The sequence below is a fragment of the Nelumbo lutea genome, chromosome 7 (genome assembly GCF_056320005.1).
Source record: "Nelumbo lutea isolate HS-2025 chromosome 7, American lotus-T2T, whole genome shotgun sequence".
Classification (NCBI taxonomy): domain Eukaryota; kingdom Viridiplantae; phylum Streptophyta; class Magnoliopsida; order Proteales; family Nelumbonaceae; genus Nelumbo; species Nelumbo lutea.
Genome location: NC_142690.1, coordinates 25,687,515 through 25,746,604, shown reverse-complemented (window position 1 = coordinate 25,746,604; position 59,090 = coordinate 25,687,515). Strand labels below are relative to the sequence as shown.

The 59,090-nt window shown below is 38.3% G+C and overlaps 1 protein-coding gene, 2 long non-coding RNA genes and 2 pseudogenes across 5 annotated transcripts in view; 1 reads left to right on the top strand and 4 right to left on the bottom strand.

Moving 5' to 3' along the window:
* Positions 1-8,983: 8,983 nt before the first annotated feature.
* LOC148845776 (Protein kinase superfamily protein) lies at positions 8,984-15,519 on the bottom strand. Of its 2 annotated transcripts, none has more exons than XM_088955548.1 (5): positions 15,239-15,519; positions 11,683-13,046; positions 11,374-11,554; positions 10,816-11,272; positions 8,984-9,413 (listed from the first exon to the last, which is right to left on the bottom strand). In XM_088955548.1, the coding sequence occupies exons 1-5, from the start codon at positions 15,487-15,489 to the stop codon at positions 9,075-9,077; spliced, it is 2,592 nt and encodes an 863-aa protein (XP_088811674.1). In that variant the 5' UTR covers positions 15,490-15,519; the 3' UTR covers positions 8,984-9,074. The 2 variants fall into 2 exon arrangements, with proteins under 2 accessions (XP_088811674.1, XP_088811676.1); XM_088955550.1 differs by having other exon boundaries at positions 11,683-13,026; positions 15,239-15,498.
* A 1,450-nt stretch (positions 15,520-16,969) lies between these two features.
* LOC148845775 (trihelix transcription factor ENAP2-like) lies at positions 16,970-24,157 on the top strand (annotated as a pseudogene).
* A 3,054-nt stretch (positions 24,158-27,211) lies between these two features.
* LOC148845774 (uncharacterized) lies at positions 27,212-30,396 on the bottom strand. Its single transcript, XR_016102396.1, has 4 exons — positions 29,925-30,396; positions 28,607-29,712; positions 27,952-28,245; positions 27,212-27,856 (listed from the first exon to the last, which is right to left on the bottom strand). It is a non-coding gene; the product is annotated as an uncharacterized LOC148845774 (long non-coding RNA).
* A 2,247-nt stretch (positions 30,397-32,643) lies between these two features.
* Positions 32,644-36,630, bottom strand: LOC148845773 (uncharacterized). Its single transcript, XR_016102395.1, has 3 exons — positions 35,740-36,630; positions 34,801-35,642; positions 32,644-32,953 (listed from the first exon to the last, which is right to left on the bottom strand). It is a non-coding gene; the product is annotated as an uncharacterized LOC148845773 (long non-coding RNA).
* A 21,679-nt stretch (positions 36,631-58,309) lies between these two features.
* Positions 58,310-59,090, bottom strand: part of LOC148845772 (delta(8)-fatty-acid desaturase pseudogene) — a 1,671-nt pseudogene continuing 890 nt past the window's right edge. Inside the window, exon 1 of the transcript XR_016102625.1 lies at positions 58,310-59,090. This exon is cut by the window's right edge and continues 890 nt beyond it. The product of XR_016102625.1 is annotated as a delta(8)-fatty-acid desaturase pseudogene (transcript).

The following is a 59,090-nucleotide window of genomic DNA, read 5'->3' as shown; positions in this document are numbered from 1 at the left end:
TCGGGTGTCAGGATGCACGTGCACCCGTCCAAACTGAGCGAGAGCAACCCCATGGTGAGAGTTGAGAGTTGAGACTGCACCGGCCAGGCATTGCTCGCTACGAGACGGGCTTCAGTCAGGGCAAATTCATGCTAACACCGTTTTAACAGCCTTTTTCAACCTTGTGTGGGAATATTTCTTCATAAAAAAACATACAAATATGAAGACATTCTCAATGCAAAGGCAGTAAATACTGTCCGAACAGAATTTGTCCTCACTGAAGCTGAACTCGCTCCACAATGTGTGTCGTTCCTCATTCGTACTGAGTGTAAATAATTGTGGGTCCAATGATAAGGGCCTTATGGGCCCATGCCAGTCCAATGGTTGCTGAACGTCATGGCTGTTCAGTGGGCTGTGGATGCAATAATAAGGTCCCGCGCCAGTGATAAAATACATGATATTAGAGTAAAAAAAAAGAGAAAATCTATAATGCGGAAAAGATATGGTATGATAAGAATTTTGATTAATTAAAACTCATCCATAAATTTTGATAAATAACACCTAATTGGCTATTCTAGTTTACTTGTTAAAAGTTTTTCAGATATCTTATATTTTCCATATCATAGTCCAATCCAAAAATTTATGAACATAAATTTTATTATTGGTTTCAGAGCCCACTGAACAGCCATTATGTTAAGCTAATCATTTTCTTATTCCAAGAAAATCCTATATACGGATATACCCCAGATATCCATTTCCCGCGTATCATGTGGTGGGCAGTGGTAAGCAGTTAGGCACGCAGCATATCATTTTAGGTTTGTGAACTTTAGCATTACTTGGGTAAATGTATATCCAGCCTAGTCTTTTTTTTGAGAAACATTTACTTGGATAATAGTATTGACTAGTTTTTTTTTTTTTTTTTTTTATTTCCTAGGTAAAGGTGTATAATAATTTATCAGTATATCTTCTGAGGGCTACACAATGGGAGTAGCCCATCCACCAACCCATAACCCCCCAACCCAAGTGTAGGCAGGATTCGGTCCTAAGTCTCCACTATAACTAATAGGAAACCTTACCTACCAGCCAATTGGCACCTTGAGAAAGTATTACTTCCCCACGTAGATAAGCCACTTGGGAATTGTTCTTTTCTTTGGAACTCACTAATATCGAAAAACTATCGTGGATTTATTTCTTTTTTGTGAGACCTACCAACATACTTGCCCCCACTTCCCGAAAAACAAACGAGGCCTAGGAAGCCAAATCCAAAGAGAGGGAAGGGACTCTGGCAAAATAGGCGTATTAGAATGGAAATGAGCCCAATGGAGGAAAAGCCTGCCGTAGGAGAGTTTGATTCCAAGAGCCATATCATTCCATCACTGTTAATCAATCTCTCTATGATTTTCCTTTTACAATTCAGTTACATGCTTCTACAAGATATATTCTATTTTCGGATGGTGGCACTATTTTTAATTAGGGGTGTTGATTGGTCTGGATTTGGTCCAATCTGATCCAGTCCATTACAAATGGACCAGGTCCAATCCAATCCAATGAATAATTTAGACCATTTTGGACCAGTCCAATTCAATGTTCAGACCGTCCAATTTGTTCAAATTAATTTTAATTTAGATTGGTTTCAACCCAAACCTGCCCATTGACACCTATATTCTTATCCTATATGATTATATCAATGGACCAGATATTGGCTTAATCCAACCAAATCCAATATAAATTTATTACAGATGAACCAGGTCCAGTCCAATCTAATACATTATTGGGACTGGATTGGTCCAATCCACTGTCTTTTTGGTTCGTTCAATCCGTCCAAATTGATTTTGGACTGGACAAGATCCATCCCATTGACACCCTTATTTCTAGCTGCTTTAAAGCAAGGTTCAAAGTATCGACAGGGTGTGTCGGCTTATATCGGTACTTTTTTTAAGTTTTATTTTTTTTTCAAAACCAGTTCAGAGGGGTCGGTTTAAGACCCGACTACCCTCTGAACCATGGTCTGACCTGATACAACCCCTGGAGGGGTGCATTAATGCACATGGGCCGATGTATCGATACTTTGAACCTTGCTTTAAAATAATTGTGGATGCATTTTCCTCAATCCTAGTGTGATTTTAGGCGCGTTTGGAGAAGAACTAATGGCTATATATAATTCTTCAGAAGGCGATCAAAGAAGGATGGGCCTCATTGCTTATTTGTTCTGATTCTCAGCTTGTTTTACATTCAGAATCAAGCTTCTGTACCCTGGGCTTGTTTACATCTTTTGTGCTTACTTAAAAGCCTGTTATTGCAACTGGGTCATTGTCATTTTTGTTATGTACCAAGAAAATATAATGTTTTGGTCCATGAACTAGCCCAGTATGCTAAAACCTCTAGCCAAACTATGATAACTCTTGACTCTGCTCTTAGTTGGCTTCCTTGTATATCTGACTTTGTTTCCTTTGTTTTATAATATAGTTCCTTTATCCATCAGAAAAAAACAGGGGATCAAAAGAATTTCCCAACAGATTTAAAAAGAAAATAACAGACAACAATGTTATAACTTATAAGTATGCAAATACCAACTTCGTATAAAAATATTACAAAATATACAACAAATATCAAGGACACAAAAAACTCATCTTGGATGGGGTAGCCGACCAAATCAACTCACTTGGCATTGGGATCTTTGTCACAGAAATTTATACTCAAGTTTTCTACAGACAACTTGGCCATATTATCTGAGTCCAATTGGAAGACAAGACTAGATGAGTTGAACTTAGGAAAGGTCTTTGATAACAAAGTTGTTGTTTTAGATGATGATGATGTTCCCAAACTCAAATTCTTCTCCACCTTATTATAGAATAAACCAAACTTTGAAAAGCCAGTCAGCAAACTTTTCTTTCAAGATCTTATAGCATGCCTCAAAGCAAGACGTTGTTAAAAGCCAGATTATACCTCATCCTGACAAACATCAACAAAATGTGGAAGGGGAGAGGATGAGATCTCAAAATATGTAGCCTTTGGAGTTGAGGGGCAACCAAGGGCTTCAATCAATTCCTTCACATCCAGTACTTAAAACTTTGTAGGTGAGTTGGGAATGACATTATTAACACAATGTTCAAAGATCTTCCCATTCTTATAAAGCTTGTATTCAGAAGTTCCATCAAAACGGGCACGACTCTCCCAAGGGACCCGGAGAATTTCATGAACAGTCCAACAGACCATTATAACACTCTCAACAGGTTGTCACACGCTAATGATGTCAACCCATAAGGCCTTGAAGAATATCTTACCATGGAATCGAAGACTCCAAAAGATTGATTTGTAGTTCTTTATGCCAACAAAAGTGTTGAGGGGATCTTTGAAGACAATATCATCCCTACAGAAGTATTGGAGTAAGCAATTGTACGTTCACACTCCAATATGGTTGCAAGAAGAAGACTATGATTTACAATAACAGGTCATCCCTTTCTTTCCTTATTGGTGGCTATTAACTTTTATTAGATGATACAAATTTATTAGTCATGAAAAACAATCACCATACCTGTTAAGGGATCATGTGTAAACCCCATCACTGGCTGAGTAGTTAACTCTTACTCTAGGGTAGCCTGGCAGGACTCCACATCAGACTTAGGAGATCTCTTAATGTTTGATCAAGTGATCATAACTGACATTTTATATAATTTATTTCTCTTCTAAACGGCAAAATAATAATACACACTATCTATCATTAACTTCTCTCCCTGTAGATATCTTTCCATGGACCAATCTAATGTAGGGGTTGGTAGACAGATGGCAAGGTTGGTAGGTAGCCTTGTTTCAAAATCCAAGAAAACATGTTCTACATCTAGGGAAAACCTAGATAATAGTTGCTGGTTTTTTTCAAGCAACAAAGAATTGCAAGAAAATAACAATAAGAAAAGAAGAAATCACTTGTTTCCGCAATATTAGATTCAAGAGGAGAAAGAAAAACAACTATAGAGAAGAGTAAAGATTAACTCATTCAGTTTTGTTATTCTTTTTTTTTTTTTTTATGATAAGTAAAAGGAAAAAAATTATTAAAGAAAATAAAAACTTGATACAACCTCAATCAGTGCCAAGAAGGCACTACTCACCAGAATTGAATGGTTGTTCAGTTTCTGGTTTTCTTCAAGTAGCAAAAAACAAAAATTAACTCATTAAGTTCTGATGTTCTAGACAGAGTTACATCTGTATATGGAACTCATTGGGGATTTAATTGAGAAAAAAACTGGGAATTACTAATTAGAATCCTAGGAATTCCCAGGAATATGTACTTAGATAAATAATAGTTTACTTAAACTAATGGTTTCCTAAACAATAGGAAACTACTAATTAGGCCTTCTAAAAAACAAGAAACTTCCTAAGTAGGTGTTCGGTACCGTGGCTGTTTTCAGTGAGGTGTTTTCTACGGGAAACAACAGTGCAACACCTCACTAGAAATGGCCACTAAACGGTTTGGCAGTGTTGCTGTCATGTAGGATAGCATGCAATGGTTTCACCTACATAAGAAAGATGCTAAAAAGTTCACATCAGCAATGTTGCTGCCACGTCACATCTTCATTGCAAGATACACTAGCCTCTTGCTTGAAACACCTTTTTGGTGTTTTTGAGTGGTTGTGAATTATGCATATTTCTAGGCATTTCTATTTTCACTTGTTTCTCACTTAAAATGGTCTAACCAAATAGGTTTTTTTTGACCATTGAAGCAGAATATCCTATGTGGCACCTATGTGGGCTCGAAACAAGCACGCAACACCCCAATACCAAACAACACCTAAATAACAACTGATTTAGTAACTATGGGATGCTCAAATCCCTCCACAATTTGATTTTATGTATCTTTTATTGCTATAGAAGACTTTAATACATTAGAATTATCTACCAACAGGGAGCACCAGATCACACACCATCACTTTGCAAGTATCCTGATGGTGTGTGATCTAGATACTCCTAGTTGGAAGACGATCCAAACTCCAGTTGCGTGGCAAGCTGGACCAATCTGCAAAATAGTAAATTAGATAACCTAGGGTAGCTAATCTGGTGAGGTTGCTCTGATGTTTAAGTCAATACTATACTGTGGATGCGAGCTGAATACTTGTGTGCTTGAGTGCCAGTGAGTAAAATAATCATGCGTACCTTTGCCTTGGGGTTTTATGTCCTTATATAATGGAGTAGTCGTGGGCCTTATGAAAGAGCTCTGGGATCTCCAGGCTATGCGGATAAGATCTGTTCCATTTTTGAAGGAGAGCAATGTGTTGATAAAGTTTATCATTGACCTCCGATTCAGGTGGAGCTAGGATGAGTCTCGTTGTGATCCGATAAATTCGGGGTTCGTTGGGGAGGCCTTTCAAGCTGATTACGTGGCATTTTGGCTCTTTAGCTTCGAACTGGTACTTCGGTTCTTTAGTCCTAAACTGGATTGAGTGTCAAGGTGTCTCTACGCCGAGGTGGCTGAACATCCGAGTTCCGAATGTTGCGGACTGGGTTCATTTGGCTAAGTTGTCACCCCTCGAGCAGATCGCGTCTACGTGTCCCCTTCTTACTAGGTCGTGAAAAATTACCCTTCATCATATCCCTTTTCTCAACAATGTCTAATGGGGAGAAGATAATAAATAAAGAAAAGAGAAGTACTGGTTAGATGAATGACCAATTGATGTTCTTATATATAGGGATTGAATGAAGCATGCTACTCAAAAAAAAAAAAAAATCAAACCTAACACTACTATTAAGTAGATTAAACAAATGGACATGTAGACAAGAATCATTCTGTTTGAACTTTTGAGAGCTGGGAAATCACCTAACAAGTTGCTTTGGTGTAGGTTTTTTTTGGAGATGGGAAATTGCAAATGAAATTCTGCTCTGTTTTGATTTGAATTCTATAAAAGAAAAACTCTTGAGATAGCGGTGGGAAAAACTAAGGGTGAGGTCACTGTTAGTTGTGTAAGTGGCCCTCTCTTAATCCTAGTTGGCTTATTAATTGACTTGGTCCAATAAAAAATCATGGGGGGATGAATTCTTCCTTCCTTGAATGAGCCAAGAAAAATCCTCAAAATTCTACGCTTCATAATCTGTATGTTTGCGGTATAAATCTAAACCGGATGCAAAATTTACATCTGATGTTTTTCATCCATTTGTTTATAACTATGATTTGCATTGCTAGCTTTTATCAAAAAAAAAAAAAAAAAAAAAAAAGAAAAACATTGCATTCCTATCAATGCGAAATCTGCACCACTTTCGTCATACATTGATTTCCTCTCATATAAGATTTGGATCTCTTGCGCACAAGAACTCTATCCATGCTTGCCCACAAAACACTATCCATGCATTGGGAATATCTCTCGGTGCATAATAACATGTAAGAGGATGACACGTCCCCATGTATTGATGCAATGTTATGTGGGTAGGTGTGGGTAGAGTTGTCATAGGTAGGAAATACAGACTCCTCATATAAAGGTAGGAACCACGTCATTTTGTTTCCTATCTTATTCTCAAAACAACCAACCTTCCTTTTGCTACCATCCTCTTTTATAGAGTGAAGAGTCTAGTAGAGTTCATGTTGGGTGCCCCACATACACATCACAACAGTGTGCATTGGGAACATATCTTATACTTGTCATTGGGAGATGTTCCCAATACACGGTTGGGATTAGGGGTGCAAGTCAGGCGGGTTGGGCTGGGTTTATGGCCAACCTAGGCCCAACCCTAAAATTTGGGCTTAAGGCCCGTGCCCAAGGTCAAGCCCGATTTTCCCAACCCGAGCCCAGCTCGCCTTGTAATTTGATGAACTTGAGTCGGGCTTGGGCCCGGGCCGAGCTCGGGTTGGTCAATGAACGCACTCTAGAATTATACATATATAAATGCATTTATGCATATATATATATATATATATATATATATATATATATATATATATATATATATATGCATGTATGTATAAATGTATATAATTTAGCCAGCCTTGGGATATCTAAGGGCTAGGCCCGAGCCTTGCCCAAAAAATAAAAAAGCCTGACTTCTTGGGCCTAAGCCCAGCTCGAGGACCAAAAATCCAAGCCCAACCCGTGTAAAATTCTGGGTTGGGCTGAGCCCGCCCAAGTTGCACCCATAGTTGGGATATGTTGTGGGACACCCATGGGGCATGTTTTGTGGGGTGCAGATGTGAACTCAACCTATTGATCCTATCATTTTATATTCTATTTTACTTCTCACAAACAAACAATATCAAATCTAGGATTGCCAATGAGTTGGATCCAATTAGAACCAGTCCTTAAATCATTTTATCTATTATTCTACTTGTCCCAGTTTACATACACTAGGACACATAAAAGAAAGAAGAGAGAGAGAGAGAGAGAGAGAGAGAGAGAGAGAGAGAGAGAGAGAGAGAGCCATCGTTGCTATTTTAAAATTTTTATTTATCATACTTATTTATTGTTTAATAAAAACATTCCTTATTTATCATATTTATTATTGTTTAATATGTCGAATATATGATGTTAAATATGTTTTCAATTTTTGTTTGCATTTTATATGTTTTTGAATTTTATTATTTAATTGTGACAACATAGATTTTAAAAGTATGTTTTTATGTTATTAGATTATTAATTTATGGAAAATTATCTAAAACCCACCATGAGTTTTCAACATTTCTCTTAAACTCACCACAACTTTTCAAAATATCTAAAACTCACCATGTCACTAACTTGACGTTAAATAGACTAACGAGTGTTAATATATAACCATTTTAACCTTCATAGAAAAAATAAAATATATACAAATAAATTAACGGGTGTTAATGCATTACCATTTTAATATTTAGACATGAAAAAAGAAAAAGTTCAAAAAATATTTTCAAATATAAAATACATATAAACATAGAAATTACAAAAAATATAATAATTATAGAAATTGCAAACAAAATAAAAATTATTTTCAAATGATAAAAACTATAGAAATTGAAAAACAAAATCAGAAAATAAAAATTATAGAAAAACACAGAAATTGTAAATAAATAACAAAAATACAAGAAAATTTATAGATTGTAGAAAATAGAAAATGTAAAGAAATAGAAATTATAAAAAACACTAAAAATACAAAAAAAAAAACAAGAAAATTGAAAACTGGAAAAGACCATTTTTCCTCTAACTCACAATTCAAGGGTAATTTGGTCATGAAAATTGTTATTTATGCTGACATGGACACCTCTGTTAAGAAGCATTAACGGTGCACTAACGGAAGGTGAGTTTTGGAAAATAAAAAACTTACTAACATGGTGAGTTTTAGACATTTTGAAAAGTTGTGGTGAGTTTAAGAGAAATGTTGAAAACTCATGGTGAGTTTTAGACAATTTCCCTTAATTTACTATGTATGGATTTAATAATAGAATTTGATGATGAGAAGAAATAAAATTGCTGATTCAATGAAGTTGAATGCAAATTAATACCTTAAATGTTGGATTTAAAGAGAAAAAATTGAATGCATTGAATATCTTATAATTGTCTCTTTTCAACTCATTTAATACTAGTAATTGATTAACCTTGTGCCCTCATTTTTTATCAGTAAATTTAAATATGGAAGAAAAAATTTTATCCTCAAAAAGTTTCAGAAATATTAGTGAGACTATTTGTACTCTTTAACTAGTATAGATATAGATTCAAATTACAAGAAAGAATTGAGTGATCTATAAGAACAGAAATTATAAACATGATTTACAACACTACAAGGACACCACCAATAGTTTACAACACTTCAACGGTTTAGGGCCTTATCGTCATCATGAATTACATTTGGCTGCCCTTCCCTTTTCCAAACGGCCGGTGATTCCTTCATTTCTCCAACGAACTAAGGCTATATTTGATTTGAAGGAAAAGGTAGGAAAATGTAGGGAAACCTATACGAGGTTTGTAAAGGTTTCCCTACATGTCCCTTCCTATCCTTATTTTTTCCTTCAAACCAAACAGTCTAAAAAGAATGTGAATGACTTCAATGCAAAACATTAGATAGTATAAATGTGCGGTGTAATAATTTATATGGAATAACTGGTCTCATCTTTTTGGCCTGCAAAAGCCAGTTTCAGTTGATGTTGATTATCTTGGTGACATGGTAGAATAACTACATGTAGCATGAGATGATGGGTGGCTATTGATGGTGAAGGAGCTGCAATGGTTAAACTCCCTCTTCATGGCCCTATACACATGATCTAGGCCTTCTTCAATCAATTCTAATACAGTCTGAGGCATGGGTGGTTCATTTATCTCAATTGATCCTTCCAACATCTTGACTACTTCTCCCATTGAGGGTCTCATCAACACCTCATCCTGGATGCACCAGAACGCAACTTTCATGGCCCTCACCAGCTCCTCTCTCTCTACTGCTCCTTCTAGACGTTTGTCTGCAACCTTCATTGGTGTTCCATTTGTCATCGCCTGGAGGAACCAATATTTGCAAGGTTACTACTTAACAAAGAAAAACGTCTCTCAGGTTGTCCATAAATTAAAGCATCCATAAATCAGATTAATTTCCCCAAGAATTGAACAATTTAGCTTTTGATGACATGCATGGTTGAACCCCCACAATAGTAGTCATTACAAAGGTCAGTCCCAACTCCAAAATTGAACCTCGTATGTGGGTATTCGTTTTAAAACTAGAAAGCATAGGTTCAGAAAATGAAGTCATTTGAAGGAACTTAGGAATAAATCCTGTGATAAAATGAGAGAGATAGACGAAAATGGTTTGGTTATGCACATAATAGACCACCTAAAACACACCCGTAAGAGAAAAGCATTCAGTTACAAGGTGCAGGTGCTAGAAGGTCTAGGGGCAGAGCAAAATGGACATGGGTCAAAGTAGTGAGAAATGGAGTTCACACCTCCACCCCACAAGGAGGCGCCCCACAGCACATCCCCGCTATATATTGAGAACATCTCCCGATGGTGACATCATTGAAGCTGGTACTATCATTGGGAGATGTTCCTAATACACGTGGAGACGTTGTGGGGCGGAGATGTGATCTCTGAGAAATGGTTTAAATGAGCTCGGATCTGCTATCCACAAGTTGTTCCCATATCCCTACCCACAGCTGTGCATCGGGAATATCTCCCTTTTCATTCATAGGGAGATGTTCCCAATGCACGGCAATGGTGTTCCGTGGGTGGGTTTAAATGGTCATAATTTAACAATGAATATAGCATTGAACCACTTCGGATTTGCTGCCCACAAACTGTTTCCACATCCCTGCCCACAGAAAACAACCACTATGTGTATTGGGAACATCTCTCCATGAATTGCAAGGGAGATCTTCCCGAAACAGTTTGTGGGTAGCAGATTCAGTCTCATATTGAACAGAATGGAATGTCGAAACAAGATTCATGTAATTGCAGTTGGTGTAATGATCCAATATATAGCTGGGATAAGGCTTAGATGATGATGATGATGATATGGGTGCAGGGTGCTCTTTAGTTTTATGAAGACAAGCATGAATATCTGTTCTACTCGTGGTTTTGAAAAACGACCCAAAAATGTAATGGTTTTGGTCACTGGTTTCTGGGTTGACGGTTTGATCAACTAGTTCGAACGGATGGTCTGTTCTGATAAAAATAAAATAAAATAAAAAAACGGTCAAAAACCATTGAATGAGTCGATGGTTCAACGGTTCAACCAGCCGGATCAATGGATTGTTGACTGATCCAACGGTTTTTTGCCAGTGACTGAGTTTGGGGTAAAACAGAACCGATTGCCTGAACGGTTACCGGGCCAAACCATCCGACCGTCGGGGTCAACGACGGTTCTATTCACTGACATAGACTATTTGAAGAATTGGGAGGGTACCTTGAATGCCCATCCAGGGTAGAAGAAATCCTCTGCATCCAAAGATATATCCAGGTTTCTCCTGCCGCCTATGATCTCTAAAAGAAGCATGCCATAGCTATAAACATCAGCCTTGACTGTAATAGGACGGTTGCTGACCCATTCCGGAGCCAAGTAGCCTCTGGTGCCCCGAACCATGGTAACGACATGAGAGTGCTCTCTTCCCATCAACTTGGCCAGACCAAAATCTGATACTTTTGGGCAGAAGTTCTCATCTAACAGAATATTCTCTGGCTTGATGTCACAGTGGATAATCCGATTTCTGCACTGCTCATGAAAATACGCAATTCCTTGTGCAGTAGCAATGGCTATGTGGAAACGAGTTTGCCAATCCAGTAGCCTGTCTCGTTTACTGTATGAATTGGGAAAAATCCATTTGTCCAGTGATCCATTTTTCATGAACTCATACACCAGAAGCCTGCAACAGGAGTTAGGATTAATTAATTCATCTTGCATTGATAGTAGAACAAGCGAGAGAAAAGAACGAAGAAAAGAATTCTAGTAACAGGAAAGCTTTACCGATGCTGTTCCTCTGAGCAGAAGCCACACAGGCGAACCAAATTCATGTGGTGCATTGAACCAATGGTATTTACTTCTGTGATGAATTCTTTCTCTCCATGAGGTAAAACCCTTTCTAACTTCTTTACTGCAACCAAGGTCCCATCTCCAAGTACTCCCTTGAATACACACCCAAAACCCCCTGGAGAGATAAAAAACAGAACATGGTTCATTTGGAGATCATGCATTTTACTCTGTTTCTAATGAAAACCATTCATTGTTCTTGAATCTTGACATGTAGTTTCCGAAACTGATAAACCTGATTTTTACCTGTCCCGAGCAACTGAGAGAAATTGGTGGTGGCACTCTGCAATTGCCGGTAGCTGAAGTTCGAAGGAGCACCTGACACTGTTAAAGAGCTTTCGAGTTCTTTTTTTAAGGTTCTCCGCCCGCGAATGCTATAATATAACAAGAAGCAGAGCAACCCAGTAACAACAGTCATGCAGAGAACAACTGGGAGAATCACAACCTTGTTGCGACGGCTATCAGAATGTTCTGAGGAACCCCCAGATCTTCTGGTGTCGTCTGCAGGTGTTTCTGAACCATTGGCCACAACTTTGACGAACAGGGTCGAGCCCGGGTCTCCATAACCCCCGAACTCTAAGCTCTTCAGTACCCAACAGTAAGCCTTCTCCTCGTTGAGACCGTACACTGAAGCCACACACTCGCAGTCTGATAAACAAGCATCACCACACTCTGAGGTTGTTGTAATATCGCTGTAATTTGCGAGCACAGACGATTCAGAGAAGTAGTAGTTGGTCTGTTGCACAGTCGTGATCTTGAACCGAGACGAGGAATTTCGATGAGAATTATTGCAATTGGCATTCAACGATGAACTCTCCGAGCATCTTTTGTCAGGTCCAACAGGATAGGTCCCTGGCAAGCAAGTGCAGCTCGCATTGGTCTTGCTTCCATCTAGAGTGCATATCCCATTGCCACAGATTCCGGCGATGTCACACGGCTTCGACACAGCCGCCCACTCTGGAACCCACAGGCGAGATCCATTTAAATCGTTGTCCCACCGGTAAAGACGTAAATTCCCGTTCGTCTCGAGCGTCAACCGCCGGAGTAAGGATCCAGAGGCCGGCTTATTCCCTGACGATGGCAAGCCCCCATTCCCATTGTCACCGTCGTTCTTGTACACGTACACAATTCCGGCCGACGAGGTTCCGTACATAATTCCAAAGCTTCCGGATTCATCCAAAAGCGCAACGACGTCCCCTGTCACATTCGATATCTCGGGTCCCGACCAATACGAGTAATTGTGAGACTCCAACGTTGTCTCGTAGGATTCCGGCGAGTTGTACGTCAGTCCAAGACTCAGTGAGGTGGGTTGCTGGAGCATCTTCAGGGTGTAGCAACCTCCCTGGGAAGGTGAATTCGAGGATGTTAGCTCTGTGGAGACCGTTAGCGGTTGGCCGGGGAGGAGCGTGTCAGATGGGTGAGAGAAGCTTTGCCAAATGACGTGGCGGGTGGCGTTGTAGAGGACTAGGTTGCCTGAATCTAACATGGCTGCCGATTTTGCGCCCGGGTTGGAGGTGTTTGACGTCCAGACGAGTGTCTTCTGATCGATAAGTGCGAGGCTTCCGGTAGCGTCAAGCTCCACGATTGCATCTTTTCCGACCGGTGAATTTCTAATTAGATGATTGAGAGAAAAACGAAATTGTTGACTATAAGTCAAAGACGCGCGAAAGATTTTGCGACGAAAATAGGAAAAAGGGTATATATTTTGGATTCGTATATGATACCAGTCACCGGAAAGTATGATACCGGTCACCGGAAAGATATGATGCGATACTCTATCGTAGTTAGTCATAGATTTACAATCTAGACTTTTTGCCCATTAATAACAGGTGGGCCTGGGCCAGGGCCTCCATATTCAGAAGATTGGGATCCAGCCCATTCAAGAGAGTCCTTACACCAAACGTACAAGCCTTGCAGCCATTTTGAGCTGATTTTCATTTTCGTTTCAGTTATCCTGAAAGCAATAGCTGTTCGGCAGGTTGTGGAACTAATAAAATGAAATATAGGGTAAATTACATATAGGTTCCCAATACTTTGGCTGGTAATAGACACTCAATTAAGTATGTACTTTGAATTTTCGATTGCAATATTTGATTACCCTAAATTTTAAAAAATAGACACTCAGGTCCATCCATTAGTATTAGTATGCTATCAATTAAGTATTACATAATGTCAAAAATACTTTTTTTTGTATATTTCTGAAATCATTTTTAAGTAACTGAATATCTCCCCATCATGATATTTTCTTGTGGACAGCAGATAATAAATTCAAATTTCCTGATAATGGCATTTTCTAATGATAATTTTACTCTATAAAATGATTTCTAAAATATACGAGAACAGTATTTTTAACATTATGTAGTGTTTAACTGACGAAATACTAACAGATGTTGCAATTGAAAGTTCAAGATATCTATCTCTCACTACCCCCTAAGTTAACCATCTGCAATTTACCCTAAAATATATATATGAGACCCATGACGTGTGCTCTTATCATTGATACCACAGCCTCCTTAACAGCCATCACATTCAGCTGGGTTAGGATTTTACATCATAGGCCTGACCTTTGCCTCCTTCCCGTAGGTTCAAGGCCAGGTGGGCTAGGATTTTACATCATGGGCCTGGCCGGTCTGTCTCTGGTCCCCACCTACGACAATGCCTCACCCCACACCCACCTTTGACAAAGCTCCTAGAAACTTGCTACTGCCTACTTGCAGGCTGAGCAACAACTGGGGCCGTCCAATCAGCTATTTCCTACATGCATGTGGCAATAACTCAACTCAGAATATCGAATAATCATCAAAGCCCAACTGGCAACTGCCCAAGCCCATATGGCCATATCCGATATGGTTTCTTCGTCTGTCTTGCAATCATGAATCGGAATCCCATTCATATTCTTGGTGGAATGATATTTTGCCCTTTTTTGGGAATAAAATCCCATTCCAGCTGATTCTAATTTCTATTTTGGGGCATCCTTTTTTCGGATTTTGGGAGGGGGAAAGTTGGTCAATGGGAACTGATACTTCCCATTGACCAACAATCCTATATTCTATTTTCATATTTATGTGGGGATCAAGAAATGTTTATTTTCCTATGTATCATTTATTGGGGTAAGTGATACCCATCTCCTAGATGGGTAAATAATTTTTCCACCTAAGGGGAAAGTTGCTAAAATTTGAATAGACAAAAATACCCCTTTTAGTAGTGGATTTTTGTGGCTAAAATGGTTATTACCTTATTTACGTAAGAAATCAAAGAACATAGGTAAATATATGTAAGTGTTTCCCAAGAAAAACTTACCCAAATAATTACATTTATTCGAGTAAATAGTTTACCAAAAAGCAAACGGGGCCTTCGATTCTTGCCTGAACCAAATAGACTATAAAAATAAATCATTTCGAATCTGATTTCAATTCTGACTACAAAGAAAATGAACTCTAAATTGGTTGTATTTAAAAAAACAATCTATATATGTTTCTGAAACCATAAAAAAAGTGGTTTATGGAGAGAAACATGATATCTATTATCAGAGTCCATGTCCAAGCACAAATACAAGCAATGGAGCAATTTAGTTATCTTCTTAGAGTTCATGGTTCTTTCTTCCTGCAAAATTTTGAGCAGTTTCTAAGGGTGTTGGACCTTTGGTTTTTTTTTTTTTTTTGTAGATAGGAAATTAATTGACCAGGCCATAGCTTATGTACATTGATTTTTTAAGAACCTACCTAATTTGTTTTCAGACCTTATGATATAGATTTATGTTTAGAACTCACACCAAGAAAAACAGTTGGTTAATGGAAATTACCGGTTAGCTGACCAGACAACAGTTCGATCGCCGGGAAGCTGAGCGTACCAAATTGCCAACTGAAACCGGTCTTGCACATCCACCGGAGTGAAACCAAAAGCAAATGTTCCATTTTCCGACACCCACACCCTGTCTTCCTTTGCTGAAAGCATCGACCCAACACTAATCTGACCGGCCACGCATCTCACAAGCTCGGTGAGAGCCAGCACACTTACAAACAATGCAACGCAAGTAGTAGCAGCTGCGGCCATATTGAAGCCAAATCGGCCTCAACTCCTTAGCTTTTGCTCTTATATTAATGAGAAGAAAGGAAGAGAATATTAATACGGCGACTGGTGACTGGTGAGTGGTGACAGTATGGAGTTAGAGATCAGAGAAATGGCTAGGTGATATATTTTGACACGTGTACATTGGTGGGTGAGCCGAACTTTGAAAACCCGGGCAATGGTCGGTCAGAGAATAATTGCTGTTTGTGGACGTGTTGGCTTTTGATTCAGACGTTGTCTAACGAATTCTAAGTTGTAACCAACACGAGTCGCCATTGGCCAAATGGGAGATCAAGGCCTCTGCAGAGGCTTACACGTCTGTCGCAGCGTTCACACTACGTTTTAAGAACAACCACCGGCCGCTGCAATGTGCTCCGATTTCCATCTTTTTTTCGTGGGCGGATGAGACTTGAGAGTGAGACCAGATAAACTGGATTATGTGGCATTCGAACCCAGTTGTAGCAATCAAACCAGGCCGGACCAAAAAAAACAAGCGCCCATTGGCTGCCTTAAAACGTTGAGTCCACCTAGGGGCTAGGGTGTATTCAGTAATATTTGCAACGAATGGCAACGGGGAGGTTTTGGGCACCCTGCCCGTAGACAAAATCCTTTACCTCCCTCCATTCATGATGGTAGGGTGGATTCAGAATGGCTGGATGGGTCACTAAGGCTGTAATTTGGGTCGAGTTGATATTTGGATTAGGATTAGGATTGAAATTCATGAACTCGATCTAACTGAAACCCGATTCTATAATACATGTTATATATGATATATCATACATTGATTTGCTTAGATCCATGATAGTTGTATAATCCTATTACGTACTATCATGTCATTCTTCCAAAATAAGCAATTCACTTAATCCTAATCCGATAGACTAAAACCTTAATAACATATTTTTATGTTTTCGGAATATTATTTTTCATTTCCTCTCTAATGTTTGCCACCCAAAACTTGCAGCCGATAAAAAATCTATCATATATCATAAATAATAATGAACTATAGTCATTTTAAACACTTATTTTTCTGAATTTTGTACTAAAAGAACTAATAAAATGTGAGATATGTAATGAAAGTCGAATTAAGATCTAAAATTGAGAAGTTCTATGAGATTTTTAGCGATGGAAAATGATGAGGGGTAATTTGATCCTCCAATGACATCATGACACGTGCCATTGCAGAATAGTTGGGTGACACTTCGGCACCACGTAACTAGACCACTTCAGACAGTTCACAATTGTATCAACAATCTCGGTACCACCCTGGTAGGTCGAACTACAAATAACTAGGCAAGATCTCAGGTCGGTGTAAGAGGCAATCTGTTTCCACCAAATTGCGCTGGCCCTGGTTAGTGACCTGCCTGACGTGTCGAGCGACCTCCCCCGTAAGTGGTCAATTGCCTCCGAATTCCCCGAAATCACGACTCCACATTGGAAGAGCTAGTTATCACCCCACCCGTTTCGAATGGGATTGGATAGACATTACCTGCTTACACAGATTCCACCACTAAGCATAGAACTAGCTCCAAACCAGACGGGCCGGAGATCTCGGATGCATTTCGTAAGGCTCACGGTAGATCGTCTATATAAAAGCTTCACCTCCAACCTCATGAGGTATGCACGATTTAACACTTAAGATCTCCAGCTTGAAATTTTATTAATAAATCAAATCATAATAATTTGAGAAGAAGGCATAGCCTGCCTTGCCCCAAAATCCATGAACAAACGAAACACATCCTCACCACTCCAAGAAAGCCCAAAACCCAAAAAACAATTACAAAAATCGAATTTTTGAAATGTGCAAGAGATCGTCAAAATAACATTTATAACAATCTCGTGGAAGTGAAGAAATCTGGTCAAAATTCATGGATGATCCTCTTTGTATGGAATGCTTCGAAAGTGAGTCAGCTACTGTATTGCCTTGTTTCAAGCATATTTGAAGATAGGTGATTTATGGAATCCAACCAATAAAGGGTAGTCCATGGAGCTTTTGCCCTAGAGTTGAGGATATCAACCATAACCTTAGAGTCACTTTCGATCATGATGGAAAGAATTCTCAGTGATCTAGACCAAGTTCCAAACACCATTATAGTCCAGTATGTCAGCAATCTAAACCAAGGTATCCACCAGTGAAGCATTAGAGACCATACTAATAAGTGGGGAAGGACAGAACCAATTAACTGCTTCCAAGTAGAAGACCCATGATAGTTTATCTTCTTTTTAAGTGCTCAAGTAATTTTTAACTTAAAATAGAAAGACCATAGAAGACCAATAGCTGGTTCCTGCAATGGTCCTCCATGAGACTTTAGGCAGAAAGCCTAATTTATATATAAGAAAAAAAATATTACGTCGTCCAATATACCATGCCGTAAATTAATCATTCAAGTCATGGTTTTTAAAACCGATCTGGTGATCGAACCGATCAGGGGTCCAGTTATCAGGTTGAATGGTCTGACCGTTCAACCTGAATGGTCAGTCCATTCTAACAAAAAATAAATAAATTAAAAGAAATTAAAAAATTTTGAAAAAAGGTCAAAACCGTTCAAACGGTTTGAATGATTAATCAGCCGGTTCAGCGGTTTGCTGACTAAAATCAACGGTTTTAGAGAAAAAAATGGTTTTAGAGAAAAACAGGTGACCGATTCCCAGTTTTTCTGGTCTGGCCGTCTGGTCCGATCCGATTTTGAAAACCATGATTCGAGTTACGATGAATCATCCATTCTGTCTATCTTACCAAACATTAAAAGCCATTTTCATTGGAATTTATGCCAAAAGAGTATATTAGAGTGAGGGATAGACCGTACATATATTGCTTATTATGGTCAGTATGCAACCTCTCTAACTTTGACATTAGAACTTAGAAGATTGCTTTTCATTTCAATTTCAATCAGCCTCTCATACTTTCTTATTTAACCTGTATTTGTTATAACTATTACCGTAATACTTTCTACTGAATATTTTAATAAGAAATTGCCAATAAAGTAATAACTTGCGTAAAACTTTTCTTGGTTACATGTTTGCTAGAAAGAAGGAAAGCTAATTAAGCTTCTCTTAGATTTGTGACTACCCAAGATTGTTACATGTCAGTAAATTTTGTTTTGTGAGCACCTGAGACCATTCTTGTTATTGTAACGGTTAGAGCTCTCTCTCTCTCACACACACTCTTTTTAATGTTGGTGGTATGCCTGTGTTCCCGATAGGGGCCATTGTGTAGCACAATGCCAAACCCGTAACACCCCCAAACTTGGTGGCAATGGGATTGGATCCCATGTCTCCACTACAACGTTGTACTAGTTCAGACACCATCAGTTAGTCAAAAGTCATAGTTTATGGCATTTAGAAAAGAAAATCAGAAGTAAAAAATTGAAAAAAAAAACTATGCCTCCACAAGCTTGTTTTAACATATTTGGGATTTAATGGGATGAGAGAGAGAGAGAGAGAGTTATTACGGGCAAGAGTAATAATGGATTCTATTAGAAAAAAATTAAGGGTTTGTTTGGTTTGTAATCGGAATCGGAATCGGAATGGTCCATTCCTATAGTTTGTTTGATTTAGACAGGAATGAGAATGAGAATTAAAATCAGTAGGAATGGGATTTCACTCCCAAGGGAGGGGCAAGGAATGGCCATTCCCTCAAATGGGAGAATGCCATTCCAATAGGAATGGGAATGAGATTCCGATTCCACCCAACCAAACAATTGGAGTCGGAATAACCCATTCCGATTCCGATTCCAGACCCCTATTCTTGCAAGCCAAATGGACCCGAAGACTTAAGTGGGTTTTTATTTCAGTAGTGGATGGATTTTATTAGAGAAAATTGTGATTAGAGGGCTTTTTATTTTGACTTCTTATATATTTGATGATTTAATTTGAAAATAACTAACCACATGTGTGCGAAATGTAAGGGTGGATTTGAGCCGAGCTGAGCCAAATAGTACCAAGCTCGAGCTCGGCTCAGCTCGATCTCGTTTTTGAGAAAAAATATTTTATAAAAATAAAATTATATATATATATAAATATTTTTTATTCGATATTTAAAAAATTAAAATTATAATAATTAATAATTATAATATTTTTATTATATATATATAGCCGGCTCGCGAGCCTCACAAGCCGAGCTCTAGTAGGCTTGAGCTCGGCTTGTTTAATAATCGAGCCAGTGAATTGGGCTAGAGCTCGGTTGAAACCGAGCCAAGCTCAAACATCTCGTAAAAAGCTCGGTTCGTTGCCACCCCTAGTAAAATGAAAGGATGAAGAGATTTGTTTGAATTTTGTGGTGAGAGGACCCTTCACTACTCTTCTTTCTATTACACACACACACTACGATTTCTGACAAGACTTAAAGGACTTAAGGCTTAATTTGGAAGGAGTACAAATGCAAAAATGTAGAGTGCAAAACCTTATATTTTGTATGTATTTGCAATTTTGCACTGTACATATTTGCATTTATACTCTTTCCAAACTGATCCTAAACATTATGAAACATGGAAATAATGAAAAGTCAAATTTTCCCCTTTGCTAATAGGTTATAAAATGGTTTTGTTCGATGGTACTCCACTGTAAAATACATTACCGGTGCAACACCTCCCTTATATACAAAGTTGCAAACAAAGAGCATTACAAGCCTGCAACCCTCTATTCTATTATACAAAGCTACTAGTGTTTTCCTAATTTATTTGTAATTTGTGTTGTTCTACAAACTGCGGTGCTATAGCTATAGCCTAAGTCTAGAGTGTAAAGGCAAATCACAGGAGCCTCTGTGCTTGTACTTATCTTATAAACTCATGTGCCATTGTATTTCCTTTATTATGTTGTTGTCTTGATTTGTAGGCTTACCCTATTTGTACATGTGTCATGCGGGGCCTTGACGAATGACCTCGTGATAGCGGGTATTAGAGTAGAAGCTCATCAATAGAGGCACCTTTGAAGAGATACAACTTGATCTCTTCCAAGTCCATGAAGCCGAAGATGATGCATACAAAAATGACATTAGCAAAGATAAAGCCTTGATAAAGGGGCGAACGCAAGTGTGACAAATCTATAGACAAGCTAGCTTGTAACCATTAACACATTTATGCTATGCTATCAAGCAATAGTTGGTGAGACATATGTTTGAGTGCAAGAGCTTCATCTCAATGTCGAAGTTGTTTAATCGAGAGTGCAGCTGCTTAAATTCTATCCTAGATAAAGTCAATGAATGCCATTTTGAATGGAACCTTCAAAGAAGTCCACAACATCAACATCATGCACCAATAGAAAGTGTTTTTCCATTTGTCTTGAACTTGTTCCCAACTAACAATTAATACAAATAAACCTCAACATCCAATGTCATATCTCAAAGCCACTAATTGGGGACTAGACCTACACTTTAGATGAAGGATTCCCCTAATCAAAATGAACCTTCTAACCTCAACTTCCAATGTCATATCTCAAAGCCACTAGGCATGGGATGTGCAATCTCGGCAGGTGTGACCTATAGGGAGGGTGGGAGATGGGTTTTCTCAATTGTCAATTGACCCTTATTCAGACATTTCATTGAATAGATGGGGTCAGTTGCCACATGCAATTTTTACAATAGCATATTGGGCTTACTTGCTTACATCCTTTGTTCACATGTTGGATAACACTTGATAATGGTTTGATTGGCTTTCCACCCTTATATAGCTGGTTGCCCGAGTCAGCATTTAATATTGTTCCGGGTCAGGTCTATTCAAATTTTAACAAAAGCCCAACCTAAACCCACCCAAATTGCACTCATACTTATAACTTTGGTTCCCCTTCTTAAGCCAAGAGCCTTGGGTTTGGCTCAGTTGTGTTTTAACCCAGATTTGTTCAGTCTAGACTTTCATACTTTAAGTATGTTTTAAGTCATCTTAAAACATATATAAGAGAACTAGTTGCAACATAAACACCCAGAGGTTGGCAAAATTTTGAAATATTAAAGGTTTAATGCCACCCATTTTGAGTAAGCTCTGTCTTTAAGCTTTACTGCTATTTGGATCGACTGTTGGTGAGTCAAGTAAACGCCGTCCTGCAACATTGCGTCCTCAGTTGTCATATCGGCGAAAGGAACCCAACTTTGAATATGGCTGAGATACTGACCACTGCATCACCCGTAGCTGTAGCTGTAGCATTGTCCAATTTGTTGTTGGAAAAGCTGCTCTAGACAGATATCGAAGGCTTTGGGGCTCCAATTCTCAAACCTGTCGTTGTGATGATGGTAACTCTCTAACAACTCCATTGACAATGGAGGAAGATAAGAATGTTGATCAGCTTCTAATTGCCTCTTCCTTTTTCCGTTAGACAAGTTGGCTTTCTCATCACGAGTTTACATCGACTTCCCATACTACATCCCAATGAAAAATACGGGAGATGTTTACGATGTACGCTGAGATATTCACGTGGGGCGTCCATTTGATCTCTCTTATCACATCAATTTTAATTGACGTGTCCTGATTCTACCTCTTGGAGGGATGACATGGGTAATTTGAGCTGCCCATGGCACAAGAGATCCTCTACATTGGCCACATATGCATGTTTCTCCTCTATCCCAACACAGACAATTCTGAATTATCTCCAATCTTAGGATATACTCCTTTTATTTTATGCCATGCCAATGAGACTTCATTTGTTGGAATGGGCCAACGCAGCGTTTTGGAGTGCTTTTTGGGATAAATGGGCTTAAGCTGCTTTTCGAAACAGCCTTATAGAACAAACACATGTCTTAGGGTCTATTTGGTTGGCAGTTGGAATTGAAATCAGAATCAAAATCCTTTGAAATTTGAATAATTTATTCCCATAGTTTGTTTGGTTCAAATACAATTGGAATCAGCAAGAACTAGCGAGGGCCGACTGTGCTCAGCACAGACCAATAATACCGAGTAAGTGGGAGAATCAAAAAAGAACAATAAAAGACAGAAACGATCTTACAAAGTTATTAAACATATAATTCCCAAAAGAAACACAAATTTTATATGTTTCATAATGGAACACTTACCATATTGGGAATTCGTCATGTACTCGTAATTTGTCATGGACTAGGAAATTTTGCATGGGAACTCCTTTCATGCATGTATCTAGGCACAGATTCCTGGTAGTTCCCTAGGAGTCTTTAGCTAGATGTGATTAGTAGGTTAGGTTCCTATTACAAGTCTCCTACTAAAATTCAGGCGTAGACTGTATGTATATATATGATTGAACCTTGCATAACAAGGAGACAGAATTCTCTACAAAGATTTTCCCGTGGTATCAGAGCCACCCCGTCATTAGACCTGTTCATGGGCCGGGTAGCCCGATGGCCCGGCCCGGCCCGGTCCAGCCCGCACCTCGGCTGGGCTTGGTCTAACACAGTAAGCTTGGCTATGTTTCGGGCCGGGCTCGGGATTTGTGAAAAAAGCCCAGCCCGAGCCCAACACGGCCCGACTCAATATTATATATTTTTTAAAATATATAATATGTATTTTGTATATTATATAAAATATATAAATAATATAATATTTATTAAAATATATATTATTCTTTTCTTTATAATTTCAATCTCTCTCTTCATTCAGCCGCTTCAACATTAATAATAGTAATAGTATAGGCTGAATTTCTGGCCCGAGCCCAGGCTCGGGCTTCAGGCTTTTTATGAGGGCCGGGCTCAGGCTCGGGCCTTAGAAAAATTTATTAATATACAGTAAAAGCCTGGCCCGAGCCCGACCCGGCCCGGCCATGAACAGGTTTACCCGTCGCACAATCTGTTGCCCTTCCGTGAGGATTGCTGGAGTGAGGAAGCCACCTACACGCTAATCGAAGCCTGGGGCGATCGGTATATCGAGCTCAACCGCGGGAACCTTCGTCAGAAAGCCACCTACACGCTAATCGAAGCCTGGGGCGATCGGTATATCGAGCTCAACCGCGGGAACCTTCGTCAGAAGGATTGGCAGGAGGTCACTGATGCCGTTAACGCCCGACATGGCGCCATTAAGAAGAATCGTCGCACCGATGTTCAGTGCAAGAACCAGATCGATACCTTGAAGAAGAAGTACAAGATTGAGAAAGCTAGGACTTTGGCTTCGGACGGGACACTAACCAATAGCTGGCCTTTCTATTGTCGTCTCGATCCCCTGATTGGCTCGACCCACTTGCCCTTCCCTTGCCCTACCGGAAGACACCTCCTTGGTTGTCGCACGCTTCTCCAATACCGGTCACCGTCCGGTCGACAAAGGAGAAGCGGCCGTCTCCTACGGTCGACGATTCCATCTTCTGGCGGAACTATTTGGCGGTTGCTGCTGCAGAGAACGACGCGGAATCGGAGTCGTCGAGGTCGAGCACGGAGAGTCGACGTCGAGATGGGGAGGCGAATGGGTTTCGACAATTGGCTCAAGCTATAACGAGATTTGAGGAGATTTATGAGAGAGTGGAGGGCGCGGAATAGAGGCAGATGATTGAATTGGAAAACCAGAGGATAATCAAAGAATGTCGTGTTTCTTACTATTTCTTACTGAATGGTCACCATGGCTGCCAATAACGATCGGAACGTCGATCAGGCATGGAACAGGTCGAAGAAAAGAGGGTGGACCCTCTGGCGGACGTGACTGAGGTTCAGCAAAAACGTATGCTGCTCGGTAGGGCGTGAGGTGGCTGCTAATGCAGCTGTAACCGAGGAGACATGACCGATGATGAACAATGGCCGCTAAGCATGCATGATGCTTACAAAACCATTATTAATGAAAAACTCTCTAGAAACAAAAATTATACTGATGGGATAATTGATTCTGATGTGTCGCAATATATGACTAGACTTCCCAATGGGAAGCAAATCACTAGTGGAAATATTTATCTACAGTAAATGAGGTGGAAATATTTATCTACATCATGTGCTTTTTGCACCAAAGCTTATTTCAGTAGTAAAATTATTGCAAAAGATAAATTGTAATGTCACTTTTACTCACAAGCTATATGTGATACATTACTAAACCTTGAGGATTCTGATCGGAGTGGGTGAACAGTGTGATGGGGTCTATCATTTTAGAGCATCACCGGTTCGGGCGAATAGAACAAGAGGTATGGATGAATGGGAGTTATGGCATCGCAGATTAGGGCATCCATCTAAATAGATATTATCTTTCTTCTTAAAGTAGATAAATTAAATAGTAGAACTGAAGGAGATAAGCCATGTGATGTTTGTTACAGAGCAAAACAAACATGGGAAATTTTTCTTGAAAAAAACATAAAGCTGATGATTGTTTCTATCTAATTCATTGTGATACACGGGGCGCCAATAAATTACCTGCCTCTTGTGGTGCAATTTACTTTCTAACCATTGTTGATGATTATTCTCGTGCTGTGTGGGTTTACTTGTTACTGAAAAAAAGTGAAGCAGCACATTATTGAGAAATTTTGTGCCATGGCAGAACGTTAGTTTGGCAAGCAAGTCAAGACTGTTTGAAGTGATAATGGAACAAAATTTAAAAACTTGAAATTATACTTTGAGACTCATGGCTTTCTGCATCAAACTTCGTGTGTTTGGACATTGCAACAAAACGGTCGGGTGGAGAGAAAACACAGGCATATCTTGAATGTTGCGAGAGCATTGAGATTTCAAACAAGCTTGCCCATTGGTTTTTGGGGGGAATGTGCCTTAACCATCGGATACTTGATAAACAGGACACCTTCTTCTATACTTAGCGTGAAGACTCCGTATGAGGTATTGTTCGGGATGCCACCTCAATAGGAGCACATGAGAGTATTTAGCCGTCTCTGCTACGCTCATTGGAATCCTCGAGACAATGATAAGTTTGGAGAAATGAATAGGAAGTGTGTTTTTGTGGGTTATCCCTATGGAAAGAAATATTGGCGCGTATATGTTGTTGAAAGATGTGAATATTTTGTCTCCCGTGATATAGTCTTCCATGAGAATTTATTTTCATATGCTGCTAATCTAAAAGCAACGCTGGAAGATTACTCTGGCCTAGCCATTGCACCAGTTAATACCGTAGTTGATTATGATGTTTTTCACATCCACAGAGGAAATAAAAACAAGGAGAGTGATGCAACCGATATTTGTGATAAGGGTAGCCTTGAAAATAATGATGATGAGGGAAGAGAGGAATACGGAAATGAAGAAAGTGTGTAGGAAGTGAGAACTAATGGCAGTGAGGACAGAATTAGTGTGGATCCAGCATCACAAACGGCATCAGAAGAGCAACTTGGTAAGGGACATCAGCATCGCACGTTGTCTGTTTTGTTAAAGCCCTACGTGACCTACACTGATCAATGTTTGAAAGACCCCATTCACACTCAAGCCAACTCTAAATCAAAGTCCTCAGGTACGACTCCCTATCCCATAGCAAATTATGTGACATATACTAATTTCTCTGCTAAACATCAAACTTTATTTAGCTGCAGTCACTGCAGGAGCCAAGCCCACCAATTTTTCTGAGGCAATGAAAAGTGAGAAATGGAGAAAAGCTATGAGAAAGGAAATCCAAGCTCTAGAGGACAATGGTACTTGGACATTGGAAACTCTACCTCCTAGGAAAAAGGCAATAGGGAGTAAATGGGTTTATAAAATCAAATATAATTTAGATGGGACGGTTGAACGGCATAATGCACCCCTAGTTATTCTTGGGAATAGACAGGTTGGGAGGTTAGATTATAATGAGACTTTCACTCCTATGACCAAAATGACGATAATCCGCACTTTCTTAATCGTGATTGCCGCTAAAAAATGAAAATTGCATCAGATAGATGTACATAATGCATTCTTACATGGAGATTTAGATGATGAGATATACATGAAGTTGCTACCAGATTTCGCATCTAAGGATCGAACAAAAGTGTACAAACTAAAGAAATCTCTCTTTGGATTACGTCAAACCCCTAGATGTTGTTTCTCGAAATTAACGACGGCCTAAATAAAGTTCAAGTTTGTTCAATCGTATCTTGGTTATTCTTTATTCACTTATTTCAAACACAATATTAGTTGGAATATGCTGATATATATATATTGATGATTTGATTGTTGAGGGGAATGATACTATAAACATTATGAAATTCAAAGATTATCTCAGTCGGTACTTCCATATGAAAGATTTAGGTCCATTCAAATATTTCCTAGGTATTAAAGTAACCCATGGTTTCAAGAAAATATTTTTATTTCGTCGGAAGTATGCCCTGGACATTATTTGAGCCAAACCAACGTTCGTGCCCATTGAACAAAATCATCTTGTGTTAGCTAAAGGCACTCTAATGGACAATCCAAATCAGTATCGAAGACTAATAAGGCAATTGGTATACTTGACCATCACACAACCTATGCTGTGTTATTATGTTCATTTCCTAGCCCAGTTCATGCAGAATCCACAACAAGAACATTGGGAGGCAACTATGTGTATAATGCGATATATGAAAGGATATCCAGGACAAAGTATATCATTACGTTCCGATAGCATTTGCATGCTTATTGCGACTCTAACCGGGCAAACTACCCGTTGTCGCGGCAATCGTTAACTGGCTATTTCATCTCACCGAGGTAGTCACCAATTTCCTAGAAAACGAAAAAACAACACATTGTGTCACGCTCTTCGGCAGAAATAGAATATTGATCGAAAAAACTTCTTGTCATTGGGGTGGCACATGATGAACCTACACGCTTATATTGTGATAAGCAAGCAACTCTGCATATCGACGTGAATCCAGTGTTTCACGAGCAAACAAAGCGTATTAAAGTCGACTGTCATTTTATTCACAAATGAGCTACGACATGGGAATATTGTTACTCGCCTCGAACCACAAAGCAATTGGTCAACATCTTGACAAAGGCTCTTGGGAAAGAGAAATTCACCTATTTCCTTGGCAAATTGGGCGTTCGAAATCTTCATGCGCCAATTTGAGGAGCATTGAGATTTCGTCATAGACTAGGAAATTTTGCATGGGAACTCCTCTCATGCTAGGCACAGATTCATGGTAGTTCCCTAGGCGTCTTTAGCTAGATGTAAATGGTAGGTTAGGTTCATATTACAAGTGAGTCTCCTACTCCTAAAATTCAGGCGTAGACTGTATGTATACATATGATAGAACCTTGCATAACAACGAGACAATTCTCCACAAAGATTTTCACATACCATATTTGAAAATGATAAAAGGCAACGGTTCTTGCTTCGAAGCAAAGCTCTTCATGAAATGTGTGGTCGAGATTCCATCTCAATAAGCTGGGTACTGATTTGGAGACGAGCAAGGACATTCCAAGCCTAAAAGACCTGGTTTTCCGGTGCAGGGTCAAAGTAGTGCTCAACTCCATTGCCTCGTGCCATTTTCTCGATTCATAACTCAGAAAATTTGCAGCCCAGAAACGAAATTTACAGACCTGGATAAAAAAGTGACGCATCAATTCAACAAAAGAAAAATATACAACAAAGAGAGCCGCGTAGTTGGAATGAAACAGAGATAGAAGAACCCAACTGAATTTTTGAAAAAGAACGAAGGGAAGTTTCCACCACAACAGTGTAAACCAAAAGAGGAGAGAAAGGGAAGATAAAAAGAAAGGAAGGAACCCGATAATTAAGCGATAAAGATCAATTGAAGAGGTGTGGGATTCTTTGATTTAAGTGGGGTGGTCAGAAGACTCAGAAGTCGGAATTCACAAGGGACAGATCGTCATAGGGAAAAATCGTAAGAGAGGAGAGAAAGAGAGAGGGTGGGGGTACAGCTCTCAAGAACCCAATCAAAGCCTGGCGTCGCCACCGCCTCCACCACCTGCAAAACACGAGAGAACAGATCAGAACTAAAAAGCATCTCATCATATACCGCATTCTCTCCTCTCATCTTAACTCTGCGTGCACTACGTAAACAACGAGAAGGCAAAAATGTTACTGAAGCCCGACAAAACTATTATCGGGCCTTCTCTCACAGATGATCAATGGATGAAGGTAACTTCAAAATATTTGACATAATTAAATTTGTACCTGCCCGTATCCTAGTATTGTAAAAATGTGCCTCTGTTCATGTTTACTTATTTGTTGCTAAGATTTTCTACCAGGCAGGTTGAGGTTGCATTGACAAATCTTATACTATCAGACTATGCCAAAAAGAATAATGTGAATACTCCAGCTCTTACCCAATCTAAGATTCGTGACATAATAATAGGAACTGAGATTACTCCACCTTCACAACAGAGGCAACAGATGGCAGAGATTGAGAAGCAGGTAATATTTAGCTCCTATGCTTGAATAGAATTTCATTTGCTGGTTTGTTGCTTCTAGAATTTCATTTGCTGGCAAAAGAAGCAAGACAGCTTACAGCTATCACAAGGAAAACAAATGTGCATGGTGATGAACTTATTGCCGCCACCACAAGTCCATGAGCAGCAAGCTTTTGGGTCCAAAACTGATTGGCGTGTGAGAGCAATCTCAGCCACAAATCTTTATCTCCGAGTCAATCATATTTTATGTGAATTCGGAGGACATCAAGGTATTTTATTTACTGGTTTTATTGTTCCTCTTTAGCTTGAACATGGAGAGCTTAAAGACCTTGAATGAAGCTTTACGATAACAGGAAACGGGGTAGGCATACATCATGTAAAAAAATATCTTGGAGAAGTTTATCTGTATAGCAGATCTGCGTACTCAAATTTCAGGGTACCTATATGGTATAAGTCCACAGACAATCCTCGGGTTAAAGAAATCCACTGTATTGCCATGCCACCACAGTGGGGGACTCATCAATAGGTCCATCTTCCATCTGCTCCTCCTGAGCATGATTTCTTACATGATCTGGAGCCATTGCGATGGATGCATGCACAACCAAATGAGCTTCCACAGTTGTCCCCTCAAGTATTTGTTTTTAACTAAGCATGCTTTCTTACCTGGCCATGCAGACTGCAGGCTGTAGTGGTACCAGTTCAGTATTATAAAATCAGGCCTTGATTGAGTTTCCATTCTACTTTTACAGGATCTCACAACTCATGCTAGGATTCTGGAAAACAATAAACAGTGGGATGGAGAGAAGTGCATCATCCTCACTTGCAGTTTTACCCCAGGCTCTTGCTCATTAACTGCATACAAGCTTACACCAACAGGTTATGAATGGGGGCGAGTCAAGAAGGATACTGGAAGCAATCCGCATGGCTATCGGCCAACTCACAATGAGAAGGTCCAGATGCTTCTTAGGGAGGGAGGGGGTAGAGCTCTCAAGAACCCAATCGAAGCCCACCGCCTTCACCACCTGCAAAACACGAGAACAGATCAGAACTTATCGATGGTGGTGAATACTAAGGATTGGGCACTATCTGAATCTGATTTTCGTGCTCTCTCTCTCTAATTAAATATTCAGTCCAATCAGATACGACTGCAACCTACAATTAGAACAACTTGAATCCATGAAGACTTTTCTTCGTTTTAAAGAAACAGGAAAATGTAAAATATTAGAGGCATAACTTCATCTCCGGAACAAATACTCTTCGCCTGATTCCCGGGTGCTCAATCTAGCATGCTTCAGAACCCTAGCGAAGTCCTTCCGCCGGCGATCCACCACCAGGAAATCGATGCCAGAGAGAGCTTCCATCACTTTCCGCCTCTCCCACGATTACTTCCAGCGACATGCCTGCCTCACGCATGGCATCCACGTATTCGGATGATCGGATCTTGACTGTTCGTCTGACACGATTCCTTCTCTATGCCACGCTTTGAGGATTAGCAGAGGGTTCCATCCATCGGCCATGGCCGACACGAGCTCGACGACACTGGATTGTTGGAAGACTTCGCACTGCAAACCAAATCGTAAACCATGGGTTAAAACAGAAGAAGGGGATTCAGATGAGGGAGGAAAGATAAAAAGGGAAGCAAGGAAGCGGAAAGAGAGGTGGAGATGAGAGGGAGAGCGGGGAGAGGGGCAACAGGAATGTAAGATAGGGAAGGTGGGGAGAGCGGGAAAAATAAGCTGCAAACAGGAGAAAAAATTTACACGCGTCATGCATGCAAAATGGAAGTAATTAGAGGAGATAGACATTTGTCTAACACGTGCAATTCATTGATGTAAATAACTAACGGTAAGATTCCGTTTTGCGAAAGGGAAGAACACCCTGTTTCGCTTTAATATATATACCAGTACGCTTTAATATATATACTGGCAGAGGGGCCTTGCGTTTATATAGTATAATGAATATATAGTCATATTTATATAATTTCATTTGATACAATTATAATAAGTCTATTAAGCATGTTTAATAATTAACAAGTAAACACAAATAAATCATATAAATATGACTATATTTATAATATAAAATTATATATAAATAAGATAATGTTTACAACATTTGGTGAAACATTAAATTATACGTATCGATCTTTTAACAAAATGAGAGGGGAGTGTACTGAACCCTATATCCTAAATCTTAAAAGTAGCTAAGAGAGAGAGCCCCCTCCCTCTTTTATAATTTCGGGTCCATGGAAAACCGTCTCTTTCCTTTTCTCTCCCCCATTCTTTATGTCTTAGAAATGTGTTTAATTTAATTTAAATAATTACATTGATACTAAAAAATTAATTAGTTAAATCAATTAATTAAGCTAAACTTAGTTGATTAAGTGATTTAATTAACTGAACTGTATAAAATAATTACTTAATTAATTATGAAATTTAATTGAGGGGGAGAGAAAGTGTACCTAAGAGGAGGTAGAGAATGTGTAGAGTACCAATGATTGATGCTTGGGCTGAGAAAGAAAGATAAGATGTCTATGGTCTGAAAAGATTTAAATATGAAAAAAATGACAAATTGGGAGTTTATTTGTACTAAAAATCTTAAACAATATATTATAATCAACATTGCATTGGAATCTTTTCTACAATTTTTTAGTATTAATTTAATTAGCAAATATAATCTAATGGCCACATCTCATAGAGCTCTCCTCGCAGCCATATTCCAGTGTATTAGGAACATGCAGTGAGGTCGTGAGGAGTTAGTGTGGACTTGTACAGTTGTACTCAAAATATTTATCAAACCACTTATGAAAGAAAATGTGCAAATTTATGGCATCTTTGGCAGACGAGAAGTAATTAAAGCCAAGTGAGAATAAATCATGAAATTTCTATTTAAGAGAGAAATTCATCATGACGTTTTCATCACTAAATGTTTTTTTTTTCCATTGTCAAAGATTATCCAATAGCCCTCCGGCATTGTTCCAACGTACACTTATTTACTCTCTGGTTCTTGATTGCATGGTTGCTGGTTAAGATGAAGAACTTGAACACATTGCTGCAAGACCAGAACAGATTTGTAGTATAAATATAGAAATGAAAAGGAAGGAGAGGAAGGTAGCTTTGGTAGCGTCTAGTAAGGAGAGAAAAGGAGTGGATGGGTGCATGGTGGGCAGGGTTTGACTACTACTACTAACGGTAGCAACCCAATAATTTTGTAAAAACCGAGGAACAAGGAAAAAATATCTCGTTCAGTGCTGCGTGCGAGAGGGAGATAGGAGGGAATGGAAGGTGCGTGGGCGAAAACCAAGGAACAAAAAAAAGAAACTTTGCAATTGCAGCTATACAACTATTCGTCAAAAGTCCAAAACCATCTATGTATAACAAAATAAGTACAGCTATTGTAAAGGGATAGGTTCAGCAATCCTATAAAAAAAGCTGACCTATCAAACTGAAAATCAATAAATTAAATTAAATAAATAATTGATATATATCATACATATACAATCGAATCAAACCAGATGTTATCAAATTGAATCAGTGTCTATTTGAATTCAATAAGTTAGAATAATATCTACTTGTATATTTCTTATGTTATAAGAATCGCTGTCACCTATAAGCTCCATACAATTGACCGCCCATGAACCAAGCTTCCAGTTCCAATCCCAGAGCTTCTCTTGTACCAAGGCCTTTGATGGAGCTATATATATATATATATATATCTTTTTGCAACATTCAAGCAAATGAAAGGTGTCAGTCTTGGTAAGGGAATATATTTTACCAATGAAATAAAATACCAGTCAGAAAGGCATAGATTTCCCCTAAAGCATGCACGTTCAAAGACTCAAGATGTAAACTGTTCTTTGTCAAATTAGAAGGTACTAAATGTTAATCAAGATCGGTTATCGACATATAATATGGCTAAAAGCACCAAAATTGCGATTTAGAGTTGCCTTGAGAACATTTAGTTTAGACATGATCAGAATCAATAGAATAAAATATCAAGAACTCTTAAATGAAAAACTTGATTGAAAAAGGGCTTGATTATGGACGTTTGAGTCTTAAGGAATGTAGAGGTAGTAAACGTACTGTTTTGAGAGTTCCCTTTATATGACTGAACTCTCCTTCCTTTGAGAGGAACTTTGAGAGAAGCCTCAAAATGCACAGTTCAAATAAGACTGTTTAACCACTACCAGTTGGTGCTGAAATGACCATGTTTATGTCAGAGAGATAACATCCAGAGAAGCACTAACTCTGCAATGAATTAAAATATCTGCATGCAGAAGAAACAAATCCATATTAAATCAAAAATTTGAATCTGTGAATTTCTATTTTTTCATCAATCATAATGCAAAATTGTAGATAAGAAATTGACAAGCAAAAAGAAAAGTATTAAAAGTTGACTGGTAATATTTAGTTTTTCAATTTTCTGGATAGACTAAATCACTGAATTGAGACCTGCAAATTCCAATCCAATAGTACAAAACCTCAATCATCGCCACGTGGAGAGCACTTATTTTCATATGCATAAAAATTTTTCAATTTCTATCTTAAAAAGCAGTAAAGCATGACAAGCTTGCAATTTCGTCCACTGCTTAAAATTTCAATTGAATCAACTTAAGGCTTCCAGATTTGCAGTATATACATGAAAATACCAATGCATATGTAGCAAGCCTTCCTCTCTTACACCTAAATGAAACAAAATATCAAAATTCACGAAATGCCAAAAGAGATCGGTCCATCTTCTACTGAATCAAAGATCATCTTTAGAAGATTTATAAAAGAGTACTGTGCATGAAGTGTGTAGAGAGCAGAATATTCATTATACAAACAAGATGAAAATAAACCATATCATCTATCATAGAATGCCAATATCAGTGTGCATGAAGTGTGTAGAGATGTGCAGAGAAAATCATGTTTAGGTTGATACCAAGATCAGCTAAATCATTCACTTATAGCCTTGCTAGTCAAGAGGTTAAAGGATGGGTTAACTACTAGTCATTCACTTATACTTTATGTGCTAGCTTTCTCAGAAAGTCCGGATATTTCTGCATTCAGAATTAATCTCTGTTTGTTATCTCTATGATTAGTAACTATTTGAAAATCTCAGCTAAATCATTCACTTATAGTCTAGCTTTCTCATAAAGTCAATGAACGGTAAGATTTGAAGAGATTGAGGTGAATGGAGACTCTCAAGTGGTCATCAGATGGATAAGGGATGATTGTGATGATTCATAAAGATTTAGACGGCGTACGAGAAGGGCATGGATATCTCATGCAATTGGATTGCATGGTCAGCATACTCAGTAGCCAATGAGCTTGATTGGGAATGTGCCTTTGAAGAACAAATTCTAATGAGATTTTCTACATTGCATAAGTTTTATACTTTGTCCATTCTGTTCAAGCTTTTCTTTTTTGGAGGGGGCATTCCTCTTGAGAAGTACTTCTGGTCTGGGATAAAAAGCTGTTTGGTACGAGTGACTGCAATCCAATATCTGTCATTAATTTTTTCAGAAGCTGGCAACTGAAAAGATTGAGTAAAGAAGGCTATATTGTGTGGAAGACCACTGTTAATGTTGTAATATGGATTATTTGATCAGAGAGAAATTCGAGAATTTTAAATAAGTTCGAATCTGAAGATAAGCTAAAAGATATTCTAATGGGATAATTTTGCCTTAGGTTTGGTGTGCATAGACTGTTTAAAGGAAAGTCCTATGTTTTTTTTATTATGAATAATCACTTTCTGTACATCAAAGGCCTTCACGTAAATTCTCATTGTACAGATCCTTGATGCACATTGGTTCTCTTTTTGATTGAATGAATATACTTTACCTTCTTCAAAAATAAAAATGCATTAACTTCCCGTAAGCAAACTCATGGTGAATAGCCAAATCCCACCCTTTTCCACAGCCCTAAACATATAAGAGGGAAATTATACACGGGAATTGAAGATAGGGGTTAAATAACAATAAGGTCCCTCAGAATTAGCATTGACAGAATATCGTCCAGAAAGAAAGATAAACAAATTACAACAAAAAAAAATGTAAAACAGAAATTCAGAATTCATGGAAGAATCAAATCAACAACATCAAAAAAATTTGAGAGAAGCATACGTCTTACTCTTATGATCCCAAAGCCCCCGATCCATATAGGCGTTGCTTAAAGTGAATCAGATCAAGAGAACCAACAGATCAATCTCCTCATTCAGAAGTATCTGGGCTTAGAAAGGATGATGAATAATTGAGACTCCCCTTTATCTAATGATTGGTCTCACTCGCAGTTTGATTCACAGATACAGAAGATTTCATGGTATTTATTTGATCTAAATCAAGTAAAGATTCAGTTCTCACGGACCCTATGGAGATAAAGAATAAAATGACGACTTGTTTATAGAATACTTCAATAATAAATTTCAAGAATGCACCATTTGTTTGAACTTTGAAGCTTCATACCAAGTGACCAGGAATTAGCATACGATATTTTATTGAGATCTTGCATACAAAATTTCAAAGCAATACCCAAACCATTATATGCTAAAAAAAGATTACCTCTTAATCCAGATGTTCTTACCCCATCTGAGCTTCCCACAGATCCAAGAGAAGATGGCTTAGAATGGCAAGTAACAGTCTCTTCGGTGAACTTGCCCTTAGTTCCTTGAGTATCAGAAGAAGGGTTCATATATCTTCCCCCAACAAGGCCCCTGCATTAGACAAGCAAGTAGATATCCTAGTGTTTTAATTATACCATGGGACAGATAATCTTACGGAAAACACAGAAAGAATAAAACTACATCTCGAATGTGCAAATATAGTAGATAATGGAAGAGCTGCTTTTTATAATGCTATGACAAATATTTATTGCTTATTTTGTTCTAAATTTTTTATTGTGTGTTTATCAATCACAAGTAAACCGACTCGTCATTGGCCTCATCGCCGGCCTAGAGAACTTCCTCCTCCCCAATCCTGATTAATCAAATGCAAAGGAAAAAACAAATCCAGAAAATGAGCACAGAGGAAAAATAAAATAAAATGAAATAAAATAAGCAATAAAAATACTCACTCGGTTGAGATTTTGGCTCCGAATTCTGTCAACACTGCAATAGGGAGAGTCGGATGGCTCTGCTTCGTTTGGGGCTGACTGACAATGGTGACCGGTGCTTGCGGCCAGAGGCTTGGTGTGAAGCTGCCGTATCTTCGATTCTTGTCGCAGGCTTCGAACAACGTTGGAAGGAACAAATGAGAGAGGAAGTGGTGGTCGGCTGGGCAATATGCATGTGGTAACAGAGAGACAGAAATAGGGATGCTATTGCTTTGTTCACGTCAAGAGGTAGACGACGATGAACAGAGCTGGTTTGAGCGGGTTTCGTCAAGAAGTGAGAAGAATAAAATGAGAGTTGGGAGAAGAAGACGGAGAGAGGGAATCGGAGAAGTGGAAGATGGGGAGGCCAAACCGCCGTTATCGAGAGTTGCAGCGGCGGTGGTTGAGAAGAAACGAAAACAGGGAGAGGGGCCAAGAAGAAGAAAAATCAGAGAGGAAGAGAGAAATCGGTGAAGGCAGGCCAACACCGCTGGTTCAAGTGGAGAAGATGAACAGTATTCGGCTACCTCAAAAATGAGTGGAGAAGGCCAAACCGCTGCTTGCCAGAAAAAGGGAAAAGGGAGAGTAGAGAGAAATTGAGAGGGGAAGGTGACTTGCTCGGCAAGCTTCTCCTCGGTAGAGGTGAGTGAGAAAAGAGGGGGAGAAGGAGAAAGACCGGAAGAGAGAGGCGGCGGAAAAGGAGAGGAGAGAGAAAAGTACATTTAGATGTGATGTATTGCAGCGAGCAGTTCAACCGACGCGGCGGTTTGACCACCTTCCCAGCAGACAGTTCGACTGTTGAGCATTCTCAATCCACCCAACCAGCAGTAAGAGGAGAACTCGACTGCAGTGGCATATCTGTAATTTTTTAGAAATTTGTCAATTTCACTGTTAGATTCTATTTGCTGCATTCTCAAACCTCCTGCCGTTCATTTGATGGTATAGTACTATCAAATGAGACCAACTTCGTCGCTGTCGACATTTGATGGTATAAGACTCTGGGTTATCCACAACCTATCTTCATGTTACTTGTTAGTCCATAAAACCCAATTCAGATCTCCGTTGTACATTGGGAATCTCCTCATTAATAAAAATATATAAATACAGGAAATGTTTTCAACCGTAGCGAGGCATGGATAGAATTCTTATGAATAGAAGATCGGAACTATGTCCAACACCCTTACAAGAAATGTCCTCATTAGGAGATGTCCCTAATACAAGGTCGAAATATGCTGTGGTTACCCAGTGTAACATGAAGTTTATGTGGATTAACAAAGATCGGCTTCAAAGCTTGTTCGAACACAACCATTATAGCCTTTTCTATTCTTTATTTGATGGGGAGATATTCCCAATAGAAGGCTATAATGGTGGTTGGGAGCTTTGCACCGACTCATGAATCCGGTTTAGAATTAACGTGGCCATAAGCACGGGCTGCGGAATATGTACAAGTGATACAAATTCACCTTGCATCCAACACAGCGCGCCTCAGAGCACATCTCAACCGCATATGGGAGATGTTCCCAATATACGGTTGGGATGTGCTGTTGGATGCGGGTGTGCTCTTGGGGCGCCAATGGAACCCAAGCAGTACAGCCAAAATTTTCTCCCCCAGTGTATTGTCCTAAGACAATAAGCTGAACTCACTTTTGCTTCGACAGGATCAATCATGTCCTTTGATCTATTGCTCTGACCCCACCACAATGTTACTTTCATCCACCTCGTGGGGCCACAGCAAATACCACAGGTGATCATAAACCGGCCCAGGCCGGGTTTTAGGCTTAACCGCTTAAGCCACATATTAAATTTTATAATTTATATAATACTTCAATTCATGGTTTTCAAATTCGGACTGGATGGTCTAACCGGAAAAATCGGGAACTGGTCATCTGACCGGTTTTGTTTTTCCCAGAAATCAGATTTCTCTCCAAAACCATTGATTTTGGTCAATGAACCACTGAACCGAATAATTAACCATTCGAACCATTCGAATTGTTGGAATGATTTTAACCTTTTTTTTTTCTATCAAAAAGAGCTAAGCATTTGGTTCAAACGGTCGAACTATTCGACCTGATAACCGGACCCCTGATTGATTCGGTCACCAAGTTGGTTTTAAAAACCATACTTTAATTTATAAAACATATAAAATATGTTTAAAATATACAAGAAATCTATTATATTAAAAAGATATGGTACCATAAGAGTTTTGATCAATCAAATCACCCAATAAATTGTAATTAATAAAATGATACCACCTGATTGATCACTTCTTTTATGATACAATTCATTGGTTGTAAGCTATACGTTATCAAGACATTTAAATATTATAGTTAAACCTATGAAATATACGATATAATTTATATTACATATTATATATATTATTTTATAATATTTATAAACAATATAATATAATAGATATATAATGTGAATAGACTTGAATTAGGGTTTTGTCAAAATTTAAATAGGCCCGACCTGGAATAGTGTGAAATGCAAATTTGGACCAACCAACCCGAATTGCACCCTTATAATACATAAAACACATACAATTAAGATGGAGTTTCTCAGACTCATTGGTTTATCAGTTCCATGTTAATGGAGCCTTTAGGGGAACCGAAATCAGGTCTTTGTGGTCGCAGTGTCCTTAGGGATTTCACAGGGCAAGTTTTGTTGGCCTTTTACTGGTATTTCATTAATAGATGAAATAGTGAAATGCGAGCTATTCATGAAGCTATATGGATATCCAAGGGTGTTAATTGAATCAGATTTGGTCCAATTTGATTCAGTCCAATATGAGTCCAATTATAAATGCATCAGGTTTAGTCCAATCCGAAGAATACTTTAGCCCAATTTGAATTGGTCCAATGCTGGACTATTAAATCTATTCAAATTAGTTTTAATTTAGATTTGTTCATTCTTATCTTTTATTAAAAGACCGGATATTGGTTCAATCTGACCCAATCTAATATAAATCTATTATAGATGGACCAGGTCCATTCCAATCCAATAAATACAATGTACCATTAAGTCTGGACTGGTCCAATTCAATATGTCTTCTTGGTCCATCCAATTTGTACATCAAGGTCCAACCCAAAATTGGTCTATTAACACCCCTATGGATATCTCAAACTTCCGGTTTTGCTCATCTTCTTTCTGAGAGTGATTCATTAGCTGCTGTCAGCATTCTGAATCATCATGCTGCTCTTCAATGGACGATCTTTAAATGGGTGGGTCAAATTCCCTCATTCCAAGCTATAATGGACATCACCTTTCAACACACCTTGCGGAAAGTAACCAGCAGGTTGCAATTGCCTTATCAAATATAGCATGCAACAATGTTTCAAAAACTGACATGGAATTGGAACCGTTTTGGCCACTGGTTTTTGGGTCGATGATTCAACCATTCGATTTGAATGAAAGGCCTATTTTAATAAAAAATAAATAAAAAATGGCCCAAACCGTTGAATGGATTGATGATTTGACTGTCCAAAACAATTAGTCATTGACCAATTCAATGGTTTTTGTCCAAAACCATATTTAAGATAAAACGGAACCAATTTCTTGGACAATTTCCAGTCCAAATGGCCAACCATCCAAGTCAATGTTGGTTCAAAAACATTGGCTTGCAAGACTCAAGAAGATGCATACTTCTAAGTGCTGATATTATTCCATCTAGGTTAAGCTTATGCTCCTCAGGATTGTTTGCAGATCCTTTATGTTCGTGAGCTTGACTGTATCAAGGATTGTATAATGGATCTTTTTGCTGTTTCTCTTTAATTTTTATATTGTAATGGTTGGGTCATGGGTGTTTGAAAGTCAGGGAATGCTTATAAGACTGCATTTGGTTGCAGTGTAATTTTATTTAAACTAGTACAAAAATGCATGGATGTGCAAATGAAAAAAAATGTAAATTATTGTTTAATTTTATTTTGAGTTTTACTTTATTCAGCTTCGAGTCTTATTTTGCTTTATTTATATTGCAATCAAACAAAATTAGGTAAATTATGAAATAAAATAAATCATAATTTGCATTAAAATCATTTAAACTCTCATGATTTTACATCAGTGAAAAATAAATTTATATTGTAATAAAAAACAGCGTTATATTCATCAGGTTTGGGAAAAGATGGGGCTACGTTCTTCCTTGTTTATCTTTCATTTTCAAGTTGATTAATAAAATTTAAGTTGCCCACTGCTGCACAGAAAGAGTAAAATTTGGGGCTAAAAAATATAAAACACAATTTTAATGTATAAATAATATATTTTGGGTCAACCTGCCCTAAAAGTTTCGAACCGTGGCCTGTGCTGGGCCGAGCCAGAACACAAAATCTTAGGCCCAAGCCCAGAAATGACTTGACAGATCCTGTCAGATTAGTCATTGGTGGTCTGGGCCGAAAATGATCACCCTTAAGCACCGAAAATGATCACCCTTAAGTAGTATACATCAAAGGCTTTGATTTCACGGTTTTAACCCAGGGCTAAAATTATATGGTAGAAAAAATTGTTTCCAATCAGTTTCAAAATCCATTTTGTAGAAATGTAGAATGAGATAGGATTTGCAGCTGCTCCAAGTTTCATCCTACCTCTTAAGCTCAAGAACTGCATACGGCGAAGACCAGGCTTTTAAAACTTTAGTTTATTTGATGAGAGAGAGGGTTGAGGGGTAAAACTTGTCTATCTCTTCTAAGTCTCTAAACTATGCTTTATCTTGTCGAGGTTGAGCCAAGGATTTAAGGCTCATCATCTCACCCAATTATGGGATTCCTTTCCATAAACCAAGCCTTTTCTTCCCAACAGGGTATAGCAAGTCTCAATATCAGTGATCTTTTATGGATTTTAGCTTGTATTTGTAAGTCTTATTTCTGGGGACATGCTACCTCGTCTTATGTAATCTCTCTTGGTTTCTATAAAAAAAAATGATTTATTTTGATGCCATTATTTGTAGCAATGTTTAAAAGCGAACCGTTTTATTCACCGGTTTCTGATTGCAATGTTTAAAAGCGAATCGCTTTGTTCACCGGTTTCTGAGTTAGTGGTTTGATCGTTTGGTTAAAACAGATGGCCCAATCTAAATTAAAAAATAAAATAATAGTTAAGATAAAAAAGTTAAAAACCATTGTCCAGATTGAATGGATTTACGATTTGATTGTCCGAGTCAGTGGGGCACTGACCAAGTCAACGGTATTTGGCCAAAGAATGAAATAGGAGTGAAATGGAACCGGCTGCATGAATAATTCTCGGGCTGAATATCTTTTCTTAATGTAAATGTTTAGCGCATAAGTTGAAAAAAAAAAAAAAAAGGTAATACTGAAGTAACTATAAAAATGATGAATTCGGATCTACTGACCGTAAAACACTGGTCACGTGTAATATACAAGATACTATAGCCGCACATTGAGAATATCTCCCATGAATTATAACAAAGAATAAATGAGATTGTAGAATCTTGAGCACAATGCTTTGTGATCAACAGATCCAGATTTGAACAACAAATCGATATATGATGATGAAACAAACCAATGTTTTTTTTTTTTTTTTTAAATCGAACCGCACAATAAACTGGTTAGGAGTCTGGTTCCCGGGTTGAATGGTTTGACCATTCTAACCAATCTGACGGCCTATTCTAACAAAAACATAAAAATATAAAAAACAGCCAAAATTATTGAATGATTTAAACGGTTTGATCGCCTGAATCAGTGATTTGTTGACCAAATTAATAGCTTTTGACAAAATAACAATTCTGGGGTAAAACTGAATCAATCACCTGACTGATTTCTGGTTTTCCAGTTCGACTGTCTGGTCCGATCCGATTTGAAAAACCATGAAAAAAACAGAGAAAGCAAATTCAACAACATATACGACCACATGCAATCAATGCAGCGCCACTTAATTCAATTCAAATTGATCAATTAAATAAATTCAAATTGCATCAGCCAACCAATCCGGATTCATCGGCTCATTCCCTTTACTATTTCAAGTATATGAATCCGAACATTATGATTAGAAAGTTTCTCAAACATGTCTTTCCCGTCATCAAAAGCTGCCCTAGCTGAGTTAGGATCAGGTAGGCACACAAGATGAATATACCGCGTAAACAACGTTCAGGAAAATTTTGACACCTACCCCATAAAATACTTTTTCGAAATATTTAAACAAAAATATAAGAATCTGTTTGGTTTGCAGTTGGAATGAGAATGAAAATAGTTTATTCCCATAATTTAATTGGTTCAGACAGGAATCGAAATGAAATTAGAATCAGCTAGAATGAGATTTTATTCTTAAAGAGAGGGAGGGAAAGCTCATTCTCTCAAATAGGGGAATGTGATTCCTTCAAGAATGAGAATAGGATCGATTCAAATTCTGTCCGACCAAGCAGTTGGAATCGGAATTAATTCCAGACCTATTCCCGCAAACCAAATGGGACCCAATCTCTAACAATTGAAAATTCCATATGATTAAACATATAACAATTTTCTTCTCAGTTTTCCTCAATGTGTAAGATGAAATTTTAGCACATGACTACACAAAAATAATTTATTAGAGATCAAAGAGAAAGCTGAGAATCAATTAAACATTTTCTCCTCTAGTCTTTACCATTACCACATGACTTGTGTGAGTTAATCTAAGGAAGAGGGCTCTTAATGCCTAGATTTATTCTCACTTCCACCTTTGACTATGTGCTACTCCAACTTAAGCAACAGAAGAGAAAAGTTATAAAAAAATGTAGATGCAGTCTGTCTTGAAGTTAAAAAAGATAATATTCTTTTTGAAGTTCGAAAAAAAATGGTTGTTAACCTACAACGTTCCCTTTCTCTTCTCTATGTTTATTCTGTTTTCTTTTCTTCATTGTAAGTTCTGTTTAAGTAGGAGATAAATCTATAATTCTATAGCTAAAGAGTTAAGACTAAAAGGAAGAACATACAAAAAAAATGAGAGCTAATCATATATAAAGAAGCAAGAAATGCAAACTTTCAAATTACATCAATTGATTCTACAAAGGAAACAACTCAAGACCCAGCTTAAGCAAATATAAGGATATTCAACATAAAGAAACATACTCATTGTCTAGTTGACTTGGATGGTATCATGTGTTACATAGTGTATGCCCTTACCTCCAATTAGATTAATGTACATAAAAAATTATTAGTGAATGAATAAAGTATATTATTGTTTCATGTTCTTATCGGTATGTTTTATGTGAATTACTCTTTAAACTGGACATTTATGAGACTTGTGTTAGTTTAGAATATTCTCAATCATTGAATAGACTTGGGGGGTTTATCATGACAAGGCTAACACTGGTGTGCCGCTAAACTAGTGGAGTAGCTTGTCTCAACTACTAGGGTTAGACCCCAAGCACAGCCAGTGGGCGTTTAGAATAAATATTGAACCCAGACCAATTTCTAGTTATGCCCGAGACCTTGGAGATAGATGGATAAAACTAAAAAATTGCACTTAACCACAGACTTCATTATGATACTACACTAGGTATTAGACTGAGATATCTTTGATGTGCCAACTAGGGTTGTCAATGGGTCGGGTCTGACCCGATAAACCCGATGGACCCGAACCAATTGGACTGGTTCTGGTTCCGGGAATTAGAACCGATGGGCTAGTTCTGGGTCCTGATATAAGGTCCTAATTACTTTTGATTCAGAATCGGATCCACCTAGTCCCGAACCGATTCAAATCGACCCAATATATATAATGTATAATATATTAAATAAATAAATTATATATACTATACACATAATATATATAGAATATTTAATACATATTAAACATAAATATTTATTTTTTGTTTATTATAATCAGGTTTATCTGGTCAGACCCAATTGTCTCGAAAACTAATTAGTTTGGTTCTGAGTCCAAAAATTACAGACCCTATCAAGTCTGGGTCCTCAACATTTCATGTTGGGCTGGTTCCAGTTCTAGCTGGTTACGGCCCAGACTTGACCCATTGACAGCCCTGGTGCCAACCAGTGAGATCCATCATAGTGATATGATTGATCATTTTGTCAAACAAAGTGAATATTAGGCTTTATGCTCTCTTTGATGGAAATCCAAACTGGCTGTAGTGGATTTCAACTGTATTTGAAATCTAATTTACAAAATGTATTTATATGTTATATTACTATTTTATGAAAAAAAGGTTTTAATCGTAGAATCCATCCGAGCAAAAAGTGTGACATTACATTTTGTAGTTAGGGCATAGGTCTTACACTGTGGGCAGTGAACCATTAGAGAAAATGGACCTAAGGCCCATTACTAATATGACTAGTTAAGTGATCACATGATAACTTGAGTATGTATGTGACTTGGGTTGAAAACGTGCATGGATCTGAGTATGGAGCACATATCCTCTTAAGAGGGTAATGCTTATAAATTTAAGATAGAGTTCTGATCCAAATTTGATTTGGATAAGCTCCTAATTAGATGAGGAGAGTGCTTCATATAAGAGATAAGAGGAGAGGGGAGAACAAACCATTCTCTTCTATTCTCTCTTGTCTCCTAGAAACCCTTGTTCAACCTAGCCTTGATAGGGATGTTTTCTATCAGTCATTCACTATGTTTTTGCAAGAAAAAGATCAGGGCATATCAGGTTCACAAATCCAATTCGATCCAAGCGAGTTGGAGAACAGTTTTGCTGAATCGGCTTCACATATACACTATGCCATTTTCAGTTGAAAGCTGATTTTGGGACTGATATTGGGTGTGAACTACCACTCTGGGAGCTGCACTTTTGTGGTATCCGTATTAGGTATGATCAGTTTTTATTTGGGTTTCAAATCTGGTTCGATTCAGTGCAAGACCGATATCGAAATTTTAGATTTCAAAATCACTAGGAAATCGGTTCCTGGGTTGGGTTAGAAAATTTTGAAAATTCGGCCATGTCATATCTGATTTCTAATCCTTCTAACATCATGTAACTCTTTACATGGTGCCACATCCAAACCGGATAAAAAAGATGACAAACTACACTAGCTTGTGAATCATATTATGTGCAACCTCATTTAGAAAATGCCAAGGATTGAAAAATGAAGAATTAATATCATTGATGATGAAGATGGTCCTCCCTCCATAGGAACCAATGGATGATCACACTGAGATAACCATCAAGAGAAGGAAATGGGACACCTGCTTAAAACTTGGTGGGATCATATAACTACAATAGAATGTTGATAAAGCACTGGCCTACATCATCCATGATAGTGTTAATTGCTTCCCAAACCAAACTCTTTGGAATTGGGTTGGTGAGATTTGGGGCCTAAAATGCTACTTTCCTAAAAGTCCCAATTGTTCTCCTACTATATAGCTTCCTAGAATGGCTTGTTTGTGTAAGGCAATTAGTTGTACTTCCTTGCAGAGATCCTTCACAAGTGGGGAGATTTTCCACAAATGTCATCGAAGAAACCAAGGGAAGAGATGTTGCTCAACCTGAAAATTGCATCCACCATGAAAGTATGAAACCAGTCCATCCAAGCAATGGGCACACAATGCCCATTGCTTCCTTGCTTCCTTGAAGTTTGCCCTTCATTTGCTTCCTTGCAAGAATCTACTTTTTTTTTTTCACTTCAATGGTTTGATCCAAACACAATCTTTAATTATATTTGCTTCAGTAAGGGCAGTCAAGAAACTGTATATCCAAAAAAATGAGTGTAGCAAAATTGTCAATGTTTAGATGAATTATAAAATTGGAAAGGGCAGGGTTGCATAAAATACCATATACAATATCTCTTAGAAAAAGTGATCCATTACAAGTTAAAGGAGCTGGAGGGAGAGGGCTACGATGAAAGTAATAAAAATGATTTAAACTCTCATAATTTAAGGACTGAACAAAATGGAATGATGAAATGGAATTCATGTAGTCAAGCCCATGTGGTTGGGACAAGGCTTGGTGATGAAGATGATGATGAAGATAATGCTAGATGACAATGATGATGACGATGATGATTAAGAAAGAGACCCTTATGTGTAGGGACACTTCTAAATAGTCAATTTGGGAAGCACTAGACATCTGTTACACACCTTTTTTATGATGTTAGTCTCATTTGATACCGATGCAAGATAGTTGCAAAGTCCATACCCTTTGAGATCCTCTTTCGGATTGTCTGATGTTGGCATAGGGATAAGATTAGCTTAACACAATAGTTGTTCAGTAGGCTGCGGAACCAATAATAACACTCCACACCAGTCATAAAATACACAAGACACACAACCATTCAACCTCTCATTATGGGTCCATGTATTTTGTCACTGGTGTGAGGCATTATTATTGTTTCCATAGCCTGCTATGCAGATAAAGCATTCAATTAATTTAAATTCATTGACATATAGAAGTTTTTCCAGAACATAAGCATGGATATCCATGATGAACTCAAATTCCCTACCCACTAATTCTTCCTACATCCTTACCTATTGGACACTAGAGGTGTGCATTGGGAATATCTCCCTTTGATATTCCTAGGGAGATGACATAAGTGTCTTGTTGGTAAGGATGTGAGAAAAAATTGTGGGTAGGAGATTCAAAGTGGTCAACTATACCTGATAATCTTTCTCCTAGTTTGAAATCTAATGATTAAACCGGATTTGGAATTAAGATCTAGACCTGAGTCTGTAATATATTAGCACATGCGAGATAAAAGGTTTATATAAAATAAAAATTAGCATATATTCATCAATAAAATTATCATCTTTTTAGTAAAATTTCATAAAAAACATTTTTTATTAATTATATAAAATATGGAAATCATTTTTAATTCATCTACTTATACAATAATTTGATCAATTTTTAGTCTAATTTTTAATGATACGAAATATCCATATTCAATCCTAACCCATATATTAATAGGATCAGATTCAAATATACATTGATATGATTTCAACAATCCAACTAGTAAGAAAGCTAATGCTATACCACTAAAGCCCATAGAATTAAAAATTTGTAGCAACTTGGAGATAAAGAGTCTCCATCTATAGAATTTTGAAATTAAATCCCTTAAACAATTCAAATCAATAGCAAACCATAATTTTGGCAAGAATTATTATGAAGTTACCAATTTTGGTTTCTCCAACTTCCTAACATCACTCAAGATCAGCTACTTGCCATGTGTGTGAAGGGCTATGTAACAAGTCACAAGCGAACAAGCTAGTGTTCCATACACGGGTTAGGTTAGGTAAGGAACATTGCTCACCATGCTATGTATAGAGGGTTATATAACCAATCACAAGTGAACGTGCCGATACCCTGTACAATTGGGTTAGGTTAGGTAGGGAAGAGATCCTAGCTCATTGAGCATAGGACCAAAAATTAGGGATGATCATTTCAACCAGGCCTAGTCAGACTCCAATATATTTAAATATGTGCATTTTATATATAATGCATAAATATGTATATATGCCATTTTATGTCATATTATTTATTTTATATGTAAATATTATAATGTGACACTTTATATTTATATTATACAATATATATAAAAAATTATATGTATGTTATATCCCACTTAATATAAAATATTATATATAATATAAAATATATAAATGAAAATGAGTGCACTTTGGCTAAAAAATAGGTGGATAATAAACATTATTTCTTTGAATTTAGAGAACCTTTTGAATACATGTGTTGTTGCATTAAAGGCTTCAAAAGACAAAAAAGAAAAAAGAAAACACATTTCATTATTTAATAAAACACCATTATTATTTGTATCGAAAGCTAGCTTGTTATTAGTTTTAGCCCATTTCTTGTCCAGATAGCTGATCCAAGAGGGGGCAAATTAGGTTTTCTCACTTTTCTAGATCAATTGAGCTCCTTTTGAAATACTTGAATGCAAAAAGTATTATTGTGGAGGATATGGTGAAGAGAACCGATTGCTTGAAGCAAAAGTATGAAACAAAAATGAAGAACAAAAAAGATGCAATATAGACAAGGTTTTTATAGAGGTTCAATCAACTCTAGCCTTTGTCCTCTTCTCAAGAACGAAAGTCTAAAAGATTGATTCCCAAACCTTAGAAATGAAGTTTCTAAGTGTTCTAAGGTTGAAAGCTATCAAGTAGAAACTACGAGGAGAAAATAGTTGATTACCCAAAAAGCAGCAACCGACTACCATTGACAATATAAAACAAAGTCACTTAGTAGCTGACTACATATGAACTTATAGTCAACTATCCATGACAACAGTGACATGGTAAGCTTAGTAGTTGACTACAAGATGAAGAACATCATATCACATTATCTCTATTTGATTGTTTAAGCTCCAATGCTAGTTTCCTTCTTGGAAAATGGTTCAAACATGTTAGTACATTTTCAAATTGTACCAATAGAGGGATTAATGAGCTCTAGTGTTCAAATAACAATAAAAAATGACTATATTGTTTTGTCTATAAAAATCTTTGAGAATAGAATAAAAATGTGAGTGCTACCATGTGAGTTTCAAAGGGTTTTAAAAAGAAGATCAGAGAGGATCTTGCACTATGAAAAGAGTTCATTTATTGGTATCCTCATAAGCCAATAGAGAGATAACCCTTGTGCTTCAAGGATGGAGAAAACCCCATTTGAGCCTAGAGTTCGTATAGTGCCTGTATGCTGGGTAGTTTTAGTTGCATTTTCTATATTTTCCTATTTGAGAGGCATTTGATTTGTATATGAGCTATCATTACAATATCAATTGTAAAAGGAGGTGTTCAAGAATGAGAACATTGGTAGTGGTTTGATTTGTTCCTATGAAACCAAACAATGTTTGGTAGAGACTTGTAATATGCATCAATTCAGGTTCGACAAATACCCACAAGTTTTGTTGAGTTAGGATAGCATTTGTAAGTCTATCCAAAGTATTTTAAGGTTTCAAAAGGAGTGCAATTGGTATAGGCAAAGCATGATAACCTAATTCACCTCCTCTTGGGTTTAGCAAACTAGACAGCATGTTAGTTGATTATTAGGCTTACCAAATTTCTATTGTCAAAGGTAATTGAGTCATTATTTTGAATAATCAGCTTAGACACTATTCACAATAGTGATTTGTGAAGTGTAGATGACTAATGATTTAGGGTAGTTGACTCTTTATTACTCACAACCTTAGAAACTTTAAAAATCTTGATTCCAAAGGTTTGAGAATCATTCCAGTGTTTTTGAACTGTCGTTGTCCTGGATAATCAGACCATTCGACCTAGGAACCATCCATGCAACTAGTTCCATTTCACCCTTAACTTGTTATTTGGCCAAAAATCGTTGACTTGGTTAGCAATCCATTGACTTGGATGGTTGAATCATCAACCAATTCGACTTAGACATTGGTTTTGGCCATTTTCTATTTTAAATTTTTTTATTTTTTTAATTTGGAATGGGCTGTTCATTCAAACGGTTAAACCATTGACCAGAAATCGGTGGCCAAAGTGGTTCCAGTTCTAGGTTAGTTTTTAAAATATTGATCATTTCTTTAGGCTTCCAAACTTAATTTTTCCATAGTTAAGTTCATGAATGACTCTAGAAACACCTAAGAACTAGACCTACTTATATCCACTAGTTTTAAAGGTTCGGTCAACCAAGTTTTGTTTCATTTAGGCCCATGTTGTGTACCTTGCACCCGATTACATCATGTGCTAAAAAGATGATAACAATTAAAGAGCTTGGATCTTGATGGCTTCTTTTTTTTGGGGGGGTTGGGGCCACACCATTAAGCACTTATTGGTGTTTGGGAAATAAGCTCAAAATAAGTGCTCATTTTAAAAATAAGCACTTATTTCTTATTGAGCATTTGGTAGTTTTTTTTCTCTAATAAGCACTTAAATAAGCATTTGTGATTATTTTATCCTTCATTTTCTTTCAAATAAGCATATGTGCACTTGAAAAAGTTGGATGCCAAATGCAAATAAGTGCTCATCCGAATAAGCACTTGTTTTTAAACACTTATTTTTAACATAAGCACTCCCAAACATGGCCTAGGACAGATTAATCTATTAAATGAAGACAAGTATTTTCTCAATCAAAATTTGATTTGTGTAGTCAAAACACCATTTAGTTCAAATATAGTAGTTTTAAGGTGTTTGGAAATATTTTCATCATATGTTCATTGTGCATTCATTCCACAAACAATAAGTCTTAAGCTATGCGGTTATCATTATATGTGTATTAAAATTCACTAATCAAATGCGAACATGGTTGCCACTCACCACATGATTTCAAATTTAAGCACAAATAGGAATGTATGGTTGGTTGAGAGGTGCTTATGAGCCTATATTATCCCTTAGTCCTAAGCAAAATTTTTGTATAACCATTGGATAGATTGAGGCAAAGGATCTTTTAGTGATGCCAGGAAATATGATTTTCATGATGTTAGCATGGTCAACCAATTTTTTTTTAGTTCAAATTAAAATGTTTTTACACTAATGCTCAAATATCACAATAAATAGCAATCTTTAGGGGGTGTAAACGGTATTCGAAAATCTGATTTTGAATTCAATATTCGACATAATCGAATTAAATTCGGAAAATTTGAATATTTAACGGCAAATTATGATATCCTATTCATACCAAATAGTTAATCAGATTCGAATTAGGATATGACCTGATGTGATTCGATAAATATCCGGATTCGATCAATTATTTAATTCTTATATATAATATATAAAATATTTTATATAATAATTAAGTTATATAAATACTTTATATCAATAAAATATTTATTTTATATATTTATTTATTATCTAAAATAATTAATTAATCAAATTCGAATTCGAATCGAATATTCGAATATTTAATCGGATTCGAATATTAATTTTCATTATCCGACGGATATTGAATCAAATTCAGATATCAGATTCGAATTCAGATATTGCCTGATCCGATTCGAATTCGATCCATTTACACCCGTAGCCATCTTATATTTGAACACACTTAATTTTTAGTGATGCTTTCATGTAAAAGAAGACCGAATTTCTTCAATAGTTTTATTCCTTACACCAAATCTATTTCCATCCCTACTTAGGTTCACTTTTGGTGTTGCCTATCCTAGTTCACAATCCTAAGACATGTTAAGGATTCAATCATTACTAACTAAAGGCAAGAATTTACACTCTTTTAATCTTAGGCTAGAAGTTTTTGTCTAGGATCTAGGATGTTGAAATGACTATTTAGAACAGAAATGACTCCTATGAGGCTGGTCATTGCAACTTAATTTTTAGACCCTTTGGTGATACTTCTAGAAAATAAAAGCCTCTTTGCCTTTTGATGTAACTGTTTCTGGTCACGTACCAATTTTTTATGATGTATCAAATTTTTTTTTGGCTAAGTGCCTCACTGGTGGTGAACTACTTGGTGACGAGCTCCCTGGTGGTGAGCTATCAGGTGACGAGCTCCCCAGTGGTGAGCTACCTGGTGACGAGCTCCCTGGCGGTAAGCTACCTCATGACAAGCTCCCTGGTGGTGAGCTACTTGGTGACGAGCTCCCTGGTGGTGAGCTACCTGGTGACGAGCTCCCTGGTGACGAGCTCCCTGGTGGTGAGCTACTCGATGACAAGCCCCCTGGCGGTGAGCTACTTGGTGACGAGCTCCCTGGTGGTGAGCTACCTGGTGATGAGCTCCCTGGTGGTGAGCTACCTGGTGATGAGCTCTCTGGCGGTGAGCTACCTGGTGATGAGCTCCCTGGTGGTAAGCTACCTGGTGACGAGCTCCCTGGCGGTGAGCTACCTGGTGACAAGCTCCCTGGTGGTGAGCAACCTGGTGACGAGCTCCCTGGCTGTGAGCTACCTGGGTGGAGCTCCCTGGTGTAGCGCAACCCGACTGCCCTTTGCATGAGGTGATCTCCTCTCCTTTGTAGGCAGCGGGAGCTGAGGGACCTGTGAGAACTAAATCAGAGGACTTGGGGGTATTTTCCTGGCGGGGACTCTCCGATGCCTAAGTTGGCATTCTGATTGTAGGGAGCTTGGAGAGAAATGAGAGAGCTAGAGAGCAGGGATTACCTCAATTTTTTCATTCTCTCCCCTTGTCTTTGGGGGTCGGAGTCCTTATATAGTGGTGTCCTGTCAAATCAGGCGTAACAACCTCTGTCAAGTCAGGCGTAACCGCCTTTGTCTCTCTGTCGTGGCCGTTACTATCGGAGCTGAGGTGGCAGGTGTAGGCGGCTATACGGCTCTGCCAGTCAAGGGACAACTCTCAAGACTGGCAGGCATAGTGCTGCCTAGCGAGAGACGTGGGCGCAGGTCTCCGGATATGTCAGGTACAGTTGTTAGGCAGGAGATCTTCCTGCGATATGCTGAGCTGCCCCTAAGTGGAGAGCTCTTCGTAAGACGCCAGGATGCCTGTGGCAAGCTGCCTATGCCGAGCTACCTATAAGTGCCAAGCTGCCCTAAGTGGCGAGCTCTTCGTAAGACACCAGGCAGCTTGCGGAGAGGCCAGCTGCCTGTGGTGAGCTGCCTATGCCGAGTTACCTGTAAGTGGTGAGCTCTTCGTAAGACGCTAGGCTGACTGTGGAGTGGCCAGCTGCCTCTGGCGAGCTGCCTATGCCGAGCTACCTGTAAGTGCTGAGCTGCCCCTAAGTGGTGAGCTCTTCGTAAGACGTCAGGCTGCTTGCGGAGTGGCCAACTGCCTATGCCAAGCTGCACAGTTGTCAAGAGGCTGCACTTGGTTTGCATTAGGTGCCAGGTGTCACAATTTCACTAGAGGGCCAAATCAGCCCTCATCATTTGCCCCCCACTCCCGAGCTGAGAGTAACTCAGCGAAGCTTCTTTTGGCCCGTAAATCGATGAGCTAGTAAGTGCTGATCCAATTCCTTAGGCTTTGGGATTTCCTGTATGTAGCGCGCTGCCTACCAATGGCGAGCTGCCTGTAAGGTGAGGAGGTCCCCGCCAGTTCAGTAGTGTAGCCCTTAGGCTATGGGGGCAACTTATAGTTCACTTTTGTTGATTTTGCTCATGTTGAGGAAGCTACTGGGTATTTAGCAATAGTGTGGCCCGTAGGCTTTGTGAATGACTCGTAGTCCACTCTTCTTGACTTTGCCCATGCAGAAGAGGCGACTGGGTCTTAAGCAGTAATGTGGCTCCTAGGCTTTGGGAGCGACTCGTAGTCCACTCTTCTTTGACTTTGCCTGTAATGAAGAGGCGACTAGGTCTTAAGTAGTAATGTGGCCCGTAGGCTTTGCTTGTGAGGTGCTGAACTTACCAAGTGTTGAGCTTCCTGCGAGGTGCCGAGCTGACCAGGTTCCGAGCTACCAGTGAGGTGCCGAGCTGACTAGGTGCCAAGCTGACCAGGTGTCGAACTACCAGTGAGGTGCCGAACTGACTAGGTGGGTGCCTTAGAGCTATGATTGTGCTGCATCAGCTTTGTAATGCCGGTCACTCACTCTGACAAGAAGCTACTAGGAGCTCGACCTTCGGGGGCAGCACTACTAACTTTAGGTCGCCAGCTCACATGGGAGCCTTGGAAGGCTCGACTGGTAAGGGCGCCTATGTAGTCCGTTGGCCGCCAACTCCCACGGAAGCCACGAAGAGCTCATCTTTGTAGGGGGGACCTTGCGGAGAGGACTGATGAGGCTTTATTCGATTCGAAAGTAAAGTTACTTAGTCTATTAGCTCCCTACATAGTCTTTGAGTTCATAAAAAATGTAAACTATAGAGCGAGAGCTTTAATTTCTAAAAAGTGAGGACTTAGCTTTCTAGGAGAAGAGGACTTAACTTTTGTAAGATGAGAACTTAGCTTTTGTAGGATAAGAACTTAGCTTTTGTAGGATGAGAACTTAGCTTTTTGTAGCGTGTTCCCATAGATGGCGCCAATTGATGTAACTGTTTCTGGTCACGTACCAATTTTTTGTGATGTATCAATTTTTTTTTGGCTAAGTGCCTCGCTGGTGGTGAGCTACTTGGTGACGAGCTCCCTGCTAGTGAGCTACCAGGTGACGAGCTCCCCAGTGGTGAGCTACCTAGTGACGAGCTCCCTGGCGGTGAGCTACCTGGTGATGAGCCCCCTGGCGGTGAGCTACCTGGTGATGAGCTCCCTAGCGGTGAACTACTTGGTGACGAGCTCCTTGGTGGTGAGCTACCTGGTGACGAGCTCCCTGGCAGTGAGCTACCTAGATGGACTCGTCATTTGACCTGCTCCTAGGCGGCCTGTAACCCAGGGAATGGTGGAGCTCCCTGGTGTAGCGCAACTTGACTGCCCTCTGCATGAGGTGATCTCCTCTCCTTTGTAGGCGGCGGGAGCTGAGGGACCTGTAAGAACTGAATCAGAGGACCCGAGGGTATTTTCCCGGCGGGGACTTTCGATGCCTAAGTTAGCATTCTGATTGTAGGGAGCTTGGAGAGAAATGAGAGAGCTAGAGAGCAGGGATTACCTCCATTTTTTCATTCTCTCCCCTTGTCTTTGGGGGTCGGAGTCCTTATATAGTAGTGTCCTATCAAATCAGGCGTAGCAACCTCTGTCAAGTCAGGCGTAACCTCCTCTATCTCTCTGCCACGACCGTTACTATCAGAGCTGAGGTGGCAGGTGCAGGCGGCTGCTGTAGAGTATGGCTCTGCCAGTCAAGGGACAACTCTCAAGACTGGCAGGCACGGTGCCGCCTAGTGAGAGACGTGGGCGCAGGTCTCCGAATCTGTCAGGTACAATTGTCAGGCAGGAGATCTTCCTGCAATACGCCGAGCTGCCCCTAAGTGGAGAGCTCTTTGTGAGACACCAGGCTGCCTGCGGAGTGGCCAGCTGCCTATGGCGAACTGCCTATGCCGAGCTACCTGTAAGTTGCCTATGCCATTGCTACAAATAGGTCACCTCTCAATAGGCACACAATAATTGTTACAAAGAACTGCTCCAAGATGCAAGATAACTACTCCATGAAGACCTAGGACTCAAATGGGGATTTCCTCTCTTTATTTTTGACTCAAGGGTTTTCTCTTTTTTCATTTTAAGAGAAACTCATAAGATCACTCTTTTGATAGCTCATGAATTCCTCTTCCTTTTCTTGTAAAACCTTTGGTTTCTCACATGGTTGTTCAGCTCTTTCTTTTTCTTCTCATACATTTTTATTGGCTAAACAATATTGTCATTATATGACTATTTTTTCAATGTAGGAGTTAACCAATCCTTTTTTGGTACTCTTTGAAAGTGATTTTTAACTTGTTTGAAATATTTTCGAAGGAGGAAAGGACCTTGGAGTTCAAGCAGTTAAATATAAATCATGTGAGAATGTTTCCTTCATATAGTAGTTGATTAATATGCTTTGTTAGTCGACTACTAGCCTTAGAGACTTTTAAAATTTTGATTCCAAAGGCCTGTGGATCATTTCTTTAGGCTTTTAAACTTAGTTTTTTATATTTAAGTTCATGAACACTTAAGAACCAAAACTACTTCTAGTCGTTGGTCATTAAGGTTTGGTCAACTGAGTTTGATCTCATTTTATCCCATGTTGTGTATCTTGCCCCCAATTACATCAAGTCTTAATTAAAGAGTTTGGATCTTGATATCTTATTTTCTTCTTTCTTGGTAGCAAATTTTCATCTTACTAATGTTCAAATTATCATCTTTTGTGGAGAGTCTTGGGGTGTTTTCACTACATCATATGAATCAGTTGCTCTTACTTGCCTCATATAAATAATTTCTTCTTCAACTTTGTCAAGTTCAACTAAGGATTGTTTTTCTGTAGTTGCACACTTACTTTTTCAATTTTTTATTACTCTCATTGAGTTTGTTATCATCAAAACACATATAGTCAACACTATTTGCCATATATATTTTAAGATGAGAATTAATATTGTATCTACTACTTCATTATTGTATCTACTACTAATGAATTTGTGACAGCAGTTGAATGAAGATGCTGGGTTAGATAGGCAGATACTATATAATGGTGGGCTATTATTTTTTCTCTTGATCATAATGCTCAAAAATTAGACTTGAATAGAGTTCAAATTTGTATAGATGCTCAGCACATAGTTGATGCCTTAGCATCAAAGAAAAGGGATGTAAAATGGATGAACATGGCATATTTGAAGAAGTCAAGGTCATATTTGGTTCAACACTCACTCATTTTCTTTCTTTACAATGATAAAATTATAGAATGGAAAAAAGGGTAGAAATGGGCAAAATGAGAAAATGTTGCTATGAATCAATGGCTTTTTATTCTGGAAAAGTGAATTCTTTTTGTTGCAAGAATGAAAATAATTTTTGAACCCGTTTGGTTACAAATAAAATAAAACATCATATAATTGTGCTCCATTTTGCTCATTTTCATTCTTTAAAGAATCTTTGTATCATGATTACTGGTATAAAATTTTATTGATGGAGATGGCTGGTGGTCAATATCCATCAGCATAAGTTTTCATGACAGTAGTAATTGACAAATAGTTGACTTCTATCCTTTTGTTGGTAAAAATCTACCTCAGCAGTTTATAACTACCAGTACAGAGCTTTTATGAAGAATGAATATAAGAAACATGGGATACGATTTTTGTGTAATGGGCTCAATTTTCAATCTAAAAGGAATGAGGCCCATGACAAGAATTTTGTAATCAAACAGTCTCATGTTATTCATTCTTGCCCAGAATGAATAAAGAATTAAAGGAATGAGGCTCGTAGCAACAAATCAAACTTGGCCCAAGTTTCTTAGGCTTAAATTTGGTGTATGCATATTTTTTGTATATACCAACAAACAAAAATTGTGTAGTCCATGAAATAGCTAGTAGAACAAGAAGTAAAGGTGATCGAGATCACTAGAGACCCTCTTACTTGGTTAAGAGATGTATTTTGTACTCATCCAATTCAGGAGGTAAATTGTAACACTTGTGACTCTTATTTGAGTTGTTAGTTCCTTTTATTTTCCCCCCAAAAAATGTAAAATAAAGCTCAACACCAATTAAAGCAAAAGGTAAAAAATGAACTAAACTTTATCCTTTTTTGATTTGTACTTCAATGCATGCCTATTAAAGGAAATGAAATTGTATCACAAACAAATAAAGATTATTTAATTATTTTTAACAACTGAAATGACTGAACAGAATGATTTATCACTTTGTCTTTTAGTGGAGAAGTCATTCATTAAGTGGATGGCAAACTCCTAAATGGCTAAATGGAATGTTATATATCTTGGTCGACAAGGTTATATTAATTCAATTATATAATCACAACTTGTTGGTTGATAACATCGAGAAGAAAAGAAGCATAGCAATAGCCACTTCTTTTTCCCATTGGAATATAAGAAAAAGAAAATCAAGGATATCATCTGTTTGCTTTCCTTTTTTGTTAATATCATAGTTAAAATCAAAATATATACTCTATATATCGTAACAAGGAAAGAGTAATGTAGCTCTCTTACCTATGATTTTATATATGTTTAAAAAATTACAAAATTAATCAATTGACATGTTAGGTTGGGAGTGTGATCTCTCCTTTTTTGTTTTTTGTTTTTTTTTTCCCTCTTTTTCTACCACATGACAAATCACTATGGTCCACTTCTATCCTTTCCAATTCCTTAAAATTCCTCCATTTTTTTCTTCCACATTTCCACTGCAAAACTATTTTTTTCTTAAAATTCCCTCCTCCATCTCTCATCATGCTTTCTCTCATTCCATAAAAATATCTCCTATATTGATTTATCTTTTATTTTATTTTTTTGATTTTATTGTTTTCACCTTGAAGAGTGTAGATAAACATGCAGTCTTGACTATTAGAGGTAAATTCTTATTTAGGGACCTCTAACAACTTAAGACTTTAGGTTGAATAGTTCCTTGAGATAGTATGAAAAGCACAAGAGATGCATAGACCTATAATTACCCATATTTCAAGAGGAATAGGCTTTATAATCAGTAAACATGTTCACAGGCTAGGCTTCGGGCCCAATTTTACATTGTATCGGGCTCGGGCTTTGGGCCTGGCCCATTAGAATTTTAATAAAAGTCAAGCTCGATACTAGCCCATGAACAAGTCTAATTGTCAGGGTGCGTGGTTAGGGAGTGTAATCCAATCCAATTGAATTGAATTCTAGGAGGCTCGACTCAAAAGCTCAGAGCTTGAAAGTCAATTCAATCTCAATCGAGTTTTTATGGACAACAATGACCGTTGCCATCTGATTTTAACGCAAAAGTGGTCCATCATCTGAGTCAGATCACCTGCCAATAAAATACTTTCTAACACTCTACCAACATAATCTGACACCACACATCTTATACATTGCAAGTCCCACTTTTATGATGGGCTAGTCTCATGGTGAGATGTGCTGTGTCAGATCATGTTGATAGGGGATTGGGACATGTTTTGTTGGCAGAAGATCTCAACTCCTACAATCTGAAGTATTGATTTAGAGTAAGATTTTTAAAATCGAACTGGACAACGAACCGGTCAGTGGTTCAGTTTTCGGGTAGAATGGCCCGACCGTTCAAACCTAATGGATGACCCATTTTGATAAAAAAAACGGCAAAAACCGTTGGACGGTTCAACTGCCTAGGTTAGCAGTTTGCTGACTGAATCAATGGTTTTTGACAAAATAACGGTTCTAGGGTAAAACAGAACCAATGAACTGACTGGCTCCCGGTTTTTCTGATCCGACCTTCCGGTCCAGTCCGGTTTTGAAAACCATGATTAAGAGTAAAATCTTTAGAGTTCACTTTTGATTAAGTTGGTGGGAACAGACAACTACAAAGGCAGATTTTTTTTTTCAACTTTTTTTTTTTTCTGGAAAGCTATATAACAGCACAATAATGTGGATACGCCTCAGCGACTTAGACTAAGCATCAGCCATGAGTGTTAACTGCTTCCCAAATCAAATTCTTGGGAACTGGGTTGGTGAGATCCCGTGCCTGCAATGCCGCAGTCCTAAGAGTCCCGATTGTTCTCCTGTTAGCTTCCCAGAATGTCAGGCTTGTGTAAGGCAAGTTGTGCTTCTTGCACAGATCCTTCACCAGTGGGGAGACCTTCCTGAAATGGCACCGAGGCAACCGAGGGAACAAATGGTGCTCAATCTGAAACTCCAATCCTCCATGGAACCAGTCCATCCAGGATGGGCACTCAATATCAAGTGTGCCTTTCGTTTGCTTCTCAAACCAGTCATTCCCGCTGGGCGGCCCCAGATAAACGGCCGACGAGAAATGACTCAGGCAGAACTGAACATGTTGAAATCCAGTAACAGCAAGGCTCGCAAGTATGAACATTACCCTCTCACCCCAGTTGGGCAGGCAGGAAACAAGCAAGGAGAACCAAGTCCAGAAGATGAGGATCCCCACAATCTCCTGACCTCTTCTGGGGACCCTTCTCTTGGAGAGCAGAAACAGAAACGCCTGTGCAAATAGATTAATCCGAGCAATGCACATAACAGGGTAGAAAGTCCAATGCTGGTAACTCACCAGAAATCGAGCAACAGAAT

What these genes read in the sequence shown, in the direction of transcription:
- LOC148845776 (XM_088955548.1), bottom strand. Translation starts at nt 15,489, where the DNA reads ATGGCCGCAGCTGCTACTACTTGCGTTGCATTGTTTGTAAGTGTGCTG. An exon ending in GTTGTCTGGTCAGCTAACCG is followed by an intron (nt 13,047 to 15,238) that starts GTAATTTCCATT and finishes TCATCTAATTAG; the next exon opens with AAATTCACCGGTCGGAAAAG. An exon ending in TGCTCAGAGGAACAGCATCG is followed by an intron (nt 11,273 to 11,373) that starts GTAAAGCTTTCC and finishes CTCCTGTTGCAG; the next exon opens with GCTTCTGGTGTATGAGTTCA.